General features: G+C 35.6%; 1 protein-coding gene and 5 long non-coding RNA genes across 6 annotated transcripts; 5 read left to right on the plus strand and 1 right to left on the minus strand.

The window, feature by feature from the left end:
- Positions 1-3,596: 3,596 nt before the first annotated feature.
- Positions 3,597-6,761, minus strand: LOC127839505 (uncharacterized). The gene is made up of 4 exons (XM_052367895.1): positions 6,581-6,761; positions 6,198-6,371; positions 4,166-4,362; positions 3,597-3,602 (listed from the first exon to the last, which is right to left on the minus strand). The coding sequence occupies exons 1-4, from the start codon at positions 6,744-6,746 to the stop codon at positions 3,597-3,599; spliced, it is 543 nt and encodes a 180-aa protein (XP_052223855.1). The 5' UTR covers positions 6,747-6,761.
- A 65-nt stretch (positions 6,762-6,826) lies between these two features.
- On the plus strand, positions 6,827-19,454 carry LOC127837833 (uncharacterized). Its single transcript, XR_008029495.1, has 3 exons — positions 6,827-6,948; positions 18,917-19,033; positions 19,259-19,454. It is a non-coding gene; the product is annotated as an uncharacterized LOC127837833 (long non-coding RNA).
- Positions 19,455-37,487: 18,033 nt separating this feature from the next.
- Positions 37,488-51,615, plus strand: LOC127837825 (uncharacterized). Its single transcript, XR_008029486.1, has 7 exons — positions 37,488-38,013; positions 38,448-38,555; positions 41,163-41,306; positions 42,561-42,778; positions 43,288-43,376; positions 50,877-50,996; positions 51,547-51,615. It is a non-coding gene; the product is annotated as an uncharacterized LOC127837825 (long non-coding RNA).
- Positions 51,616-54,027: 2,412 nt separating this feature from the next.
- LOC127837828 (uncharacterized) lies at positions 54,028-55,254 on the plus strand. The gene is made up of 3 exons (XR_008029490.1): positions 54,028-54,147; positions 54,654-54,761; positions 55,197-55,254. It is a non-coding gene; the product is annotated as an uncharacterized LOC127837828 (long non-coding RNA).
- A 320-nt stretch (positions 55,255-55,574) lies between these two features.
- LOC127837835 (uncharacterized) lies at positions 55,575-57,169 on the plus strand. The gene is made up of 3 exons (XR_008029496.1): positions 55,575-55,703; positions 56,370-56,418; positions 57,031-57,169. It is a non-coding gene; the product is annotated as an uncharacterized LOC127837835 (long non-coding RNA).
- A 6,680-nt stretch (positions 57,170-63,849) lies between these two features.
- On the plus strand, positions 63,850-67,328 carry LOC127837836 (uncharacterized). The gene is made up of 2 exons (XR_008029497.1): positions 63,850-65,728; positions 65,870-67,328. It is a non-coding gene; the product is annotated as an uncharacterized LOC127837836 (long non-coding RNA).
- Positions 67,329-72,089: the final 4,761 nt, after the last annotated feature.

Consider the following 72,089-nt stretch of genomic DNA (forward strand, 5'->3'; position numbering starts at 1 on the left):
GTTGCTGCTACTGTTGCTGCTACTGCTGCTGCTGCTACTACTGCTGCTACTGCTGCTACTGCTGCTGCTGCTACTCCTGCTGCCGATACTGCTGCTTCTGCTACTGCTGCTGCTGCTGCTACTGCTTCTACTGCAGCTACTACTACTATTACAACAACTACAACTACTGCTACTGTTGGTATTATTTATGCTTTCACAGCCGTTAAGACGTTTTTATTGACAATGATTACATAAGTAATATATGCTCTGGGAAAACAGCATTTAATGCATGTGCGTATAAAGTGTCGTCCATTTGTTCACTTGCAGTCAACGCAGGATTATCAGGGAAGGCAATTTCAACTTTTAACTTTTACTGTATTTTCGTTTTAACGTCTGACAGCGTCCCATCTGTAGGTATACTATGATGAAGGCCTTACACTGCCTGCTATATAGGTCACCTATGATTAAGGAAAACCACTGACTATGTAACGATAGGTCACCTATGATGAAGGCCATGGCGACGCCAAAGTTGTTGGAGAAAGACCCGATGGACGTCGCAGTCGTCCGCTGATCCGGCGGAAACCAGACCGCTGACAGCTTTGCGGAGCGGCATACGGAACTGACCCGCCGAACCCGATCAGAAGCGCGCCACAATTCGAGAGCCTGCAACAAATCCACAAACGTTACTAAACAGGTTATCAGGCCATATATTTCTTCCTCACTGGATGTGTTATAGTTTAACCTTATTTACTTTTTGCGCTATTGCTTTGTAAGCCAAAGACTTTTTGAAACGCTATCGAGTCATTTTCCTGTGTAGGCTCAGTACTCGGGATCTTTTAGGGCATGTAAAAAAACGCCTCCACGGTGAGGATTTCACCCATGAACTGCCGGTCAGTAGGCGGACTCCATATTCACTACGCCACGGCGATTAACGGATGTTTCATAGACTCATAGAAACATACGGAGCTCACTCCGTGTGTATGGACATGTTGGCGCCTGGCTGGCTTACCACGTCATGGTGGCGGGATCCATGGTTATACACCGGATACGGCAGCCCAGCGCTAACAGGAAGCCGCAGATGATCAGGGAGATGCGTAGGCCTGAAATAAACCGGGAAAACACGCATGTGAGCAGCGTTCAATGAAAACTGAGCGTAATGATTTGCGTAAAGTGTCATCCCTGATCAGCGTGTGCTGTTCTCACAGGCTAATCAGGGACGACTCTTTCCGCATTGACTGGATTTTTGTTTAGAAGAGACCTCCAGTAAAAGAAGAATTTCGTTAAGCGGAAAGTGAGCGATATGCACAGGCTAATTTGTGATGACACTTAACGCATTTAAATCCAATGAGGTAGCCTGCGGTCGTACCTTTCACATCCATGACTTAGCACATGGGTATCACGGTGACTGTGGAGGCGATGTTGCCGTAGTCGGCCAGCATGCCGATCTTGCTGTCCTGCCAATTGAACGTCACTTCCGCCGACTCCGTGATCGGGCCCCACGAGTCCCAGGTGAACGCCTGTAGAAATGCAAGGCAGGGATAGGGTAGTCTTATGTGTTTGATCTGTGGGACTATGCAACAATATTTCAGTCATAAAACTGAAGTTAGAAATTTGGTACTAATCTAGCTTTATAACTACAATAAATATTTAAACATGTGTCACAGGCGACCGCCTGTGGAAAAGCATGACAGGAGTAGTGTTTTGCCATGATTTTGAAAAACAAGGCAAGGATAGGGTTTTGTGGATCGTGTTGTGTTTTGGGGTTTCGCCCTATTAATTAGTATGTCTGTAATATTCAGTCATAATTATTTAACTTCTAGGCACAATATTATGACAAACAAGAAATATCTTTTAAAAAAGATATACGTCGTTGATTGTGGTTGGAGTTGGTGAAAAGAAAAGAGTTCAGTGAATGAGATCAAAGATAGCGAATGTCTTTTTCTGAGCAGTTCGTAGCTGCATCACACGCAGTACGGTATGTTACGCGGAGTTTTCGCGGGTGATTTTACATTATAACATATTGCTGGTCATAAACCTGTAGATACAAAACAGTAAACCCAAAGAAAAATGGAAGTGAAATTAAAACATATGAGTCAATCGGCCACACGCGAAGTATCCGTACATATTTTTAATATTTATACGCGCGTTCTTCGAACAAACCTGTTTTAGTGGTTTGTCGGGCATTGCAATTTGATTCGATTTTTAACAGTATCGAGAATCATCGCGCTCATGCTTAATAAATTAGTCAATATGGTGGAATAATTCTTGTTAAATTAATCCAAAAAATATTTATCAGTGTATTGTTGAAAACACATTAAGAATCTATTATTGACAAACCATGATTATATCGCTGAATATCTCCATTTAACATATTTCTGGTCTAAAGAAAATTCCAGTTCACCAAGTTCACGCGATAGTGTCTATATTAAAAAACGAGTGTTTTACTGGCCGCGAACTGACCCTGACACCTTAAGGGTTGGAATGCAATGCATTTAAGTGAGGCCACGCTTCCACTGCTGGAACGACGGTTTGTTTACAACTTTATACTTTTACATGTTAAATGTTCAATTTCGAAAACAATTTAAAATGGTTTGGCCAAACGAATATCAGGGTAGGGTAAAACGATACATTTATGAACTTAAATATACAAGAACACAGACAGAAATATGGAAGTAATTACTAAATATGAGAACATAGCCTTTAAGTACAAACGCTCTAGCGCTGGCAATCCTCTGAAAATAGAAGGTGCACACACAAACTGTATTGATGTCGAGTGTTGAGTGTAAAACTTTCTATCTATCAAGCCTTTTCATTAGAGATAAAATTGTTTCATGCTGAACACGCAGTTAAACAGTGTTACAAAGACGCGGTCATGTTTCCAATGTTCTGGTGGTATGCTCAAATCAGCCAATGGAATAAATGAAGTGTATTTATACGTGTCTAGCCGAGGGAAATTTTATTTGAATTTTATTGGACACTAACAAAGGTCAGGTAAGGTCAAAAGTGACGTTAAACAGCTACGCCGAAAAATGATCACTAAAAATGTTAACAACACATAATGCATATGTTCTTATTAGAACCTTAGATTAATGTATGGGGGATAACTTATTAAGAGTTCCACGTGTTCCCGGCGAAATCCTGTGGAAAAGCCGGTCATATATATGGTTTTGTTATGTATTTGATAATCGCTTTGTGCAAGCCAGTCTTACTCTTTCCGCCTTAACTGAGTTTTCAGTTAGAAGATACTAAAACACAAAACAATACCGTACAGCGGCACGTGTCGCAACTGATTAGCCTGTGTGGACTGCGCAGGCTTATCTGGGAAAACACTTTACCCACATGCATTAAGCCCTGTTTTCTCAGAGCAGAGCTCATTGGGATTGTTGCGGTATTCATTCATATTTCAGTCATATTACTTCTTTTAGCCATGTTCTGGTAAGATATGTTTGTAAATACAATTTTCATTTGTAATGTACCGAAATGCGTCGTAAACAATAGATTGTGCAAATAGTGTTTAGAATGTGGATGGTGTGTTATGGTCAAGGCAATACTCTCTAATTCGGCGTGAATATGTTAAAATGAATTTACTAAACGTTTGATTGCTTTCATATAAATACTCACGTCTGCAATGAAATGTGATATATTACAATAAAAAATTGGTAAATAGAAAAAATACTAAAATGAAATTTAAAAGTATACAGATATTTACGTTTGATTCGCTATAGACACAATTTCTTTCAATTCTTCAAGTGCTTGTTTTGGCTGGCAAACGATTCATATTGAATCTTTGAGGAAGTTAATAATATGAGCCGCGTCTTGGGAAAACTGACCTTTAATAATTCATGTGCGTAAAGTTTTGTCCGAGATAAGCTGTGCAGTACGCACATGCTCATCAGGGACGACACTTTTGACTAGATTGAAATTTCGTTAAAACAATATTTCTTTAAAATAAATAAACGACGGAAAATGTCGTCCCTGATTTGCCTGTGCGGACTTCACAGGCTTATTTGGGATGACAATTTACGCAAAAGCATAAATCAGAGTTTCCCCACAATGGACCCCAGGGTACATTTTCAATTAGATTACACTCAATATCATACTTTCTTTTTATTAAACAGCGCAATTTTACCTGTTTGAAGCTTCCAAGAATGAACACAAATATAATGTACCAGCGCCGCTTAAATACCGCTGTTGTCGGGATCGGATTCTGGACACTTCCGGTACCTGGGGAGCCGCTCCCGTAGACATGTTCGCTGTTTCCAAAGACGACCGCACCATGCTTCGGGACGGCGATTCCATAGCCTGCCAACCGGGAACTTCCGGCGCCTGCGTTGTCCGCCCTTCGCAAGGGTTGTCGCTCGCCGATTTTGTTCGTCGGAGCGACTGCCCACATACCCGAGAAGGACGGATGCTACTCACCGATGCACTAAGAAGCCACGGGGATCAGCAACTGTTAACTTTAAATTATTTAGAACATTCATTCACATCCTCTGAATTGTCTTGAATAAAGAGGCCTTTTCACAGATTTTGGCATGTTTTGAAGTTTGTCATTTAATGCTCTTTATTGATAAATGTAAACATTGGATTCAAAAAGCTCCAGTTAAAAATCAAGAATAAAATTTATAAAAGGAAAAACAAGTAGCCCTCAGCAGGGCTCGAACCAGTGACCTCCGGAGTAAAAACCAATAAGACCGCTCGGCCATCCTGCCAAGTATGTCTGAGAGACGTATTTTATACTTTATATAAGCAATCTTCGTAGTTTCACAAAATTAAACGACAACAACAGAACTCTCCAAATTATTCAATCGTTTCGCGTTGCAACGCTTTATAATTTTCAGGGTTTTAAATCGTCAAAAGATGCATATAATTTCTATATTAGACCATGGTAAATGTTCAGTATTACTGTTTCCTCACACATATGCTAACTAAAACGAAAATGTGCGAATCTGAAACAACTTTTTTCAAATGTGTCAATTTACCAAAACGTGAAAAGATCCCTTTAAATTCATTATTATGTTTGCAGACCTCTTTTTTCAAACAATAGGGCCTTGTTAATGGTATTCAATGATCGAACATGAACCATTTGTGTGATAATCAAAATCACATATGTATTACATCGAACCTTTACCAATATACGATGTCTAGAAATGTCCATATGTTAAGCTTGCTCATTTTAAAAAGCAATTAAGAGTCTAGACTTGATAACATTGTATCTAGAATACTTAAACTGTGCGGTAATACCATTGCTAATTAAATTACTTCAATGATTATTGAACGTATTGAGAATGGAACTTTTCAGGACCAAATTAACACTTTCGCACAAAGGTTCAGATATCAGTCATGAAAACAAATGTGTAGGCTAATTACCTCACTCCAAACCATACAACAATCTTTGAGAAATACTTGAGAAATATTTGAGAGATACAATGCAATGAAAAACTAGATATGTTTTCTCTCAGATTTAACAACTAGGGCATGCAGATTTGTTTGTAAACAAAAGCGAGGGCATTGATGAAATACCGCGAGATAAGTCGACATACATGTTACGTACTTGATTTTGACCTTCGGATTAGGCGAACACAGATCATTAGAACTTTAAGATGGTAAAGAATCACTACACGTATCGTCTATTTTCAATGTAAAGCAATTCATAACAGGCACAAGTTATAACTATAAACGGATAAAGAGATGCATTATCAGTTTAGACTTGACGGTTATAATATATACACGATATGGTTTGTATCATACATGTAGATCTATATAGAATATTTACCAACCATGAACGCACAGGTACTTGAAACAATTGTTTGGTCCTTATATATATAATAAGAGTAAAGGTACCCACGATGATTTCACAGGTGTATTGAATAACACAATGCAACAGCATAAATGATCAAACAATGCACACATAATTATGTCGTTGTGGTTGCCAGCAGGAAGCCAGGGTTTTTTGGGTCCGATTTTATAGCAGAAATTTGGCTATGTTCCCAGTCCCAAAAAGTATACTTTTTTCCCAAAATGTGGCAAAACAATGCACACATAATTATGTCGTTGTGGTTGCCAGCAGGAAGCCAGGGTTTTTTGGGCCCGATTTTATAGCAGAAATTCGGCTTTGTTCCCAGTCCCAAAAAGTATACTTTTTTCCCAAAATGTGGCAAAAAATTCCCAATCCCGACGACTCTGCATTGATTTTCTGCTTGTAAAAAAGTGACTATGACTTTTAAGTCCTCTTTCCGGCAGAATTCTTTCTTTTTTCCCGGAGAACTGTTTGACGCCACTCTCGACAAGGTTGGTGTAAGTCTCCTGAACTTCTGTGGAGAAGCCACCGGCAATCTTTCCGTGCCTCTCCAGGGTGTCCGCAGTCGTTCTGGCTCCAACCGAGCTAATGCTCTCTGATGATAATAACAATGCAAATGAAGCACGGTCGTTTTTATTAATTAAATAGATAAAATAAAAATGCATAACTAGTAAAAGATATAGAATATCTCCATAGACTTTGACTTAATTGGGTCCGTGTATACTAGTAAGCAAGACTCTAAGATATTTTAAGTAGCATGCTGCCAAATGTCATTCGTTCAGAAACGTTTTATATTTGAATTACCTTTAAACTCTCGATTTAGGAATTCGTTGACAAGGTCCGCCTCCAGGTTGTTACCGATCCCACCTCGCAGGTTGACGGTTCGATTCCATATGAGGTCATTTCTCAGACGTTCTGGCAACCATCCGTTGATTGCTGGAAAGATATACCAGATACTGTTTAAGGACATCTGAGAAGAACTGAATGCACACGCACGCACCCCAAGCCCCACACACAAAGATGATATATACCGACACACCCAGCGTGGAGCCAGCTTCCCCGGGTGCACTGACGGTTGCAGCACTCAACCATGCCCTCGTCCTTTGTGCGTCTGCATGTGTAGAATTTTGAAAGAACGGACATGCATTCAGCGCTGTAGTACCATGCTTCTGGTAAGTTGTCGGAATCAAGACTGAGGCACTCCAAATGGAACCATGTTCCATTAGGGCATTCCACATTTAATCAATTCTTCATTGTCGTCATCATCCATTGAACCTGAGAAAAATAGTAATTTTCCATTCATTAAATGATTTAACTGTAATTCACAATCTAACATGTTTAACGTTATATTAACCTTTATATAACGCATTCTTTATGTTCTAATGGTAGTTGTCCGCAAAGGGACATACAGACGGTGTATGCTGTTCATATACTAATTAAAATACGAGTATCTTTCAAAAAAATAGTTATAAAATGATTGCTTTACACAAAGTTTGAGTTTCTATAAACGGTCCTTAACATAAACCTTTTGTATTATCAAATTGTCCGCGGTAAACGTTGGGCGCGAGAAAATTCTTAGTTTCTGTTTATAAAAAAAAATTGAAATGCAAACGAAATACTTCTTAACACATGCGCATTTTGATCAAGCTCATGAACAGCGAGAAAACTATCATTTTTATTTAAACGCAGTATGTGAGCGTGGGTTCGAATCTCAAAATGACTCGGTATCGGTGTTATTTTTTTACTTCCGTTTATTAGTTTCTTACCATCTTTAATTTGTTCCAAACTCAACACCACATCTTATAAGAAAATGACATTTACGCATGAACAGCTAACCTTGTCGACAGAAGTACCACTTATCGTCTGTAGCGGTGTCATCGTCGTTCAGGGTGATGGGGCACCATATTTTGTTGACGATGGCTACTGCCGCGGCATTGAGGTCTTCAAGCGTCATCTCGGCCTCATCGTCCAGTGACGTCAAGCCAAGTTCGTCCAGGGCAAATGTGATCACATAGCCCTCTGTCACGAACTTAAGAAATTCCGAGACGTAGTTAAACGACTCGAGAACCACGCGCGTCACGGACCTTTTGGCGAACATATTCCGCAACTGGAACAACGTTCCCCGTTCTGTCGCAGATTTCCCATCATATAGACTGTCCATTAGAACCTGTCGTGATAAATAACGAGTTTGTGGTATAAGTATCTTATGATATCGTCAGTTAAAGGGCATATCAACGACTAATGCCTTTAAAAATAATTATATTGCATATAATAAGAATATATAATAATAAGTTTGGCACTTGGTCATTTGCAATCAATTAAGGAACAAGCCTGGTGGATGATAACAGTGCTTATATTTGGTTTGGTTCAAACACATATAAATGTAATAACGTAACCAATCTTAACTATTGCGCGTGCAAACAATATTTGCAATAATGGACAATAAATAGTACAGACATTGATAATAACTCTTTAAAAATAGATTGAAAAGATCGGCAGCGTCTACTGTAATCAGCAAGAACAATGATTACGTATTTACAGTGCAGAACAGCTTATGTTATAAATAATACTCAGTTAATCTCACTTGAAGAATCAGCATCCTTTTGTGAAAATCTTGAGGCGCTGGTTCAAGACCCTCCAGTCTATCACGCGCCGTAGGCTCATTTGAACGCGCGTTTTGTGCGTCAACGTGACGTTTGCAGGACAGGCCGTCTCCCCATGTGATAAGCGTGTGGACATCTCCGTTGCGCTGGGGAACGTAGCTGTGGAGGTGGTCTAATATGCTCACTACACCTTGTACAGTTAAGGGGTTATGGTCCAAAACACCAAGGTTATACTGAAGCAAAACGGTTATACAAGTGTAAGATACAAGGTCAGTTGCTGCCCCGTATTGCAAGATATTGGGACAGTCAAGAGATTCAAATTAGGGTGATACACTGGCGTCAAGGCAGAAGTTGACGTTGTATCGTATATATCACACAGCATGTTTCAGCCATTTATTTATTTTTTTTACTGACCCCATATTTTACGATGTTGACAATATATTTTGAAATATTTGGTAGTCAGGTGAAGTCGTTTAATCCAATGAAATTCCTACACATTTGTTGAAGGTATGATATAGTTAAAAATGATTAACGTTGTTAAAATGTGTCTTTATCTATGTTAGTTTACGTACTATACTATTGGTAAGTCAATATAAGCGGGTGTCAACATCGAAGGTTTAGACTTTAGAGTGTTTCTTTCTTTAATTGTTCAAAAATATACCAGCTCGCTTTTCCGCTTGCTTTGCTCCTCAAACGGGTGCCATAAATGAGAAGTAACCTTGACCCCACTTGCAGCCTTGACGTTCTCCTGAATGATTCGCTCCACCATGTTGACAAGGCGGCCTCTGAGGTGTTGTACCTCGTTGTTGGATAGTATATACGTTTCCACATCGATCTCTGATGCTGGGATGGTGCCAGAGCTAATACAATGCCAACATGAGAGATATAACGTATATACAGCGTAAACATGTTTACACAAAAACGTATTTTTTGTTTAAAATTTCACATTTTCACTATACAATCCCATTTTTGGTAAAAATATACTATTTTAAAAAACTTACGAAGATAAGTGCGATGTTGGAATTCGGTTTTTCACTGCGTATGCCAAAGCCCACGACTTGTATGAGTTCCCGTGGTTTTTTGTCTGGTGTCGCGCTTTCATGGACTTCCCAACATTGTCCCAGCACAATGTATAACATAATATAGCAAAGTAAATTTATTGAAATAAGGCTGCCTATCTTTATTTGTTATATCATTGGAAAAACACACTAAAAACATGTTGGCAATAGAGATTCAAGAACCCAAGATCCGAAAGGCAAAGTTATTGGCTTTTGTTTCGTATACCTAAAAAATAAAATAATAATAATACATTTAGTTAATGTTATATAGCCAGTCCCTTTCTTTAAATGATTACATTTAATTGTGTTAAACATAGCGTATTTAAAAAATAAAAATAAAAACCGTTTGGTACGTCGTCGCGTCCGAGCATCACAATGACATCTGGATCATCTGTGGGTCGAGACACTGACGGTTCTTCAACTGAGAGATCCACAAGGTTTTCCAGTACACCATTGTCTCCCGAGGGCTCATCTGACGGTGATGATGAGGCGTCTGTGTCTGGCACATAGTCTGGGTCAGCAGCTGTTTCGTCAGGCATTCCGTCATCGCTGACTCCGAAAACGTACTCCTAGTAGTAGAGATATAGCTTTACATAGAATATTTCAACTTTAAAAAAATAATACAAATAATGCATAAAACAACAAAAGCGTGATTAATGGCAAGCGCTACGGATGATCGAGTCGTATTGTTTCAAATAGTGAGTGATACGTTTTCAAGTTTATCACACAAAGTGATATTCCGTTATTGCTACTGTGACAATGCGATAAAATGTTGGACACGTTTTCTTAAACAGTTTTAATAAATGTATTAAGAGATATTGTGACAAAAACGTTTGGTTAAATAAGTGTCCAACCGACAACTAAATCCGTCTTAAACAAACGACTGAACAGTAATGTAAATAAAAGTCTGATTTTCCACCTGAATCTCGACTCGCCATCTCTTCAGTTCCTCGTCGAATGAGTTCTTCAGGGCGTCCAGTGTTGACATCAGAGCTCTCTCGCCAACACATACACCGATTTTCCCAAAGTCTTTGAAAAGCTGTATGTAAGATTATATAGATTTATCTTAGATATTTATAAAAAATATAACTCGGTGAATGTTTTAATGCAGTTTAAACCAATTTATTCAAGCTCGATTGCACCGAAAGTATTTGGCCTATTAAAACGCTCTCGAGTCTGTTTCCTGGTACTATTACGTTAACCTTGTGTCTTTGGGGGAGTTGGAAAGAACGCTTCCAGTGGGGTTCGAACCGCGATCTATCGATCGCTAGGCGGACACAATATCCACTACGCCACGGCGATCGGTGAATGTTGATGTTTAACGTTTCACAAAACAATTTACTTTGTCCTATTGAGATATGTTAACATGTTTTAACGTGTTGGTCACGGTAGAACTACCAAACAAGTTGAGCAATATATATATATAATAATTTCTTAATACACATACCTTTGTGTTAAAAAATTCATCTAATATAAGTATTTTCTTATTTATAAAAAGATGAGACCAGCACACTTTTCGCAAGCGCTGGAAAATCGTAGCAGTAGTGAAATATTTATTATGGAATGAGAGGAAGCTTCTTTCCCTTCAAAATGCCTTTCACCTGTGACCTTGTCTCTTACACAATCAAAGAGTCCATGGCGTTTCGGGCGAATTTCCTCTTACGGAAGAAGCTGAACCCCTGCTTGTAATTTCGGTACTTCAGTTACAAAATACCCGTATTCTCACTAGGCTACAAATAAAATCATATTAAACGAATCTTTATCAACATAATAAATGTCGCTATATTTGGATAATTAGAGTAATTAATTTTACAACTTATTAAGTCCATAATAATGAAGATGATGATGATGAAGACAAATTAAACAAAAATAAAATCAAAATTAAAAGCAATAAGGGTGTCGAGAGTTATTAATATATAAGCCGAGCTCTGTGAAAAGGGGGTTTAATGCATGTGCGTAAAGTGTCGTCCCAGATTAGTCTCTGCAGACCGCACATGCGGACGACACTTTCCGCTTTAACATGAGTTTTGCTACGAAAATACTTTCTTGAAACGAAAAATATCATAGGGGAAAGTGTCGCCCCTGATTAACCTGTGCGGACTGCACAGGCTAATCCGGGACGATACTTTCCGCACATGCATTAAACCCCCTTTTCACAGAGCGCGACTCATATCATTTGTGTTTGCTTAAAATATCCGACCTCTACAAACCACCTTAAAGCTCACCTTTCCCAAAAATAAATGCTGATCAATTGATCTTATGAATATACGATAATTATATTTGGAGAATAAAATTTGAGTTTGTATAATGAATACTTTTGAACAAATGTATTTTTTAAGAGTAAACATTTCATAAAACGACAGAGTCACGAAATAATATACCCCGCAAGTGTTAGGACGTTTCCGTTTCCTCGGAGTCAAGCCCGCCACAGGCGATAGTGCTGGACTCGCTGGCCGCTTTCTTCTGGGCGTTGACGTTGACGGTGTGCTGGTAGACGGCTCGTTTGGTGGCTTTTGTGGCGTTGACGGTGTCCTTTTTCTCCTTAAGTAACTTTTTTTCCGAGCTCGCTTCAAACAATTGATTTTTTGCTGTGTTACCACGGGTTGCAATGCTGGTTAGCTGATCACATTTGTCGCAAAGGAATCGCTCTTTAGCTCCTGGAGTTACATCAATGTCAAACAAATCTCCTATATCGATCTCTGACCGTTTTTTGTTAATTAACGGTTTTCGTTTGAAGCCTTTAGCCCTCGCTTCAAAGGGTTTTTTGCACATTGCACAAGCCATTTTCAGAGATATCAAAACGTGTCAACTGCCTTGCGCTTTGGTGCGTCTTAAATATACGCACGTGAAAGCACGTGCCATGTGACTGAAAGCACTCTCTGTTCCTATTAGTTTCGCGCCAAAATTACCAGAAAGTCATACGTTATATAAGTTATACTTATATAAATAGCAGGTGCTAGTCTGCGCAATTCCCTGACTTCAAAGGACTCCGATACACAAATCTAAACGGCGTTATGCAATAACTTGTGCGGACAGAACAGACTCAGGACTCGTATGCACACATCTAAACGGCGTTATGCAATAACTTGCGTGGACAGAAGAGACCGCCAGGCCCCACGCTGTTATGAAAATTCCGACGGTCAATATCAATTCGTTTATAGACATGAGTGAAACAATATAAAATCAGTATTCTTTAATTTGTGAAAGATTTGGCTTTGATATGAAATCTGAGCAAAGGAAAAATTATCGGCCTTACTGAAAAACCGAGATGTTACTGCCGTTCTTCCTACCGGATTTGGAACGACCATTTGCTTTGTGTTACCACCTCTTCTTAAAGGGATCTTTTCACGCTTTGGTAAATTGACAAAATTGAAAAAAGTTGTTTCAGATTCGCAAATTTTCGTTTTAGTTATGATATTTGTGAGGAAACAGTAATACTGAACATTTACCATGGTCTAATAGAGCCATTATATGCATCTTTTGACGATTTTAAAACCTAAAAATTATAAAGCGTTGCAACGCGAAACGATTGAATAATTTGGAGAGTTCTGTTTTTGTCGTTAAATTTTGTGAAACTACGAAGATTGCTTATATAAGGTATAAAATACAATTAGCATGTGTAATCGGCGGAATAGCTCAGTAGGCTAAAGCGTTTTTAGATGGGCGCTTTAGCGCCCGTCTAAAGTGCTTAGTGTGAAATTCAGGTCGATACGGCCTAGGTATGATTAACCCAATACCCGTTGCGTATCCGCGCAAGAATGAGTTGTATAATTTATGCAAGAGGTTTGAGTTCTTCAATTATGTGTATTCACAAATGGAAACATTATATTAATATCGTGTTACATTCAATATTTTCGAACGGTGTTTTATAGAAAATAATCAATAAACAATGATTGTATTGTACGTGTCGCGGAGGAGATTGTTTATGAATGATTAAAATAGTTCACTTTCTGCTGCGTGTGCGTGACGTAGTATTTTCGCTCAGCTCATTCATAAATCTGAGGCTGGCGATAAACAAAGGGGAGTCCGTGTGAGAATAACGCAGTAGTATAAGGTTACGCTTGTTTATATTCACAGGTCTCAATTAATAATACGTTGACCACGAGTTCAACAATTATTACTGGGATACGATAGACAACATACAACAATGTTTCATTATCGCTGAAATTGTTAAAAAACATTTAAATATAACAATAATATTCTCTAAAAAATGTAGTCTTGCTGTTTTGAAATAAGGTTTGGAATAATGTTTTCTAAATAACTTAATTCAAAACAAAAGTTTAATTATAGTGTTTTTTACTTGTTAGTCGCATATTTACCGCATTATAATGTGTGTTATAATAGGCAAACCATACATTAGTAAAATTCAATCTGCCTTCGCACATAGAAGGAATGGGTCAATTAGGTGCTGCGTTTCCTTAGCTTACTTCAGTTAGAGGTCAATTATTTACGTAATAGCAATCACAAGGCTCCGACTTCAAAGGATTTGCGGAGCGTTCTTACATAATAAAAGTCGTAGTCGCATGGTATTTGCGTTTTGCGTCCTGTTTGGTCACGTGGTTCTTTTTCCCGGTTGTTTTGGCATTCATGATATGAGGCTATTAATAGATGCGCCTGTCGATAAACAAAGGAAAGTTTACGGGTTATAACAACGCAATAGGTTACGCTCTCGCATACAACTCAATGACGTAGTGCAGGTCGTAAATTGAGAGATTCGGGAAAAAGTTGACGCTTATTTATATTCTCAATTAATAAAACGTTGAACATAAGTTCAACAATAACTTCAGCGATACGATAGACAAAAAAAAGTTTCATTATTGCTTAACCCGAATATAACAAACAATTTATAATAATAATACGAATGCAATAGTAGAAGGTTAGTAGAAGGTTAAGCTTGTTTTATTCACAGTTCTCAATACATAGACAGTTGGATATGAGTTCATCAATTACTACAGGCATACTATAGGCAACCTCGAAAATGCTTTTTAATCGCTAAAACCGAAAACAACTTAATATATTATATTAAATACATTTATAACAATAAATGTCTTTTAAAAATGTAGTCGGCGTATACGCTGACTTTGAAATAAAATTAGCAATTTACTTTTCTAAATAATTAAATACAATTAAACAAAAGTTAAACTATTGTGTTGTGTTTCTCACTTGTAAGCTGCATATTCACCGCATGAAATGTGTGTTAGCATTGTCAAACCACACATTAGTGTGAGTAAATAAAATATATACTACGGTAGAGCACTTCATATGTGTCCTCATATGCCTTGTTATGAGTATCTTTCTTCACTATCGAAATATATCGTATGTTTATATTTTATTTAAACGCAGTTTTCTTTCGACACATTTAAATCACACGTCAATAGCGCCGTCATGCGAAAATGGGTCTTATGCGTTTCGGCAAGCGTTTGTTAAACCCAACATGTGCTTTTGCGCAGTCAGGCCATAGGCGATGCTGTTCGCTTTAAAATCACTCAATATGTTATGTTTCTCCTTACCAGAAGGAGAGATAGCTGAGTGGGCTATTTATATGATGGGCGCATATGGAATAAGACCCATTTTCGCATGACGAGGGTCATTACAAATCTCATTGCGAATTGAAAATGCCACATTTAAGAACAATGCTTTTTGATACAAAATTGAATTGAAAATAGCAAACTTGTTAATAATGGCAGCCTATCCACACATTAAGGAATGATTTCCAGACGTGCTGACCAAGTACGGCAAACATTGTGGTATGATAATTAAACGATTTTCTCTTGTCGTGACACTATACTATTTCGCTAATGATTGTTTTCTCATCTTGGAGGCGAAAGTGAAATTCTGCGAGATGGATTGTAACGCGTAATTGTAACAGGGCCACAATTTGTGTCGTTTGAGCATACAGTGTGTAGTCCGGAATTCCTTACACTGAACAGTGCTACATCCTTTGAATTGAGCACATACGCAGTGATGTAGCAAAAATTCAGAGGTTGTATCTCGAATCAGCTTATTAAATATTCGAAAATATTCATGCGTGTCTGTTGGCGTTATGTAAAAGTCACTAAGATGAAAACTGAAACAGCTACGCCTAAAAGCGCATTAGTGCTCTATACCTTTGTTTATGTTAGCGTTGTTGACACCGTGTGAACTGCTCGGGTAATAAGTAAAGCATAAACAGCAATGTTTATATACTTTTATTCCTCCATATACAAGATACGAAGATTGTTGTATATTTTGAATTTGTATATGGTGTCAAAAATCAAAAGTTTTGTACACGGAACTTTCATTATGAATTTATATTCTTGGTGTGATAGTCATTTGATATTAGAAAAAAATATTCCTTTAATATGATGGTGACTGCAAATTTTCTTTATTTTAAGGTATCATTACCATTTTCATCATACTTTCTATGCTTTCAGAACTTCCAAAAAGCATGTTGTTTTTATTTTGTCTGAGTTATTTCTATGAAATAATAAGGCTGATAAAAAGTGCACACAAAACTCGACCCGTGCGCTATGACACACACTTTATAAAGTTGAATGGCGTGTGTTCATTTCAAACTTGCGATTGATTTTCAAAAATGAATTGCGTGTTAAATTATGCAATAGCGAACATCTTCAGTGCCTTCAGCGCTTTGATTACTTCAGGATTCTGGCAGGACTCCAGGGGTCACTGGTTCGAAACCTGGTCCGGGCAATGTTCGTTTCCTTTTTTTAATTTTATTCTTGATTTTTTACTGGAGCTTTTACGATCCAATGTTTACATTTATCGATATAAAGCATTTAATGAATAAGTTAAAAAAATGCTAAAATCTGTGAAAAGGCCCCTTTAAAGACATACAAGTGAATATTCTCTCTGTAATTGCTTTACATACAAATGCAAAATATGAAAATAATAAATTAAATTAAAAAAAAAATCTTTATAAAGTATTTATATCAACTGCAATGTTTGTACGTTATTTACAATTTAAAGAAAAAACACATTGCTATGATAATTAGCATCAGTATTTTATTTCAGGACCCCTCTGTTCAGCACGTCGCTATTGTCATTTCACCTTTGACAAGCCTAATGAGGGACCAGGCGCGGCGACTCGCTGATTGGCATGTTTCTTCTGTCATATCCACCGATCTAAAAACACAGCAAGTACAAGGTAAAATATGTTGTACGGATTTACATTAAATCATAACGGAATTGCATGAGAGCAAAACATTTTTTGTTAATGTTACCGACACTTTATTACTCAAGAGATCAATGTGATCAATATTCCATTTAATGGCAGGTATTGAACAATTTAAATTAATCAACTTGATCTATAGATACTTTTATTTCTTCACTTTTTCGAGGGCTTATGTTATCCAGTGTGTATGGACACTTAACTTCGATACTATACGCAATATATACCACAATTAAAGCATTTATTTTTTCATATTATAATTTTTTTTTAAATTCCTTTGACAGACTTAATTTTACCTTCATTGCAGATATGCGGACAACAGACGTGTCCGTTCTTTTCGCCACACCGGAAGCCCTGCGATCCCCAACCTGGCGCAAACTCATCCTCAGCCCCGAGATGAAAGAAAGACTATGCCTGCTGGCCGTTGACGAAGCTCATTGTGTGTCGCAATGGTACGCGTTTTAATACAAAAGAACTAAACGTCGTCAATACGAAACACGATACGAGAATAATACTTATAGCATTACGTGAACACAGTACTCATGAAGATCAGGCGACTTGTTTAGCAGTACTTATGTAATTACACGTCGTGTTAAATTATGTATAATAGGTTAATACTTATGTACCCATCGTTATAGGTATTTATGGGTTTTTTATACCGATATGTAAACACAAATATGTCTAAATATTTTTCTATATGGGAACAAAACAAAAATAAAGTGTACTTATTAACAGTATAACATTATTAGGGGCGAAGATTTCCGACCAGAATTCCGACAAATAGGGGAACTGCGCAGCCTGACAGATGTACCCTTGCTTGCAGTTACCGCCACAGCAACAGAGAAGGTACAGCAGGATATACACCAAGGTCTGCTGTTGTCCGACGATGCGTTATCCGTCGGCGTATTACCCGACAGTTAAATGAGACAAAATACCACAATCCTCGCAGCAAATATTAAATGCTTAGCAGTAAGTTTTATATAATTACAATTAACACCAAACGTCGTATAAATAAAACTGTATCCACTAATAAACGGTTTGATGAATCGAAATGGTTCTAAGTTATGTAAAAACGCAGGGCGGATAGGAATTGTGCCATTTGGTTTACTCATTTTGCATAACGGGTCATCCAATCGGGGGGAATTGTGCCAATAAGTTGCCTAATTTTGTGTAACGGGTCAGCCAATCGTGCGCTGGGATCTGAGTCACGTTCACTTGACAGTTAACGTTTCCCGCGCCTAGCGTCCTTTTGCAAAGAAAGGAAAGTGCCATTCTCGCAACTAAGAGAACGCTATTAAAAGAAAGTTGCTTGAAAAAAAACACTTCCATTTCACCTCCGGCATTTTTTTTCATGTCGCCTTCCATGTGTGCTTTTAACTCATGCCTTTAACATTGTCATGCATTAATTAGGACTAATTATGCCCCCCTTCGAAGAAGAGGGGTATATTGCTTTGCTCATGTCGGTCTGTCGGTCGGTCTATCTGTCGGTCTGTCTGTCCGTCCGTCCACCAGGTGGTTGTCAGATGATAACTCAAGAACGCTTGGGCCTAGGATCATGAAACTTCATAGGTACATTGATCATGACTCGCAGATGACCCCTATTGATTTTGAGGTCACTAGGTCAAAGGTCAAGGTCACATGTGAAGGTCACAGTTACTGAAAATAGGCATTTTAAGGATTAAGCATGGTTCAAAGAAGGGAAACAACTACCGTTTATGCATGTTCTTTTTGTTACAGCATTTGCCTCCCTTGTAATATATTTAAATTTTACCAAATGTAAGGCTAACTGCATTTTTGTAATGCATTGTATCAATTTCCACCACCACCACCACCACCACCACCACCACCACCACCACCACCACCACCACCACCACCACCACCACCACCACCACCACCACCACCACCACCACCACCACCGTTGTTCACAGTGACAAAAAAACGTATTCACACAATGGCTGCTTCTACAACTTATAGCCCATATAGGGGGGGGCATGCATCTTTTACAAACAGCCCTTGTTTAGATTTTGTGTTCAAGTTAACGACATTTACTACTAGTATTAAAAGAAGCTACTTACGTTTTCTGATCGGGTGCGCATATTTATAATACAACGCATGCTTCTTAATTAACTAATAGTTTGATAATCATTGGTAGTAGTCTTTGAAAAATAAATAACATACAATTTAATTAAAACTCCCTGTGTACGTCAGATATTTGCGTTACTAGTTAAATTAGTAAAAGTGTACCCAGATAATTAAATACAACGCTATAACTATGATAATTATGATACAATTTGTATGATAAAATCTTCAGACCGAATATTCGACTGGCGGTTAGAAAATCGACTGATCACGCTGAGGAAGAGCTGGTGTGGTTGCTGCAACAGTTTCAGACAACACCCACACTGGTCAAGACTATAATATTCTGCAAGTGTGTACTTTTAATTCAATTCAATTCTGTTTTAATCAGAATGTTGGCTTGTTTGTTTGAAATTTATGTATTATGTACAATAGTGTGAAGATCTTTGAAATTGGGTAAACTAAACTGTTTCTGAAATTTGCAACGATGTTTAATATGCTTTTCTGTCTGTGTTCCTATAAACAAATAATCCTATATTACATGTATGTCAAAAAGATCTTCCTTTTGCGATTTCAGGTCGTACAGGTGTGTATATCAAGTGTGGTCATGGTTGGTTATTCAACTCGGTGACACGTCCTACGACGGGGAGCACCATAGCTGCAACCGCGTTGTTGAAATGTTTACATCTTCAACAACGGACGCCACGAAGGAGAGGATTCTAAATGATTTCCGGGCCGGAAGAGTTCACGTCGTTGTGGCAACAGTCGCCTTTGGGCCTGGAGTAAGTTACTTTCACAATGATTATAATTCACTTCGACATTTGTTTTCTCTATAAAACTATTATTTACTTAGTTAATATAATTTCTCTTATTTAATTTTGCTCAATCACGCCCATACCATATAAATTAAACTTGTATATCGTACGAAGTTAAATCATGAGTATGATGACGCTATGAAAACCATGGTGAATGGGACGGAATGCGTCAGACGTACCGTTCTGAAGGAGCTAAGAACTAAAGACATGAATCCTATTCCGGCCCAAGGCGATGGTTGTCAAGATGACACATGTGAAGACTGTGTTTGCCAGTTGTGCATTTGTTGTAACAGATGCTCACGAAGCTGTACTTGTTTTGGAGCGTGTCCGGACAAACTATTATGCAGTTATCTTTATGTTGATTGTTTTGTGACCATTATCATGGGTTTAGCGTTATTTCGATTGATTTATTCTAGTAAATGTGTGTCTATAATTAACACTTACACCGAATAGTACTATTAGTGCTTATTTCACTGTTTACTTGCAGGTAGTAACATTTGTGCATGACATTGTTGATATGTATAATTATAATTGCCAAAGTACTTTGTCATTGGGGATACACAGCGCTGGGACAAGAACCAATTAATATGTAAGCATATTTTCATTTGACGTGTAAGACTTGTTTCAATGTTCAATGTAGATATGTTGCTCGGCTCGAACACCGCTTCCGGCGTTCTAAGCCTCGCAACATAAACTTCTCTGTATTCAACGCTAACCTAGTATTCCCTATGTATTCATTTTATGCTCTAACATGTTATTTTCGTTGATGAAGTAAAGTTTTCTAATGTTGATGTGATCGTTTTGTGACAATTATTATGTGTTAAACGTTATTTTGATTGATTTATTTTCTTAAGTTTGTGTTTATTATTTACACTTTCACCAAAACGTCGGTGAATACGGACCCATAGCATCAATAATAGTGTAATCGCAAGCTTCTAACAGAGTTGTCGTACGTCCCTCACCCGTTGTGCAAACAATTGGTGTAATCCGCTAGCAGGTGTGACGTGAAACTCGTCAGACCATGAGAAGGGTCAGATAAACGGAAAACACAGAGCACTGCGCATGCGCATTAGAACATAAATAAACAAAATCATGTGTGAGAACCGTCAGATACAGGTAATATTGAGCAACGATTCTTTCCATTATTTAATTATATTTGCAACAGACACATGACAATCTATGCATGATATTTCATGTATAACTACGATTACAATTTACCTTCAATTTTACAGCAGTTATTTACTAAATGTATCTTAACGACATCTGTGCACAATGTCGCTACTACAGTCGCTACTACACTGCGGTGCGTTCAACTTCAACGTCTCATTTAATAATGTATTAGACTAATGCGGACACTTGTGCTGAATGTGCTTTTTATACTGAACAAAAACAATTTCGTCGCAAGTGAGATAATTTCTTTTAAGACTGATGTCTTAACAAAATACAGGCGAAATAATTATTTTCAGATAGTTCTTTTGCAACCGACCTTAAGCCTGGCACAGGAGCTTGAAATTCTATCCATAAAGCTAATCTAATGGCTAAATAACAAAAAAATATACCCCTTTATAGTATATAGACTACCATATAGGGGTATATTTTTGTAATATTAGTTATTATTAGTTTTATGGATAGAATTTCATACTCCTGTGGGCCTAGCAACCCTGATTTGTTGATATTTTTCTTCTCAATCTCTTCTTCTTCTTCTTTTATAATAATGGCTATGTTCAATACTGATACATTATGGCCATGCGTGGGGGGTTAAAAAGAAATAGATTGATAGGTTTCCCGAGTTACTTAATCCACTCAGGAAAATCCTATCAACAGTGATAAAAAAAGGTGCAAAACCTAACACCTTAAGCTCCTAAGACCTAAATATATACATATACAACTGTGCATGTGGTGAGAATATTAGTCGTGTTAAAAACAGGATAAAAGCAGAATCATGTGATCTAAGGAAGGAACACTGATGTAGACAGCACTGATTTAAATCCAGGGATCGTATCAGCGCTGACTACATAAGATGGAAGTGTGTTCCATTGTACAACTGTTCTTGGAAAGGAAGAAAATTTGTGGTAATCTGCTGTACTTGGTGGTATTTGGTATGCCATGTGATGGTGATGGCGTGAGTGTCTAATGTATGGAGTGAGATAGTGAAGGGGTTTGACATCAACATGATTATATACTATTTTATAGAACAAAATGAGTCTAGCTTGTTGTCTTCTTGATTGCAAGGTATTCCAATTCAAATCCTTAATTATATTTGTGACCGTGCACGGTGTCTTGCTGTAATTATTTGTTACAAATCTGGCAGCTCGACGCTGAACATTTTCAATTTTATCAATATCTTTCTGATGGTAAGGGTCCCACACACTAGAGCAATATTCCAAGGATGGTCAAACAATGCTGTTATATGCCGCTGCCTTAGTTTCCATTTTAGAAGAATGAATGTTTCGTTTTAAGAAACCTAAGCTCTGGCTTGCTTTACTACTAATTTTATTTACGTGAGGTGACCAGTTTAAAGTTGAGCTTACTTCAACGCCAAGATAAGTGGCTTGGTTTACAACAGACAGAGGTTGATTGTGAAGAGTGTAAGCTGTTTTTAATGGTTTACGGTTTCTCGTAACATGCATGATATGACATTTTTCTATGTTAAAAGACATCTTCCATTTCAGCTCCCACAATGATAGACTATCTAGATCTCTCTGAAACTGAATATGTTCAGACTGAATGGCAGTCATCATTTTTATAAGATTAAGAACACACTTAACAATAAACTTGTCATGATTTTGATATAAAGCATTCAATAAATCGTATACATGAATGATCACCAACACACTGTTAATAGTGCTCGATTGGTCATTGTCGGCTCGGGTACTACTTACATGTACCCCGGGTAATCTTAAGTATACTTACATGTACCCCGGGTACGGTAAATATACTTAAACGTACCCGAGAAATTTAACGCTAAATCAGTCGTTGTCAGCTTTTTAAAAAATATTAATTATATTCACATTTATGTCTATTTTCTGTAAAATGGCCTCTAAATTATCGAAAACTCATACTCAAAAAGCCTGTTGACGCAGTTTTTTTTAAAGATAAGTTTGTTTAAAATAATTGGTAGCGCGTTTTATGACATCAGATTTTAGGCGGAAATACAACTCGGGTACAGTCTAATATTGAACGGGTACGATTACGTTTATTTACCGTACCCATGGTACATGTTAGTATACTTAAGAATACCTGGGGTACATGTAAGTAGTACCTGAGCCGACAATGATCAATCAAGCATTATTAGTGAATATTTTCCAAATTATTTTCATCTACACAACATATGTAGCAAAGTTGGCAACTGTTAATTTAAAAAAATCCAAATTAAATGTAAAATTCTAGGAAAGAAAGTAAAAGAAAGTGGCTAGCCGTACGGCCCTGTACGACAAGCCAATATACTTTATATAGGCTTGCCATACGGGGCCGTACGACTAGCCTATATTGGCTTGTCGTATGGCTCTGTACATTTAGCCTTTCCTATAGGGAATGTTTAGCCATACAGCTGTTATAACAAATAAATATACTGATTATTTATTGATCTACGTGCAGATATCTTTGCCATGCATTATGAGAACACGTGCTAATACATGTACTTAAAATTGTGTGCTACCACGCAGGCTGATTAGATGCTAATTGTTGTTCGCTACATGAACGTCAGGCAAGATAATAAGTGCATATGTTTTAGCTACTTAGATAGTGAAATTCCGATTTTTGTGCATAGTATATAAAGGGTGTAAAAAAGGGAGATATGAAAATGTAATTTATTTCGCCAAACAACAAATACAGCAAGTAATATAAATCACAGTTATGTAGTATTTAAATACGCATTGTACATTAATTTCTTAAACCCGGGTTCAAGACTTTGAACCGCGGTTCAAAGTCTCTTAGCTCTATAGTTAAGAAACGACCAATGAAACCGTGACATTTGCCTTCTAATTGTGGTTTTACCTCCGCTGATTGGTTGTCTCTGAATTATGTAGATAAGAGATTTGTATTTTTTTTAGACGCACTTTGAACTGCGGTTCAAACTCTTGAACTCGGGTTTAAGGAATAAATAGTTAACTATTTAAATAATGAATGTGCATTCCGCGCGTCTTAACCCCAGTTTAAGACTTTGAACCGCAGTTTAAGACTTTAAACCGCAGTTTAAGACTTTGAACCGCAGTTCAAAGTCTATTAACCCTATAGTTAAGAGAGGACCAATAAAGAATTAATGTGCAAACGGCACTTTGAACTCCGGTTCAAAGTTTCTTAACTATACAATTGACTGTAAAATAATAAATGTGCATTCCGCGCCTCTTAACCACAGTTTAGGACTTTGAACCGCAGATCAAAGTCTCTTAACCCTATAGTTAATAGATGACCAATGAAGTCCCGGTATTTACCTTCAAATTGTGGTTTAAGCCCCGCTGATTGGTTGTCTCAGATAACAGATTTATATCTATGTTTAGACACACTTTGAACCGTGGTTCAAAGTCTTGAACCCGGGTTTAAGGACTTCATGTGCAAACGGCATTTTGAACCCGGGTTCAAAGTCAATTAACTATATATTTAACTGTTAAACCGTGGTTTAAGGAATTAATGTGCATTTCGCGTGCCATACATGTACCACTGCCTTATTTAAATGATCATTCATTAGTGAAGATTTCCACCTATAGACAGTTGTGATAAAGAGATCTTTATCAAGCAAATTGTTGGTTAAGAACCTTGAAACTTTCCCACATGGTAGCTACGAGCATATGTGCACATGGTAGCTACGAGCATATGTGCAACCCTGCACTATTTGGAATTTTTTGATCTGACCCCTGGGTCAAAAGTTATGGGGTTGGGGTGAGGCCGGGTCAGAGATTTTCACTCATTTTTGTAGGTTATTTTACATTAACTTCTTCATTTCTACACCGATTTACTTCAAATTGATACTGAACCTCTTTTATTACAATACGGTCAATCTCAACTATGCATGGCCCCATTACCAACCCTGGGGCACCCCGCCAACAAAGACCACGCCCACCCAAAATTGCCATTTACTATAACTTCTTAATTTCTACACCGATTCACTTCTAATTGATACTGAACTTCTCTTATGACAATAAGGTCAATCTCAACTATGCATGGCCCCATTACCAACCCTGGGGCACCCCTGGGTCAAACATGCGGTGTAGGGATACTCGTCGGCCTCTACCGCGCCATTTCTAGTTATTACATGTATAAGTTTATTACTTCCTGTGAGATTTGTCAGACCAACTCTTTGTATGCTATAATGATTATGATGATGATGATGATGGTAGTGAGGGTTACTTGTCTTCATTATAATTACTGCCCATTAGAATTGTCAGACCAACTCTATGTGTGCAATAATAATGATGATAAAAGTAAAAGTGGTGGTAACTTGTCTTTGTAATCATATAAATGATTACATGTTTATTACTGCCTGTAAGATTTTTCAGACCAAATCTATGTATGCAATTATGATGATTATAAAGGTGGTAGTGGTGGTAACTGGCATTTTTCATGATAACATGATTATCACTGCCCATGAGATTGGTTAGACCAACTCTATGTATGCAATAATGATGATAATAAAAGTGGTAGTGGTGGTGACTGGCCATTCTCATGATAACATGAGTATAACTGCCTGTGAGATCTGTTAGATCAACTCTAAGCATGCAATAATGATGATGATGAAGGTGGTAGTGATGGTGACTTGTCTTTCTCATGATAACATGATTATAAGTGCCTGTGAAATTTGTGAGACCAACTCTCTGTATGCGATAAAGATTATGATGAAGGTAGTAGTGGCGGTTACTTGCCTTTCTCATGAATACATTGATAATTACGGTACATCCCGTGAGATTTGTCAGACCAACTCTATGTATGCAATAATGATGATGATGAAGGTGGTAGTGGTGGTGACTGGCCTTTCTCATGATAACATGAGTATAACTGCCTGTGAGATTTGTCAGACCAACTCAAAGCATGCAATAATGATGATGATGAAGGTGGTAGTGATGGTGACTTGTCTTTCTCATGATAACATGAGTATAACTGCCTGTGAGATTTGTCAGATCAACTCCAAGCATGCAATAATGATGATGATAAAGGTTGTAGTGGTGGTGACTGGCCTTTCTCATGATAACATGAGTATAACTGCCTGTGAGATTTGTCAGATCAACTCCAAGCATGCAATAATGATGATGATGAAGGTGGTAGTGATGGTGACTTGTCTTTCTCATGATAACATGAGTATAACTGCCTGTGAGATTTGTCAGATCAACTCCAAGCATGCAATAATGATGATGATGAAGGTGGTAGTGATGGTGACTTGTCTTTCTCATGATAACATGAGTATAACTGCCTGTGAGATTTGTCAGATCAACTCCAAGCATGCAATAATGATGATGATAAAGGTTGTAGTGGTGGTGACTGGCCTTTCTCATGATAACATGAGTATAACTGCCTGTGAGATTTGTCAGATCAACTCCAAGCATGCAATAATGATGATGATTAAGATGGTAGTGATGGTGACTTGTCTTTCTCATGATAACACAAGTATAACTGCCTGTGAGATTTGTCAGACCAACTCCAAGCATGAAATATTGATGATGATGAAGGTGGTAGTGATGGTGACTTGTCTTTCTCATGATAACATGAGTATAACTGCCTGTGAGATTTGTCAGATCAACTCCAAGCATGCAATAATGATGATGATGAAGGTGGTAGTGATGGTGACTTGTCTTTCTCATGATAACATGAGTATAACTGCCTGTGAGATTGTCAGATCAACTCCAAGCATGCAATAATGATGATGATAAAGGTTGTAGTGGTGGTGACTGGCCTTTCTCATGATAACATGAGTATAACTGCCTGTGAGATTTGTCAGATCAACTCCAAGCATGCAATAATGATGATGATAAAGGTGGTAGTGATGGTGACTTGTCTTTCTCATGATAAAATTTATATAAGTGCCTGTGAAATTTGTGAGACCAACTCTCTGTATGCAATAAAGATTATGATGAAGGTGGTAGTGGCGGTTACTTGCCTTCTCATGAATACATTATTAATTACATCCCGTGAGATTTGTCAGACCAACTCTATGTATGCAATAATGATGATGATGAAGGTGGTAGTGATGGTGCCTTGTCTTTCTCATGATAACACAAGTATAACTGCCTGTGAGATTTGTCAGACCAACTCCAAGTATGAAATATTGATGATGATGAAGGTGGTAGTGATGGTGACTTGTCTTTCTCATGATAACATGAGTATAACTGCCTGTGAGATTTGTCAGATCAACTCCAAGCATGCAATAATGATGATGATGAAGGTGGTAGTGATGGTGACTTGTCTTTCTCATGATAAAATGATTATAAGTGCCTGTGAAATTTGTGAGACCAACTCTCTGTATGCAATAAAGATTATGATAAAGGTGGTAGTGGCGGTTACTTGCCTTTCTCATGAATACATTATTAATTACATCCCGTAAGATTTGTCAGACCAACTCTATGTATGCAATAATGATGATGATGAAGGTGGTAGTGATGGTGCCTTGTCTTTCTCATGATAACACAAGTATAACTGCCTGTGAGATTTGTCAGACCAACTCCAAGCATGCAATAATGATGATGATGAAGGTGGTAGTGATGGTGACTTGTCTTTCTCATGATTAAATGATTATAAGTGCCTGTGAAATTTGTGAGACCAACTCTCTGTATGCAATAAAGATTATGATGAAGGTGGTAGTGGCGGTTACTTGCCTTTCTCATAAATACATTATTAATTACATCCCGTGAGATTTTTCAGACCAACTTTATTTATGCAATAATGATGATGATGAAGGTGGTAGTGATGGTGCCTTGTCTTTCTCATGATAACACAAGTATAACTGCCTGTGAGATTTGTCAGACCAACTCCAAGCATGAAATATTGATAATGATGAAGGTGGTAGTGATGGTGACTTGTCTTTCTCATGATAACATCAGTATAACTGCCTGTGAGATTTGTCAGATCAACTCCAAGCATGCAATAATGATGATGATGAAGGTGGTAGTGATGGTGACTTGTCTTTCTCATGATAACATAAGTATAACTGCCTGTGAGATTTGTCAGATCAACTCCAAGCATGCAATAATGATGATGATGAAGGTGGTAGTGATAGTGACTTGTTTTTCTCATGATAACATGAGTATAACTCATTTTTTACTGCCTGTGAGATTTGTCAGATCAACTCTCTATATGCAATAATGATGCTTATAAAGGTGGTAAAGGTGGCGACTTTTCTTTCTCTTGATTGCTTGATTATAAGTGCCTGTGAGATTTGTCAGACCAACTCTCTGTATGCAATAAATATTATGATGAAGGTGGTAGTGCGCACTTGCCTTTCTTATGAAAACATTGATAATTACTGCCCGTGAGATTTGTCAGACCAACTCTCTTTATATAATAATGAAGAAAAGGGGGCATATAGTGATTGGGCTGTGTGTCTGTCTGTCTGTCCGTCTTTCCGCCAGACTTTGCGTTTAGGTTTCGAAAAATGCTCAAAAATTCTATCTCCTTGAGATATAACCTTCATATTTGGTATGCATGTGTATCTAGACAAGGCCTTTCCATACGCACACAAATTTTTACCCCTCTGACCTTGACCTTGAACTTACGGTCTGCGTTTAGGTTTCGAAAAATGCTCAAAAATTCTATCTCCTTGAGATATAACCTTCATATTTGGTATGCATGTGTATATAGACAAGACCTTTCCATACGCACACAAATTTTTACCCCTCTGACCTTGACCTTGAACTTACGGTCTGCGTTTAGGTTTCGAAATCTGCGTTTAGGTTTCGAAAAAAGCTCATAACTTATATCAAGCATTTATAGGGGGCATAAGTCATCTAATGGTGACAGCTCTTGTTCTGTTTTATTTACAGGTGAACGGACGACATTATATGATTGGCTTATTTTGTTTTTCAGATAAATCAAGAGTTGTGCTTTACGTGGGACATTAAACACAAAGTAACATCTGCATGCCACCCACAAACAAACGGCCTTGATGAAAGGACCAATCAAACAATCAAAAGGTAAATTTCAAACTGTTTATCACTGAGATGTGACTGTGTTTTTGCTTAATATTCACTAGTGGACAGGTTTTGAAGTCTGGAGTGTCCCTCAACAACTTAAAAATATTTGTGGAATCAGCAGTGGAATCAGCAGAAAGCTTCAAACAGGAGTCAGCAGAGTAAATACAATACAATGTATTTGCAGTTTTACAGAAAAGCCAAGTGTTTGTCCAGTCAGCTCCTTCATTAATGAGGCTTTAAAACTAAATCAAGGTCAAATACACTTAATACTAAAAAGTAAAGATGGGCACTAAAATTTTGTGTGTACATGGTTTACGTGCATAAATAATTTGGAATTGCATATTTTTTTAAATTATAGAACAACAAAGTAAATGTTGAAAATGGTTCATGATAGTTCTATGTATACATATTGTTAAATCACTCATTTTAGGGCAATTATAATTTTTTTGTTTAAAAAGGCAATCTTACTGAACATTTGCAGATTTTAGGTGATATCGATACTGATTTTAAGGTGATGCCATGTTTTATAGTTAACTTGAATGTACAGATATTTTTCAATTCATTGCTTTGTAACTGAATTTATGTATTTTTTACCACCTTCCTGTAACTTTTAATTTAGTGTTTTGTTGGAAATTGATATTTTCATGTTAAAAAGTATGCATTATTCAAGATAGATTAAATCAAAGACAAATGTTGATAAGTGCACATTGATAATATTTCATTCACTATGTGTGTAGTTTCCTATCCTTCACACAAATCAGGAATCATGTAAGAAACAAAAATTTGATTGCAGCTGGTTGTAACTGCATGTGTAATTTCTATTCAAAATGATGGTTTTAATAACATGTGATTCAATTAGAAATGCATTTCTCATTTTGACCAGTTAATAATGGATAATCAGAGGATATAAAAAAAATCATCAATTTACATAATGAAGTATTAATAACACCATGTTATTCGGGTACAGACAACTGTAACATTTATTAATTTATATGAATCATAATTACTATATGTGCTCATGCATACATGTTGATTATTGTTGATGTCTTAATAAACCAATAGTATATTATCAATATGTGTTGTTGCTCGAAAATATGTTTTTGTAGCAGGAAGTGCTTTGGGCTTTGAGAACTCCACAAAATATTAATAAAATCCTTCTGTGCCTTTTATTTCTGAAAACAGAAGTAGCCAGTTGGTATTACACATCTCCTAAACAAGTACAGCACAATGAAACTTAAAGGTTCTATAAATAAATTCTAATTTTTTTATAACATCTTATCCACACACAAAATATAGATGATTGTGGTGCTCAAATCGCAAAACCAACTGTTTGGCAAAAATAATGCAGATGGTTAGATTATGATAAGTGCCAGAAAAAACAAACTCTGGAGATAATAATTGATATGATAATCATTGCTTGACAGAATCACAATTGACCTAAATATTTATTTGTGTGGTGATGTATTTTTCAATGAGTGCTTTAAGATTCCAAGAACATATTGACTTAAAATAAATAATATCGATGGCGGAAATGACTTATTATTTCATGTTCATGAACCGGTTTTAAAATACTTTGTAGACTTATCTTCTAGGCGGTGAGGACTTTTAGACCACCTCGAAAGGTGATAAACTTCAACTATATTTTGACCTAGGTCAGTAACCGACTTAAGAATATTATGCAAACATAATACTGATGACTGATGAGTCTGTTGTGTCTTATATTATCAATGCTATTTAAAATGTTAAAGTCCATTTCAACCTTAAGACTAATAATAACAAGCAAATTCATTAAATTGATATCCCCCGCAAAATAAATTTTGAATATTGATGGATGCAGAACTTACAGAAAAGTTTATTTGAAGGGTTGTACCCTTTCTCACTTATTTAAAAGTTACAACATAAAAAAACAATGGGCAATAACTCTTATTTAATAAAGTGAAGGGTTATGGTTCTATTTATGAGATATAGCCCTGAAAAGTTACATCATACAAAAACAATAACAAGAAAGGGCAATAACCGTTATGTAAGAAAGTATACGATTATGGCTCTTGTGCATTGATAATTATACATCCATGAAGTTTCATGTTAAAATCTTGTATAGTATCTGAGATATAGCCCTAATAACATCATACCAAAACAACAAAGAGCAATAACTCTTATTTCAGAAAGCGATGGGTTATGGTTCTTGTGCATGGCACCTTTCCTCAGCAATATTTATACACACATAAAGTTTCATGTTGAAAACTTACATTGAGTTTCTGAGAAGAAGCCCTGAAAAGTTTGTGAGAGACTGCACTGACAGACAGGCAGACGGTACATTTTAGTATATTTAGTGTACCCGGGGTACAGTTAAGTATACGTAAGAGTACCCGGGGTACTTTTAAACAGTACCCAAGCAAAACCGACAATGTCTAATGGAGCTTATTGACAGACTAAACAAATGATGATAGTGGTAACTTTGATTGTATGAAATATATTATAATACAATAATTTTCTTGAATTGAGAGTGTACATGTGAATTAGCTAAAATAATGATAAAAACAGCGTTTAGGATTATACATTTCTGGAATTGAATTTTGTTTATAATCATTTTTTAACATTTTTTATCTGAAATAATATATATATATATTCTGAAAATATTTTCTTAAATCAATGTTAGATATTTCTATTAAAACACTGCAACACCATAAAGTACACATTAACCTATTTATTTACAACATAATGCATGTACATCATCGATATATATAACATTTGAAACGAACATCGTTCAAAAAATCAAATGTTTGCATGGTGATAGAACTACTGTTTTGATATCTTTGTTGTGAACAACGTCTTTACGTTCAACGTCCGAAAAAAAGATGTCCGAAAATAACTGCAAAGTGTTAAAACGCGAAATGAAGTTAAATATAAACAACCATTCGTAAAATATTATTTTTCATCAATCTGACATTTTTCACGGCGACTGATCTGAGCAATCTCACGGGGGTACTGTGAGAATCGTCAGATTTCCGGTTTATCTGACAGATCTCACGATCTGACCATATTCACGCAACACCGGCAGCGACGCTTTAATTCGGGAAATTGCGAACTAATCCAATATGGTAGATAAAAGGGGTTCGAAAGAATGACGAAGTCAATAAAAAGCAATTATTGCTTGCTTTAATGGTACCATTCGCATGAGATTGTGGTTTAGACATGTAAACTTGTTTAAGTTCTTGCAGTTTCAGTGACCTTAACCCTACTCCTATAAATATGAGGTCGATGTAATATCGTTTAACGTTATTTTTCAATATATGTCGGAAGCTTTAATGGCATCAAATTCATATAACAGCACAGAATAATCATGCAATAAATTATTAAACATAAAATATAAACATTATTTTACTAATTGCATTAGAAGAATGTTTATACAAACTTACAAGTAATGATAGTCCAGACCTTAAAACACTACCACTGTTCAAATTCCATATTGTTGCCATATAGCACTGTGTAAATTGAAAGTTGCATAATGTTATCTCATTGGTCGGTTATAAATACATTGTTTCTCTATATGTAGTCAGTGCTCACGCTGCTGCCAGACATTATCGCCAATGGCGATTATTTTATCCAACTGGCTATTATTTCTTAAAATTGTCTAGAAAAATGGCGATTATTTTATCCTCCTACATCAAAAAACAAATTGCCTCTAAATGTTGTCCAGAGAATGCGAAACGCCTGCAAATCGGGCCATCAAGCAGGAAAAATCGATAACGAGATTACCTGTGTACACACTCGACCCAGTGTATTGTCATACACGCGTCAATAACTTTTGCGACATTGTGGCCTAGAGCGATTTTCTCAATCAGTGTCCGACAGCAGTGATATATTTCGGAAAAAACATTTTGAATCTCCCCCTGCTTTACCAATTATCAGTAACTGTTAGATCTTTGTTTAATTTTTCGCCAATTATTATTTAATTGTCATGAAATCGCCGATTATATTGTCGGCTGGTTTTTTTTTACGCCGTTTTTTCTGCAATTTGATTACGTTGAACATTGCTTGATGAATTAATTATTTAATCGCCTTCAACTAATTATCCCCGTAATTACCGCTGTTTGTCGTCTGCTTTAACATAATGATTTCAATTTTTAACCAGGTAACCTGGTTTTCCCAATTCAAAGGGACCCGGCATATGCCATGGCCAGCAAACACGTGTTTGGAATTACACTGAGGTGGTGTATTTTAACTCACCAGCTGTGACGTTAATTGGTGTAAACATGATCGGCATTGCGAAAGTTTATTTTTGGAATAAATCATTTACAACTGATATTGGCCTCTGCCTACAATATTGCAGCCGATGGCAAACGTCGTATTAAGAGATAAAGTAGTCGAACGATATGCACATTTTAGATTATGCATATTAATATTTTATATTATGCATATTTCATGTGCAAAACGCGTACAATTTTTCGGATTACCGTTTTCGGATACTTTATTTTTTTCGTCGATTATGATTTATTTTTGAAGTTCATAATAGCAAAAATAGAATGACGAATACACATGCGGTGATACGGAAGGTGTGGTTTATAATATTTCGAGTTGTATTCACCAAAAATTGCAATTGGAAAAACTATAAAAAATAGTATAATTACAGGGATCATATTTTTTTCGGTTTTGTCGGTCCTAGACCGATTGGGGTCATGAAAGACCGATTGAAAGTCCCAAACAGTCGGTCCGATTCTGTTTGCTAAAATTCCCATGTCATGAAATCGATTACACAATGTACATGCTAACAAACCCTAATCACATTCTTATCTCGATTAGGTGTGATAACAATTGGCTGTAGTCTCTCAACCGGTCAGGACCGGTTTATTGCACGTCAGACCAAGAATCAAAACCTTGTGAACAGCGGATTAAAGACGCATCCGAAAAGACGCATCTGAAGGCACGCGCTGTTATTATACAAAACATGCCGATACATTTTCCACCAGCGTAATAATCCGGTTATATAATTATGAATGAAAGCCGCGGATCTGATCGACAGAACAGCCGAAAGTTATTTTTATGGGCGGAACTTCACATAAAATAGTACACATGAAAATAATATACATTGTATAAATCTTTAGTAAAACCATGCTAGAATCGAAATAATTTGTGTACTTTTAACTTTGTTGTTGAATAACTCACGACCGGAAAATGAGATGCGTGGTTTCAAATGTTTCGCTCTCGTGATTAAATCCCTACGCATCTTAACTATCGGCCGTGGGTTATTTGACAACAAACTATAATGTACACGAATTATTTCTTAATTATTTGGTATGTTATTGTCAGTAGCCAACCTACGCACAGACATTTGTTAGGTTCAGTGCATGTTTGTAAGCTATTATCGAGTCGACAACAATTTAAAACATCGGTATAGACTTATGAAAAAGTCTGATAAAACAGCACACGAAACAACAATAAAATAGCAAATGATAAAACCAGTTAAGAAAAATCGTTCCGTTTAAAAAAATGCCTAAGGGAATTTAACTTGTACATTTATTATACCACCTTCATGAATGGCAAAATCAATGGTATATATTTTAAGGTAATTTGTCATGATTTCGGACATAAATTTTCGGACACTTTTTCCCCATTTATATCCGGACCGATTGATGTTGCGGGAAAATATGATCCCTTATAATTAGTAAGGGCTCTGGGTGGGTTGGGGCCTCTGCCCTTAATTCTTATGTGTATGTAACTGTAGCTGAGATCTGGTTTGTTAAGTCACACCCACAGCATTGATTGTATTCTTTATTGTAAAGCCATGATAATATTTTATAAGAAAATGACACACTGATATTATGCTTGGTTTTAAGTATATATTTATATTATAACTTAAATCCAATAAATATACATTTATTAAAACATAGATAAAATGAGATTCATTGTTTTATCTTTCTTTTTGCCTTCAGTTCCGTTTTGCGGAAAAGTCCGCATATGTTTTAGCTATTATTTTTGTTAAGGAAAAAAAATATGGATATTATTTTCTGAAGGCCAGAGTGAGCACTGTGTAGTATTCGATTTAGACGAAAATAATAATTTGCTTGGAATGTCATATTAGTTTTCCATTAAAACTTTGATCTTGCCGTGTGTGTTTATGGACGTTATACATTATGTTATACTTATTTTTGTATTTCATTAAGAATGAGAACGTGTAGCCCTTTTTGTTAACTGTTTTTAGCAAACGATTTGCGGCTTAATAAGACACGGAAAATAGTTAAAGCGACACTTTCATTTAAAGGTTTTATGTGAACATTATTAAATGAAACCTTTTTTGGTATTAATATATTTTATTGACATGTTAAATTCAATACTTGAAAAGGTGTTTAGTCATTAAAAAGATGTCGCTGATATTGTTAATTTCAATAACTGTTAATATGCTCAATGTTGTATAAAAAATTGAATAGTTTCACTGAGTTGTATTCCCGCCTTAAATCCGCTATCGTAAAACGCGCAACGGTTAAGAATAAGGTCTGAATAAGTTTAAGTATTCAGATCCGAATATCAGCAGCTGTGCCAGCTGGGAAGCCCCGTTTTGGCTTTAACAACCGCAAGCGAAACAACATACTTTTTTAAGTCTTGCACTTAGACTCCATGATCACAGAAATAACATTGAAATCCCCAAACCAAGATAATATTTGCATTTAGAGTAAGCAGTATGCACAAGAGTTAAATTGGTTGATAGAACGAAAAAGGGTAAATTATCTAAAGGATTTAAGTATAGTGTCTGTCCATTAATACAGTGTCGGAGACTTTTTTCGCTTCTAATGAACTATTCGATTATCAGTATTATGTTTCGATGATTATTATGTCTCACTCATAATGAGCTTCTCCACCTTTATTCATGATTTAAATTGTGTTCATGTACGTTTATGTATGTTTTGTTTACTTGTGAGTGTGTGCGTGTGAGCATAGGGCTGGTGCGTATTTCTGCATTTTTTTGTTGTTGATTTCTTATGAGAATATGTTGTTCTCGTCTTTAAAAAAATGTTTTATTAAAGGGGCCTTTTCACAGATTTTTGGCGCGTTTTGAAGTTTGTCATTAAATGCTTTATATTGATAAATATAAACATTGGATCTAAAAAGCTCCAGTAAACAATCAAGAATAAAATTTAAAAAAAGGGAAAAAAAGTAACCCGCATCGGGGCTCGAACCAGTGACCCCTGGAGTCCTGGAGTAAAAACCAATTAGACCGCTCGGCCATCCTGCCAAGAATGTATAAGCGACCTATTTTAAACTTTATATAAGCAATCTTCGTAGTTTCACAAAATTAAACGACAAAAACAGAATTCTCCAAATTAATAAAATCATTATTCAATTGTTTCGCGTTGCAACACTTTATAATTTTCAGGTTTTTAAATCGCCAAAGATGCGTATAATGGCTATATTAGGCCATGGTAAATGTTCAGTATTACTGTTTCCTCACAAAAATCATAACTAAATCGAAAATTTGCGAATCTGAAACAACTGTTTTTAATTTTGTCAATTTATCAAAACGTGAAAAGATCCCTTTAAGTATTATTCCGTGTTTGCTGTCAAACACATTTTTATTAAAGAATACATTTCATAACGTTGCGCAACAATTAATGATGCATACAACTGGTAGTTTTAACACACACATATAAGTATAGGTTTCATTTAATTAAAGAGTACAGAAAGCTAAAAAGTGATGTGGTTTGTTGTACAACAACAATTGGTTATGTGTAACCTATTCAAAAAATAATTTCGTTCAAGATAATTCAATGTAATTCTATAAACGACAAACACACTTCGTGTGTTGTGTATGTTTATTTTTAAAATGTACAAAAGTGGTTTAAAAGCACAATTTTTACACATTTAAGAGGTAATCGCTCACATTTATGTCTAATTAATGATAATTTTATGCATTAGCAAAGATTTAACGAGAAAAACTGAAGTTTAAGTTGAAATCAAACGACGTTAGGCGTTTAGACGTAATCGGTAGATTACGTACACGTAATCGGTAGATTACGTCTAATTATTTGGACTACCTTAACCCTTGCATTGTTGATAAAATTTTGCACCCATGGCCAAGAGAGAGCGCATTGCAACTATCAGCAACCCATTGGGTTATAAAGCTGATAGTTGAATTATTGCAACTAAACATACTCCCAGTGCCATTGTTGATTTTTGCTATTGTGGCTCTGAGAGAACACATGCTCCCCTTCATAAAAAAATTGCAGTTGTGCCCACAAATAAACAGACGGTGTTGCTTGCCAATCAAGGAAAGCGATGAATAAACCTCAAAAACACATGAAATTTACCTGAATGACAGCCTACAGAGGTTATCCTTTGCATGCAACCTAAATTAAACACGTTGATACATGTTTTTCAACACACAATTCTTGCTGATATTTTCATTTGGTAATTTCGAACAGTAATTTGAGTTAATATTTGACATCGTTACCGACTTTGTTACTTCAAATATCACGATGTGCAAAAGATTGGTGTACTGCGGCCTATCCGATAATGACACATTTGGTCGGCAACATTACAACATTTCCCAATATGGTGGATAGAGTGTTCAAAAGAATAACAATGTAAATAAAAAGCAATTATTTCTTGCTTTAAAGGTACCATTTGCATGAGTCTGTGCATTAGACAGCTAAACATTGATCAGCATTTGCAGTAGCAGTGTTCTTTAGCCTTTGCACTGGTGATGCATTTTTGTACCTTTGGACAATAGACAGCACATGGCAACTCTCAGCAACTCTTTGGGTTATAAAACTCAAAGTTGCATTATTGCAATTTTCCGCAATATATAATTTAAAAAATACACAGTTTGAAATGTTACCCCTCATAAATGCATTACATATGCACAACATATGAAAGTCAGATGTAAAGAGGTGCTAAACGAGAGGCTTTTAATTTCTTTTAAGCTGCTGCCTGTTGAGGAAAAAATCAAAGAATTTATGAATTAATGCACACAACACTGCAATAAATGGTTAACATGTAAAGATTTATTGAAACAGTTTAATATTAATGCCAAAATTGTTTATTTACAGCATGTATAACCACTCAAAGCCGAAAGTTCCATACACATCCCCCAAATTACATTTTAATTGTTGTAATCGAAGATCTTTAAGACATCACACACTTAAAGCTTTTTAGGTTGCATATTTGATAAAAGCAGAAAGAACCCATTTCAAGTGTTTCACTCCAGGTTACATGGTTTAATTCTTTTTACAGAAGGACCGCAACATGAAGCCAGGATTTTTTGGGAAGAACATTCAAGTCCAGCTCTTCCCATTTCTTTTACTGGTTTGCCATTCCAGTTTGTTGGCAGAGAAGTAAGAGAGTGTTTTAAAGGGTCTGACCGTCACAGATCTGACAAACAGAAGGCAAAGAAACAACAATCTGAGGTACCCTGTCATTTTATTCTTTGACCCTATTAATTGCTAAATTTGTTATTTTTATACGAACTTTTGAGTAGCAAAAGTTTGGCCTTGCATGGATATATTTTGGAATGAAAAAAAAGAAAATATTCTGATGATTATGTGGAAAACTGTTGATCATGAAGGTGTAAGTGATTTAATATTTTTTATTACTCTTTCATGTATTTATCTTGAAAATGTTGATTTATGTCCCAATTCCAAAGTCATGATGATGGAAGATATTCCCAAAAAGTTGAGGTAAAACTCAAAAAAGTATGTTGTGAGGTCTTAAGATTTTTTTTTATTTGTCCAATTAAGCAGTACAAACACATGTCATATGATACTATTTGTAGCATGCTTGAAGTCATTGTATTTTTTAATGAAGTGTAGAACTTAATTATTTTTTCATTTTTACCTTTCAGTCAGAACACTGCTATACAGACAGGCATAGAGGGTTTGTTAGCACTGAAAAGCAGGATTGCGACGCAGCCATTGTAATGAGAGCTGTCCTAACATTTCCTGATTACAAGGTATACATGCCATTGCAGTTAATCAAAAGGCTGAAAGAGTGTCACTGTGTAAATCTCATAAATGGATTTATTCTGATTCTCTCTCAATTCTTCTTGGTGTCCAACAAACATTATACCAACTGTTAATTTTCAGAATATATGGGAAAACATATTCATCATATCCAATTACAGTTTTCATACCTGGTTTCCCACACAACAAGATTATTTATTAAATTGTAGTGTATTCACATCTACATTACATTATAGTAGTATATCTAAGGCAGCTAATTCAAATGTTTATAGCTTTGGGTAGTTTTTTTATTATACCCCCACAAACAAAGTTTAGAGGGGTATATAGGAGTGAACTTGTCGGTCGGTCCGTGTCCGCTCTCTTATTAGCTCATCTATTTTTTGAAAAAAAAGAGCTATTGTCATCACCTTGGCGTCTGCGTTGGCGTCCGGTTACGTTATGCATTTAGGTCCACTTTTCTCATAAAGTATCTATGCTATTGCATTCAAACTTTGTACACTTACTTACTATCATGAGGGGACTGGGCAGGCAAAGTTAGATAACTCTGAGATGCATTTTGACAGAATTATGGGCCCTTTTTATAGTTAGAAAATTGAAAATTTGGTTACGTTTTGTGTTTAGGTCCACTTTTCCTATTGCTTTTATGCTTGCAACACTTACAAACTATCTTAAGGGGACAGTGCAGGCAAAGTTATGTAACTCTGACTGGCATTTCGACGGAATTATGGGCCCTTTATACTTAGAAAATTGAAACTTTGGGTAAGTTTTGGTCATTTTTACCCCTAAAGTACATGCGTATCATAGATATTGCTTTCATACTTGGAACACTCGCAAACTATCATAAGGGGACAGTACAGGACATATTACATAACTATGGTTGTCATTTTTACTGAATTATGGCCCTTTTTGACTTAAAAATGACTTGTTTTTGACGCAACCCTTTTTTCTGCCGCGCATTTTGACGCATCCAAAATATGACCCGTGCGTAAGTCACTTAACACCTCGAGTTCCATGGTAATCAATCCCGCTGTGCTCCTAATTGAAATTAATGTTTCAGTATTTGAAACTTTGTCTATAATCGAGGGAATACCCCGGGCTTTGTTTATCTTATCTCATCTCTTCCAATACACTTGTCAACGTCTAAATAGTGCATGGGCACTAACTGGGTAATTAGCAGCAGTGAAAACTCGATAATTGATTGACCATCCGATAATTGCAGGGTTTTTTGCAGACTTTGCAGACTGCACAGTTAAAGAAAGTCGGCAAAAGTAATTAAAGAAAAAACAAAATTGATCAAAGGTCTATTTATTACGTAGATCCACTAGTAAGTCCAGCGAGTTTTGTCAGTTTGTTAATCCTGACCGATCATTAAGGGTAACACCCCATCTTATATAAACTGAATCACAGTTCATTTATTAAACTAACAAGTTATAATACTGCACATAAACATTGAGAAAACACATTTCCTCGATTAGATATAAATTATCCGAGTAGCATTAAATTGCTACGTCATGACCTTCGACATTGTAAATGGCGGACATATTGTAAATAAACATTCAACCCGCGTTCATTTCAAAGCTGGCGATTCAAATTGCAAGTAATGGTGATTCAATAATGGAGAAAGCATTAACTGGATTTAACAAACATTTGATAAGGTTTGTTAAACCAGATAACAACAAGAACAATTTGGATAATTAAAGTTTAACTACAACAGGTTAGGCATTCTTAAGTGTACATATTTTGGACATGTATAGTATTCGGATTAACAGTAATGGATATACTAGATGTTCCATGCATTTAGATTGTGTTTTGTTAGAAAAGCTATCATAGGGGTGATGACGATAAATATGTGATGAAAAGGTGCTACCGGTACATATCTTAAATTACTTAAATGTGTTAAAAGACTTAAATGTGTTGTAAGGATGTAGATTTTAATGTACCAATTCATTAAAATACGTGTATGTTGTGTTATGTATCATGGTATTGTTATTTAAAAACGCAGTATAACTTTGTAAGATATTGTGTTACTCTTAGAGCATATTTTTATCTAAAAAATTGAATAATGCAGACAAAAACACAATTAACGCGCTTCAAAATTGACCCCAACATTTTTCAATTTGACTCCTCAAAATTTCAGTCCAGGGGTAATTGACTCCTGGTTTTTAAAATCTTTTGAAATCCCTGCGATCTTCACCACATTTGGTCAGAAGTTGTATGTAGATGCTTTGTAGGTAAAGTTCGAACATGGGCTATGCCAGGACAAAAACTATGTCACGGGGTCACTTAGTGCATTTTAAACATTGACCTTGGTGTCGGCTGTTTTTTAAGAAGACAACATGCAAAATACTCTGTGTCAATGCAGCATGTGGGGGTATTCGTCAAGTCTGTGACAAAGCTCTAGTTTTTACTAAAGCAGCAGACCCGCATCACTTCCAAAAATTATTTGAAAAAAATGAGCAAAATATAAAATGATAAAAAATATCAATAAAATTGTGATGTACACCCATGCGTTAACTCAATAGTCAATAATAATTAGTTGTAAAAAATGAGCGGCAAGAATTATTTAAAATATTCAAACTTAATGTAATCCATTTCAGATAACATCCAATTCTGAGTACCAAAAGAGAAAGAAAAGGATATTGCTAAATGCTGCCTTGAAGTTGTCAGAACTTGTGAATTGGGTGTTTCGGGTATATGTGTATGTGCCTGACGAGTCCAGCCACAACCATGTGATTGGTGAAGTAAGTTTTGCATTCAAGCATTATTGTTCAAGAACAATTGCAGCTATCCATGTCCACCTGTTAACTGTGTCTATCTATTGTCTATCTTTTACTTATCATTTGCATTTGTCACACATGAACTGTCAAGAAACCTTTTATTTCCGTGTTAACTTTCCTACTTTTGCTAATTCCACACCCCCTTGGAGTGAGAGAGGGGGCGGGGTTAGGAGTGCCCATCCATTGTGTGACAAAATGCAAAATTTTAATACATGTATGTTTATCACTCTAAGGTCATGGTCACGAATGTTTATGTGTACAAGTGTGTTTTCAACTATGTAATAGTATTCAGGGTTATACACTAAGGTAAGCGAGTGAAGATCATTTCGGATAAGCCTGAATGGTCTTTTGAAAAAAAAGTTGATTTATTCAGGTAAATGATTAAAAATGAATTATATTCAATCTGAAATCATCGCAATGTCTGCTGGAAAACCTTAAGTCTTTTTTAGCTAGGCTGTTTCGGTGAAAACCGAGGTATTGTCATAGCCTGCTCGTCGTCCGATGTCCGCCATCCGCCGGCATCGTGCTAAAACCTTTACATTGCCTTTAAAATCAAAGTGCTTCCACCTACAACTTTGAAACTTCATATGTATATGCAACTTGATGAGTTCTACACGCCACACCCATGGGTCACTAGGTCAAAGGTCAAGGTCACTGTGACCTCTAAAAAAATTTCTGACAAGCTTTCGCAGCCGAGCATGGCACCCGTTATGCGGTGCTCTTGTTTAAAGGTTGCATTTGATTGGTCAGCAAGATAGATTTACAAGAATTTGGCCAAGTTTTGGCTATTTTTGTTTAGCACAACTGTACTATTGTCAGCAGGCCTTTTCCACTGCGTTCTTTTTTTGCTTGTGTAAAATAAGAAGCTGTTTAGTCTATTCTGCACGATATTAAATAAAAAGACTCTGTTTGCGCTCTGTAAATTCTTTGGCTCTTAATCAATTTCTGTGAATCTGCGAACAAATTCCACAATAAGACAGTGTGTGGAGCATACTGGAGGGTCATATAATTTTGTGTTCAGTTTACATAAAACTTTGTCGGTAATTTCTATACCGTTTCAAAGATTTCAATTTCAGTGAAAATTTACACTGAACTTACCATTGTAACTTCAAATTAGTAAGATTATTTTGCATATCACATATTTCTTTTCTCACTCAAGGGCAAGTCACAAAATTACACTGGATTAAATAAATTTCAACTATTTATATATTGTTTCAGTTGGGATCAGCAAACCAGCGGCTTGATCAGGCAATCATAGACCAAATTCATATGCTACATGTAGTATCTGATTTAGCCAGGAGGACGGATGAGGTGGAACGTGCTGTTAATAGCTTTGTCCAGCGACAATTCCCCACAGCCAGTCGACTGAACCCCAGATACTATCCAAGTTGAAAGATAATTCGTAATCACATGTATAGTGCTATGTGCATGCAACAGTAAGTGTTGAAAGATATCCTAGATTGTAAGGGCAAATAAATGTGAATATTTCTAAAGAAAATGTTTAGTTAAAATGATCCTTATATTATATAACGGCACTGTGCCACTTAACAAAAATGCTGTTTATCAATATCTAAGAAAACCTTAAAAATTAATATAGCTGCCTCTCAAAGTAGATACAGTATAATACTATTGCCAGTACTAAAACAAAGCACAGGATATTTGTTGAATTCATTGTAAGATCGTATTTTATTTCATGAGTAGTCACAGGAGCAAACGTTTCATGAGGGGCGTTTCTGAGTTAATTAATACAATAATTTTTTGTTGACATATGCCACTTTTTTCCAGATTGTAAATATTTGGCAAATAGTGTATTAAATCAATGATAGTTCACATGTCATGAAATAATACTCGAAATAATAATGATTCAGTACCATGGAATTATTAGTTAATGTATTCTTCATGTTTACCAGCTAATGATTTTTATTTAAATATTTGTTTGGTGTAGATTTTCTTCCAATGACTTGACCAATTTGGGGGGAAATGTTGAGCAGTGGAAGAAGGATATGCCTGAAGACCGCTTTTTTATGCATCTGGGTATGTGTATTATTATTCTCTCATTAGGACAACTGTCTGTTTTTCATACTGGAATTTTGTCAGGGACATGACTTAAGAGTTATTTCCATGAATGATGATGAGTGTAGAAAGGTAGACATAACTCACAGAGCAAAACTGCAGTGCACATGAATCACAACCCTAACCAACACAATTTTAAGTTATTATGCCCCCCTTCGAAGAAGAGTGGGTATTTTGTTTTGCACATGTTGGTCTGTCAGTCTGTCCGTCCGCGAAATAGTTTCCGGATGAGAACTGAAAAATGCTTAGGCATAGGATCATGAAACTTCAAAGGTACATTGATTATGACTGGCAGATGACCTCTATTGATTTTCAGGTCACTAGGCCAAATGTCAAGGTCACGTTGGGGGGGGCATTTGTCTCCGACTGCGGAACACTTGTTGCCCTTTATTTTTATTTAAACTAAGCTTGTATTATAAAATTTGTTACAAATAAAATATCGGTGTATTATTTTTAAAATTCACCTGCCTTCAGTTCTTGTTAATAACTAGTACTTGTGACCATCCCATTCAGGGAGCATAACCCATCTATTACAGCCACTTATAAGAACAAGCTGTCCTTTTGAAATTAAAATTGCCTGTTTTTGTGTGTTTTTAGCTCTACTGCCAAAGGCAGAAGAGCTTATGGGATGGCATGGTGTCTGTGTGTTAGACGTTGTCTTGTTTATCCGATAAAGTCCACAGTTTTTATCCGATTCTTTTCAAACTTACTCAGTGTCTTTATATTAATGACGACTCGAACCCTATTGATTTTCAGGTCACTGGGTCAAAGGTCAAGGTCACAGTGACTCAAAATAGTAAAAACTTGTTTTTCCGATAAAGTCCACAGTTTTCATTCGATTCTTTTCAAACTTACCCAGTGTCTTTATATTAACAAGTGCTGTTTGTAGAACATGCATGCCCCCCATATGGGCTGTCCGTTGTAGTGGCAGCCATTGTGTGAATACGATTTTTGTCACTGTGACCTTGACCTTTGACCTAGTGACCTGAAAATCATTAGGGGTCATCTGCGAGTCACGATCAATGTACCTATGAAGTGTCATGATCCTAGGCAAAAGCGTTCTTGAGTTATCATCCGAAAATCATTTTACTATTTCGGATCACCGTGACCTTGACCTTTGACCTTGTGACCTGAAAATCAATAGGGGTCATCTGCAAGTCATGATCAATCTACCTATGAAGTTTCATGATCCTAGGCGTATGCGTTCTCGAGTTATCATCCGAAAACCATTTTACTATTTCGGGTCACCGTGACCTTGACCTTTGACCTAGTGACCTCAAAATCAATAGGGGTCATCTGCGAGTTATGATCAATCTACCCATGAAGTTTCATGATCCTTGGCGTATGCATTCTTGAGTTATCATCCGGAAACCATTTTACTATTTCGGGTCACCGTGACCTTGACCTTTGACCTAGTGACCTCAAAATCAATAGGGGTCATCTGCAAGTCATGATCAATGTACCCATGAAGTTTCATGATCCTAGGCGTATGCGTTCTTGAATTATCATTCAAAAACATTTTACTATTTCGGATCACCGTGACCTTGACCTTTGACCTAGTGACCTAAAAATCAATAGGGGTCATCTGCGAGTCATGATCAATGTACCTATGAAGTTTCATGATCCTAGGCCCAAGCGTTCTTGAGTTATCGTCTTACAACCACCTGGTGGACTGACCGACAGACCGACCGACAGACCGACATGAGCAAAGCAATATACCCCCTCTTCTTCGAAGGGGGGCATAATAAGGACTCAAACCCTATTGATTTTCAGGTCACTGGGTCAAAGTTCAAGATCACAGTGACTCGAAATAGTAAAAACTTTTTTATCCGATAAAGTCCACAGTTTTCGTCTGATTCTTTTCAAACTTACTCAGTTTCTATATATTAATGAGGACTCGAACCCTATTGATTTTCAGGTCTCAAAGGTCAAGGTCACAGTGATTCGAAACAGTAAAAACTTGTTTATTCAATAAAGTCCACAGTTTTCATCCGTTTCTTTTTAAACTTGCTCAGTGTCTTCATATTAATGAGGACTCAAACCCTATAGATTTTCAGGTCACTGGGTCAAAGGTCAAGGTCACAGTGACTTGGAATAGTAAAAACTTGTTTATCCGATAAGTCCACAGTTTTCATCCGATTATTTTCAAACTTGTTCAGTGTCTTTATATTAATGAGAATTCGAACCCTATTGATTTTCAGGTCACTGAGTTAAAGGTCGAGGTCACAGTGACTCGAAATAGTAAAATGGTTTCAGGATGTTATTTCAAGAATGCCTAGGATCATGAAACTTCATAGGTACATTGATCATGACTGGCTGATGACCCTTATTGATTTTCAGGTCACTAGGTCAAAGGTCAAGGTCACAGTGACTCGAAATAGTAAAATGGTTACTTTTTCTTGTTTATCCAAGAAAGTCCACAGTTTTCATCCGATTCTTTTCAAACTTGTTCAGTGTCTTTATATTAATGACGACTCGAACCCAAATAAGGAATTTTTAGTAAAGTGCAATCGTGCGTTTGTAATATGAAGTCCCAACACTGAACATTTTTCTAACCGTTCAAAAACGTCATTGCACATTACTGAAAAAATACTGATCTGTTAAAAAAAAGCATGATACCTATAGAAAACTCTCACGAATCAGCCGGCTCTCGACTTTATCCCATTTAAAATAGTGCAATATTTAAAAAGAAATCCGTGAAAATGTTAACTGGGGTGAGCTTTATTCTCCCAACACAGATGGTTTACCTTTATGGTGTTTAGTATCCCTTCTCAAAAAAGTGTGTGAAATGTACGTTTTACGTACGTTTTGCGTGCGTTAAACGTGGCGGTATTGGCACTGCGTTTTTTGTGCGCTTTTTCTTACCGAGTGAGTTTTTAACAAAAACAAACAAACAAGAAAATGTGCGCTTTTTGTGGATAAATGTGCGCTTTATGTGCGTTAAACGTGTGCTTTTTATAAGTGTGTTCAATGTGCGCTTTAGTGCGTTAAATGTGCGTTAAACATGCGCTTTTTATATAAGTGCGTTTTTGACTACTATTTATGTGTGTAAAATGTGCGCTTTTAAGTGCGTTAAATGTGCGCTTTTTGTGAGTTTAATGTGCGCTTTTTTTATTTAAAAAGCGCACATTTAACTCACAAAAAGCGCAGTTATAACCCACATAAAAGCGCACATGTGTGTTAAAGTGCGCTTTTATTGTGCGTTAAATGTGCGTTAAACGTGCGCTTATTATAAGTGCGTTTTTGACTGCCATTTATGTGTGTAAAGTGTGCGCTTTTAAGTGCGTTAAATGTGAGCTTTTTGTGAGTTAAATGTGCCCTTTTTTATTTAAAAAGCGCACATTTAACTCACGAAAAGCGCAGTTATAACCCACATAAAAGCGCACATGTGTGTTAAATGTGCGCTTTCATGTGCGTTAAATGTGCGCTTTTTAAATAAAAAAGCGCACATTTAACTCACAAAAAGCGCACATTTAACGCACGTTAAGCGCAGTTATAACCCACACAAAACGCACAATTTACGCACATGAATGGCAGCAAAAAACGCACTCACAAAAAGCACACATGTGCGTTAAAGGTGCATCTTTTGCCTTAACAGTTGATTCAATTATATGCTTTTAAAAGTTTTTTTTAATTCAGATATGCAATAAAAACCAATAATTATATAAACATATATATTTGTGTATTTTAATAATTACAAGATAATTCAATTTTATACTTTAATGTACACCAACATTTTTAACATACATGAGTAATTAAATATCATTGGCAATTTGATGAAATAAATATAATCATAATTTGATTATAAATAAACAAAAAATAATAGCATACTATAATAACATGTACAGAATATACACACGAACAGCTATATACATAAGAAAGATGCATATCAATCAAGGCCTTTCACGTTTCTTTGAGGCAGCGGAGTGCAGCTCTCATCTTTCTCTCCAAGTCTGCCACCAGCCGGTCAAACTTCTTTGCAACTATTATACTGTCATGGCCTTTGCGCGATGCGTCTCGTGCATGATCTCATTTGATCAGGTCCTGAAAGATATTTTATAATGTAAGTGTTGAATATTGCTGTTATGGTAATCTTGTTGCTATAAAAATTATAAATTTAAATCAAAACTAGTTTGTTTGCTTGTTGTTTTTGGTTGTTTATTTTGCAATTTTAATCCCCTGATCACATGTGACTTAATGCTTTTCATAAATAAATACGTTTGATAGAAAATACTGTTCGAAAATGTACCAAGATACGTGGTCTCATTTTGCTGTGTGGACTGGTCGGAAGTGTGACACCTTTCAAAATGCAATAACCAGTACCCTGTATAGTTTTACCTCTAAACAAATCCAGCTTTTCTTGGTCAAGGAGAGGGCGCGGTTTTCCCACTCCTGTTCTTCTCATGTCGGCCAGCTTGTGCAGGGTAAAACCTGGTATTCATGTCCAAACATCAGGTAGTCTCTCTTTTGCTTCCTTTTTTGGCAGGCGATGCGATGATGCACATTCTTTCCATGGGGTTTAACCTTTAAATTTAAAAGTTCTCATTTAATATGGGGGAAAAATCTGTTCATTAATGACCAAAAATAGGTATAAATAACTTTAAGATGACAATAACCATACAATACAGCCATAATAATTCAAATGGTGTTGTTTTTCTTTAAAATTGCATTACATTTACTCATCCATTTACTTTTCCCAGTGACAATACATAAATATGATAATAATCATAATTAATTCAATAAACTAAATAAAAAAGGGATGCAGAATTGAAAATACGAACCTGTTACAACAGACTGTTCTTCAGTATTCCAAAAATACAGGCAGATGTTGAACTAGACCATATCACTTTATATGTCTTTAACCACCCACTTTTAATCTCCTTTATTGTTGATTTACACATTGTAGTAAATACACATTTTTTTCATCACACAATACTTCATGCTGAAAGTATTTCAAGACATTTTACACTAGAATAATAAGTCTTAATTCTAGCTTAAAGTCAGTTGCTGATGCTGCTTGTTTTCAAAAAATAACTTCCTATCTGTGGTTCTCAAATAGATGGTGCCTGAACAAATCAAAAGTATATCAACACCCCTTAGTAAGGCTTAGATGGAGGACTGATAAGGACTGGCTATTCTCTTATCTGATACCATGCTGTGTCTAAGCCAAAATTGCATAATTTGAGAAATACTGATAAGGCAGTCATTTCAACACCAAAATATTTATTGAATAATACACAGCACCCTTAACACATTATATTTAATTGTAAATATTTAAATATAACATGCTGAATGGTTTTAGCAAATAATATTAATAGTATAAATATTATTTTAATTGCCTTTTAAAATGTATGTTTATGGTCAATGTGGTAGACTTTAATTGTATTAGGGTATAAATATAAGTATAAGAAAGTTCAAATACTTATTTATGTTGAGGAAATATAATTGATACTATTAAGCCCACATAATACTTTGGACACTTTCAATATTTTTAATTAGTTACACACAGTCTGATTTAGGTGGAAATTTTTAGAAATGTTTGAGATTAAAACGTAAGCAATAGGGTATGCATTGAAATTGTGTGATAAAGTATGTAAACATTAAACAGGTTAATATGGACAACCAGTAATTATTCAAACTGCCCCTTATATTATTACAGGTTACTGAGATATATGTCTATGTTTAATCATTTGATGTAAATAAATTGTTAGAGCCTGCAACAATTTTTTTCTTGTTCAATTGCTGTACAACATTTGCTAAACGGTTGTTAAAGACGCACTTTTTAAGAAGTGTGTTAAACATGTGTCTTTTTAGATACATCCTTTTAAAACAGATCATATGATAAAAACGCACTTATGAAATAAAAGACTAACTTATGCTTAAAAAAGACGCACATCAAAATAGAAAAACGCACTTTTGTGAGAAAAAACCCACATCTGTAAACCTTAAAACACACTTCTTAGATAGAAGACGCACTTCCTAAATAAAAGACGCACTTCTTAGATAAAAAACACACATTTTGCTCACATCTACACTCAAAAGCGCACTTACAGATGAAGAAAACACACAAAAAACGCACTTCCTAAATAAAAGACGCACTTTTTAGATAAAAAACACACATTTTGCTCACATCTACACTCAAAAGCGCACTTACAGATGAAGAAAACACACAAAAAAACGCACTTTTTCACTAAAATAACGCACTTGAAAAGCAAAAACGCACAAAAAGCGCACTTAAATGCACTTTTGAACACTGAAAACGCACATATTAACAAAAAACACACAATTAACGCACTTTTAAGTGCGCTAAATGTGTGTTTTGGTAAAAAGTGCGTTTTTATTTGACAAGGGATGGATACTATTTTTTAATATTTAACATTGACAATATACTATTCACTATGCATATCTTGAGGGTTCAGATTGTATAATGTACCAAGCAATAGTTTTTTTTTCGTCTTGATTATATAATTTTAATAATATTTCTTGTGTTATTTTCACATAGAGTAAGTTAAACTAGCATTAAGGCAAAACTAATACATGACATGGTTTTCAATTTCAATAAATTGTTGACAAGCCTATGGTATCTACTGGTGATATGTATTTTTTAAGTGTTTGTTTAAGGTTTCTAATCAGTCATTTTTATTTTAATTATTGCAGAAATACATGAAATATAATACACAATATTGTCATGTGTCTATATATAACAACGTATGGGTTATAACAAAATGTAATCTTACAATTTGAAACGAAGTATAATTAAAGTATATAAAATATAACGAATAGCACAAATTATCAGACATACATACATATGAATACATTTTCGGAAATTAATAAACATTTTTTTTAATACGCGATGTCTCTCTGAACACCGGCGTTCGCGCAGAAGACAAAGATGTAATAATCGGCTTTTGACGCGCCACGACAAAGTTGTGAAATTACGATCTGTATTTTTCAGTTTTGACTTCGGATTAAAGATTGATAAGTAGGTGCGAATTATAGTGTTGGGACCGACAGAATCACTTCGAATAAACGATTTCCTCGGTTTAACGAAGTTCGGATAAACAATACAATTTTACATTAAACAAAGAAGAACCAAAATCGGGACCCGAAAAATACTTCGAAATAACGGTGACTTTGGATTATCGGTGTTCGAAATAACGGTGTTGAAGTGTATATACATAGTCGAACTATCTTTTTTTTATGAACTAAACTTCTTCCCAAGCACACTAAATCTAGCCCCGGGCCTTCAGCGCCTACGGCGCTTTGATTACTATAAAATGGACAAAATGTATTTTGTTATGCATTTTGTTTTTTGCAGTCTTGACATGCTTGAAGCTGTCATAAGTTCGCAAGCATATTTCTTAATTGTTTTAGTCTATTTGGTTTATAAAAACAAGTAACACCCTTGGGATATTAAAATGTATTGATGTATGTAATATTTATAATGTTTTATCTCTGTAGTTGGTAGACGCTTGCCTCCACATCGCCACAATTGAATCTAGCAATGTTTACCATGTGGACTGTATCAATGCAACACTTATCTTCACTGGAGATTTTGAAAGGATTGGATACCTTGCATCAGTATGTCTAAAATAATGAAAAATATTGTTCCAAATATAATTTTATTGATTAATTCTCTTTCTGTTGTTAAATTTATCATACGTCCATTACCATTGGTAATGGGGGCTATATAGGACTCGCTTTGTCTGTCGGTTGGTCTGTCTGTCTAGAAAATTTCATCCGATCTTTACCAAACTTGTTCAGAAGTTGTATCAAGATGATGTCTAGGTCAAGAGTGAATATGGGTCAGGCTTGGTAAAAAATATGTCATGGGTCCTTCAATGGATGCATATTTATGTATATAAAGATTATTGGATCAGTGTAAGTGTATAAGGTTAAGTAAAGACGTAATTTATTGGTCTAGAACCTACACTGCTTGCGATAATGCATCATTATCATGCAATTTCCTCTATCAACATATGTCATTGCATTCAATCACTGCATCAATGAAGCAGATTTTGCCCTGTTTTTATGGTGTGGGCATTTTTTGAACATTTTTTGGTAAAAAATAATATAAAGATGAATACTTTATCTGGAACTGAATATATGCTAGACTGCTTTTTCATTGCAGGTCAATTTCGATGGGCTTGATACGGTTGTCGGAGCTGTTAACGAAAATGGCAATCACTGGATCTTAGTGGAATGCTTAAATCTTACTGATATTTGTCATGATATTTGAGAACAAACAACTAGTTTGCCGGTTATCACAACTATTGAAGAGAAATGTTATACCCACTCAATCATCAGCATTGCCATGCTGGTTATTGGATACTGTAAATATTGAAGCCAATACTGGGAATTGTTGAAGGCTGAAGTGCTAAACAATCTTTAAAGAAGTTTCCCTAAATGTCTTATCATCAATACAAATGAAAGATAAGATATGTCTGACAAGCCTTCAATTTACTTGATACAGTTCCATTTCTTCTCAGGATGTTATAAACAATTAATCTGCATTTTACTTATATTTATTTATTTTGCAGTAGGGGAGACAAACATTTGTTGCTATGTTTATTGTAATAAAAATTTTTTAGCTTAAAATTCCACATTGTGAAACTATTACAATTATCCATGAGGTGTCACAAAGTGTAAAAGTGCCCTAAATATTGTTTTGATAAATAATCTGTAACCAATACAATTTAATTCTACATCAATCTTGTTCTAGTAATAGCTCTGAAAGAAATTTTTGAGGCCCTTTCTTTACTTCCTTTGATGCCTTATGCCAACTATGTTTTTTAATGTTCAGGCATTGTATTCAATATATTTTTTTTAATTTCTTGCAAGATTATAAAGCCAGCACAGAGATGTATTATATACATTAATTCCCTTGGAGTGCAGTCATACTACAAACAAATTTACCTTGAACACTGGTTGTAAGTAAAAATGGAAAATGTTATTCCTTTTTACAATTCAAGTTACCGTTTGATTCAATCTTTGTTTGTGTGCTTAAACAATTAGTTAAAAGTTGTTGTTTGTTTGTTTTTAGCTGGGCTGTTTTCGGAGAAACCCCGAGGTATTGTCATAGCCAGCTCTGCGTCTGCCGTCCGCGTCATGCTAAAACCTTGACATTTGTCACTAAAATCAAAGTGCTTTCACATACAACGTTGAAACTTCATATGTAGATGCAATTTGATGATTTCTACATGCCACACCCATTTTTTGGTCACTAGGTCAAAGGTCAAAGTCACTGTGACCTTTAAAAAAAATAAAATCTGACAATCTTTCATTTAATCAAAACTGCACCCACAGCCGAGCATTGGCACCTGTTATGCGGTGCTCATGTTAAAAATAGTTATTACATTATAATAAATTTATTGCAGTTCTTAAATAATGTTTCCATACCGCAGGCAAATACTGTTATGTGTTTATGGAAAATACTGGAGTAATTTAATCAAAGCCTCCAGTTGTGGTCACACAATTTCTTAAATTGCTGCTTTTGAAGCCTGAGCACGTCCAATATCCAACATATGGAAGTTCAAATTTTTACAGTATGCATTGCTATCAATGATAATTGATATTAATATCTTTGCTGAAATAAATACGAGAAACAAGAGCTGTCTACGTAGGATGACATATGCCTTCAAAAAAGCTTTGATAGAAGTTATGAGCATTTTTCAAAACCTAAATACAGATTTCGAAACCTAAATACCGACCCGTAGTTTAATGTCAAAAGGGTCAAAATTCATGTGCGTATGGAAAGGCCTTGTCCATATACAGTTCAATGTCAAAAGGGTAAAAATTCGTGTGCGTATGGAAAGGCCTTGTCCATATACACATGCATACCAAATATGAAGGTTACATCTGAAGCGACATATAAGTTATGAGCATTTTTCGAAATATAAACGCAAAGTGTGACGGACGGACAGAAGGACATATGCGATCACTATATGCCCTCCTTCAGGGGCATAAAAATGTAACTGAAGTATGAAAGTAGATGTGGAAGAGTGTTATGAACATATTCATGTTCTCTCAAAGCTTCTGATTTTATAAACAAAACTTCAAAGAGTCAGAGGCTTCAAAGTTCTGACTTGAATTTGAAACTAAACAGAAGCCCTGATACATTGCATTATTTAGGTGTGCATACAAAGTTATTTCTTTTAAGAATTAAAGTTTACTGTTCGTGGCTTCATTGATTTATCAGGGAAGTAAATAACTGCATGTTTAATGAAAAAATGCCAATACGCTACCTGCATACAACACAAAACATAACAACATAAAACACAAAGTTGAAACTAAAGGTAATTGTAATTATTTGTTTGCTTTTATTTATTTCAGAATGTTGAATGTTAGTTATATCACTAATTATCAACTACTGATATATATCTGATTATTTTGCAGTCACTTCATCTGTTGGGCAATTTACTTCTGCAACATGGCCAACAGTGTATTCTACAACCTGGATTTAGGGCAGTAGTATGCAGGCTCTCTGATCACTGAGCTGTGGAAAAAGTTTATACCAGTAGCAAGACTTATTTTCATAAAGTTGAAAAAAATTGTTGCAGGTATAAAAAAATTCATTCTTGTCAATGTAAGAGTGTTATCTGTTTGCAGTGCATTTCTGAATGAGAGGTTCAGGCGAGGATTGGAAACCTCACAGCCCCAGTCATGGACCATGTAGAGTGTTCCTCACACAAAGCAGTTTGATAGCATTTCATGTGGTGTATATGTTATTCAGGTAGGGTGTGTTTAAACAAATACTAATGAGCACCATCAAAGTACTTGTGGTGAGCATTTACACCGTAAACACCTAATATTTATGTAAATAGGTACCAGTTAAAATGTAGATATTACTTTTAAAAATTTCTGAGTAGTCCACAAAAAGGTTAAAAAATATTTAATTACTGCTAAACATAGCCACAATATTTGGCTTGGACTCGACATTTTTGCAAGCACCAAGTCCTTGTGACAGTGAAGTTTTGGGAAACTGGGACCACAGCATCTAAAAACCTCACTTATATAAATATAAGTATGCAATAAACATGATAATATGAAGTCAGTCAGTGTTATACACTGGAAAGATGGTTTTTACAAATGCTTAAATTTTGATTTTAGACGGACCATTCAAATGGACCGTGTATATTGAAATTTGTTGGTCATTTTGTTTGTAGCTATGGATTGTACATCCACATGTCATAAAGAAAACTAGAGTAATGCTAAATTGTGAAAATAAATTTCCTTCAGTTTGTGGAGAACTACTTGACGGGGAAGCCCCTACAATTTTCCTGGACAAGGAATGACGTGGAGGAAAAGAGAAAACAGATCGCATTGTCATTGACTGCTTTCAGCTGTGTAGGTTTTAGGATAATTTGTTGAGCTTATGTTGTTATCTGATCTCCTGCCATAGGCAGAGGGATATTGTTGTCGGTTGTCAGTCCATCTGTCTTTCCGTCCGTCCAAAGCCATATCTTGGAAGTGCTTTGGCGGATTTCATTGAAACTTGGTATGAGTATGTATATGGATAAGAGGATGATGCACACCAAATGGCATTGTACACCATCTGTTAATGACAGAGTTATTGCCCTTTGTATCTTGAAAAAATCCTTTTTTTGAGTGTCAAATATAATACTTTTGTGTCTAGAAGCATATTACTTGCCCAACTAAATCAAACAGGTTTCAAACACTACAATTGGTCAACAAAGGTTATATAAAAAGCAAATTATTTTGATATATGCTGTCTTAATTTTGTTTTAAAATGTCATTTAAAAAAACATGTGTCCATTGTAGAGGCAAGGCTCGATGGTTACAGGGGTCAGGCAGGTCCGCATAGTCATTCCCACCCAAGGTCAGTGATACATTGAGTACATTTTACATATGTGAAATCCGTGTGATCAATTTTTTTTTAATCTTTGTCAGTGGAGTGTTATATTTGAGTCTTATAGATGCAGGGATGACTCTGTCCGCTTTTATGGTATTTTTTATTTGAAGGAAGACTGCACAGTTAAATCTGGGAATGCACTCAGGAAGCAAAGCTTAACTTAAATTTTACTAGATTAGCAATGGCTGCTTTCACACCTGATATGAAGTTAAATAATAATTAAAGTGTAATGTTATGGATGTCACTGCAACACTAGCTGTGCCTTGCTTGTTTCTATAGAGACCCTAAGTGTTGTCTGTGAGTGACCGCTCTCTGGGCCAGTCAGATTCTGGCTTCATCGAGCCAAAACAGTCAACCTCCGGTGAGGCATCCATAACATCCATCCAGAAGTCTGCTAAGAGGATGAGAGATGAGAGGTGGGTAGTCAGCAATTTTGTTGCCAAGTTTCAAAAAGTACCCGTACCAGCCCAATTTAGAAAATATGCTCGACAACCCCTGACATTGGGAAAATTCACGTTGAGAAGTTTTCACATTGGGGAGTTGATGTTTTTCATTTTTTTGCTCCCAAATACTTGAAAAGTGATAATAGTGTTTTTTAGTTAAAAATATTATATTATCTTGGGTTCAAATCATAAAGCTGCATAAGGAAACTAACTAAATGATGCAATTTATTTCTATAAAAAAAAATTGGGACACCTTCAATTGAGAAGTTTTGGACAGCAATTGAGAAATTTGTAGTTTTTCCCTATTTGGAACGTTCTGTTTTCAGGTTCCTTACAAAGAAGGAAAAAATCACTTGTAATGGCTAATCAAAGGACTCAAATATAATGTTACAAGAGTGGATTTCAATGTCAAATGATTGTTAATATGGCTATGGTTATGATAAGGTCTGCTTAAAATTATAGGACTACTCTCTTGATCTTAGCTTTATATTTGACCAACATATACCTTTGTAGGAACAAATCAATATTACAAATGTTCAGATTAACTGGTATATTGCAAAGCAAATAGAGTCTGTTGATGTTTATTCAATATACGTGTACATTTCAAGATGACATACATTTTGTTCCTCTGCTTTTCAGTCCTGGTGATGATGCTGGAGTGAAGAGGTCAAAAGAAACAGTTGCTGAGGTACCTGACTTACCGTCTATTCCTTTGATGCAAATATGAGAGATATTTTTATGCTCCCCGAAAATTTACGGGGAGCATATAGTTGCCGCTTTGTCCTTCCTTACTTCCTTACTTACTTCCGTCACACTTTTTTTACCGTTTCTCATAGTACCTTCAATACTTTACCGATCACTTTCATATTTGGCATGTAGGTACCTTGCATGGACCTCTACCATTTGATGAGGTTTGAGGTCACTGGGGTCAAGGTCACAGATGGCTAATAATAGATTTTCCTGTCACACTTTTGTTACAGTTTCTCATAGCACCTTCAATACTTTACCGATCTCTTTCATATTTGGCATGTAGGTACCTTGCATTGGCCTCTACCTTTTGATGAGGTTTGAGGTCACTGGGGTCAAGGTCACGGAGGCTAATAAACGATTTTTTAGGTGGTTATTAACATATAGATTGACAAAGCGCATCATCGGGGAGCATCAATCAGTTTCACTGATATTCTTGTTAATCAAGTTTTCAAATCATTTGAAAATCCTAGTTCTTTATTATTTCTATACCTTGTTTTTTAAACTTCTGTATATAAAACCATCACATTAACTCATTGTGTACCCCCTATAGGCGTCCCCAGCAGAGGTCCCAGACATCACGATAACAGACGAGTCCAGTCAGCCAGATCACAGGCAGATCCAGTGGGCAGAGGTCGCACCCACGCACAGGAAGCGCCGCACATGGAAACGGCCCGTAACAGGTTAGTTCAGTGTGGGTTGTAATTGGTTGATAGTTTTGTTTCGGTTTGAACTTTTATCTTTCTGATGAAACAAAACATCTTTAAAATACTTGTGTATAGAAAGAAAAAGTCTATTTATTACCTTTGTTTTAAAGGATTTTGTCATTTCTAGCTTGACTAATGATCAACACTTTTTTGCGCTATTTGCCCTTGTACAATATCTGCAAATAAGTTAACAGTCTGTAACTTTTTACCACTTCGCTTACTCAGCCAGGTAGTGTCTGATACCGTTAGAAAACCAGCATGACTTGCCCTGAACAAATTGATAATGACCACAGACCACAGAGGCATGATTCCTAGGTAATTAATTACCCTCTCATTGGGCTCTATTCCAGATGTTAATATCAGTGGTCAGTGATAAAAGCTATATGAACTGTTAAATATATTTATTTCACAATATGATTATTAAATGCATGTTTTTAACAATTAACACAAAATATGTGATTTAAATGGGAACATCCTATCAAAACAAGATTACATAATAATACACTTTATATAATCATATTAAAGATATTTTAACACATATCAAATGGATACTCTATGAAACCAATAAAGAAATAATTTCAATTATAAGTTTCTGGAGATAGAAATCAGAATCAGAATAACCTTCAAAATAAAGATTTACCTTTCTTGTTTGCAGAGTTCATTTATCAAGATTTAATCATTTTCAGGCTTTATGTATTTAAACGATGTCAGAAAATTGAAAATAAAACGATAATTGAATAATACACAATATTAATGAAACAAAATTCTCACACTGATCGCACATATATAAATTTGATACATTTTCATATTTCTAAATTGTTTACTGTACATTAGCCTTCTGTTGAATAATATGTTTATAAAATTAATACAAGTAAACGGCTATACCCAATATGTACAGTAAAGTCAGTATTAACGTTTATATGCTCTTGACAGTATTGTCTTAGCATTCATTAAAAAATCACTACTGTCACACAGAACTTCTTTCTGAATTTAAAGCGCTAGTTTTTTGCAAGCCTGTGATGAATCGATATGCGCAAAACAATATTGTAGAACAGAAAAAACAGGTATAGCATCCTTTCCATTTTTGGAAGTTATTCCTCCTGTGTACTTTTGTAGAGAGCGTTTTAAATTAATTCTTCGTAATCCTTTCTCAGTCTTTGTTAAAACAAAAAACAAATCCTCGAAATATATGAAACTCTCAAATGAACTTGAGCCAGGAACTTGTTCTCTTACTATCTTAAATGTTTTTGAAAATTTCATTATCAACCAGTATAGAGCACCTGGAAAAAAACAACAAATAAATCAACTTTGAAGTATATAATTTCTCCTAAATCAGCAAATATTATAGAAGTGCAGTTGCTGTATTTTTCAATATACACTGGTAACTAAACTGGTAACTCATTGTCGGCTCGGGTACTACTTACATGTACCCCTGGTACTTTTTAGTATACTTACATGTACATGTGTACCCCAGGCACGGTAAATATACTTAAACATAACTGGTCGATATTAGACTATACCCGAGTTGTATTCCCGCACAAAATCTGATGTCGTAAAGCGTGCTTAGACCATTTTACCATGAAACGATATTGCTTATCTTAAACAAACTTTTCTTAAAAAAAAAATGCATCAAAATGCTTTTTGATTATAGATTTTAATAATATACAGAGGCCATTTAACAGAAAATTAACAGAAATGTAAAAATAATTAATTTAAATTAATAGCCGAAAACGACCGATTCAGTGTTAAAATAACGGGTACATTTATGTATATTGACCGTACCCGGGGAACATGTAAATATACTTAATGGTTCCCGGGGTACATGTAAGTAGTACCCGAGCCGACAATGAACAATCGAGCGTAAATAAAACAACTCCCAACATGTGCAGCTAAAACCCATAATTAATATCTTGGTTTGGGCACATTTTGCGCGAACCTACCATATATCCCGTGAAAATGTCTTAAGTTCCTGAGTTTTAATTATACCATTTTTTTTTCTTATTTTAACACCACAAAAAGGAATTAAATTAAAACAAAGAGAATTGCATAAATAATCAAAAACAATTTATTAAACGAAATTTAAAAGATTGAAAATTTAACTCACCATAAGTGTAATCTTCCCGACATATCTTCAGATATAAGTATAGTATACACCAATGAAACCAAAATATCACAAAGTTTTGAAAACAAACTAATACATGTGTTGTATCTAATTATACTGCCTCACTGTACCACAGCCCAATGAAAGCTCACACAACTGCCACATTGTTTAGAAAGGGGCTTATCAGTCAGGTCAGAAACACATGTGCATGCTGGCAGATAGAGGGATTCTTATCTTGGATCATACATTTTTGGTCAGTTAGGCTGTCCATGGCAAATGATAACAATAAGGCATCACACTGTGCTAGAATCCAGAGAATTCTCTGAGAAGGTGGTAAAAAGTTACAGACTGTTAAGGTTATTATCCCCCGCCATAGGCGGAGGGATTTTGTTTTGAAGTTGTCCGTCCGTCTGTCTTTCTGTCCGTCTTTCCGTCCGTCAGTCCGGAGCCATATCTTGGAAGTGCTTTGGCGGATTTCATTGAAACTTGGTATGAGTATATATATGGATAACAGGATGATACACGCCAAATGGCATTGCACACCATCCATTAATAACGGAGTTATTGCCCTTTTTTATCTTGAACAATGCTTTTTTTTGTCCGAAGCCATACATGTATCTTGGAAGTTCTTTGGCAGATTTCATTGAAACTTGGTATGAGTATATATATATATATATATATATATATACATATATATATATATATATATATATATATATATATATATATATATATATATATATATATATATATTATATGAGCCATGTCGTCAAAAACCTGTATTTGTGACAAAATTTCACATTTTTTGTTTTCTATAGATTGATAAAGACTGTTCTGTGCTTGTTATTATGATACCAAATTTAAAGGTATAGCCCCATTACTTACTGAGAATCTTTTATTTTAGTAACAGAACTGCAGAGGTGTTTTGACGTTAACAAAGTTTTCAAGTATAAATCGCATTCAGATGTATGTTACATCAAAATCCACACTTATGAACAAGACATACAATTAAATTTAAGAACACATTTATTTTGTTAAATATATGTTATCAGATATATATTCGTTCTAAAAATAGTTGTGATAAACGTTAAACTGTAATCTAACATGCGTTGCTTAGCAACAAAGTCCACTTATATTTAGTTTTTTCTAAACCAATCTCACATATTTTCAAAACATATTATTTAGTTTTTCATAGGAATACACACATCATGTTTAAAACAAACACTATCAATTACAACATCAATACATACACCAACAATGTCCAATAAAAATAATAAAAATAATTTCATTGTGTTGAAATGCTAGATTGTAATTTCCCAAAAGTGCTTTTCCTTAAAAATTAAGAGTCGAGTAACCTTTAATTATATCTACTTTTTACACTTATCTATTTTCTTATGATTATTCTTAGCATTTTCACAATTTAGAATTCTTCGTTTGACATGATTTCTATAGAAACAAGCAGAAGGGCATACATATATTTCATTTGATATGAAAAAGTGTTATTTATATGTGTTATAAATAAACCAATGTATTCAAACAGACATTTAAGGATATCAAAAAAGTTCAAGAGATAAGCTTGAAGTTATTTGTTAGTTACATTCGCCTGTAAATATTGATATTCTAATGTGTGCAATCTTTCGCCGTAGATGCCATAGGTGCGAAAACATAACTATAGTTTTGTTTCTGGGCATATGGCCTGACAACTTTGTACAAGTAATCCTGTTTGTTTTGGATGAGTCTTATGGCATCTACAATCTGCGGTCGTTGGTATGGAATATGGACGCCATCCATATCCACAGTAACCTTGACCCTTGGACATCCGACTCCCGTGCGCTATGTTACCACACCTGACCTGGCCCTTCCGTCGTCATGCGGAAGTACTGATAGTGTCTAAAAATAAAAATAAATACTATTTTGGCAAACATTTTAATACGTTTTGATAGGGCAAACAATTTTGATGCATTTGCGAATAATATTAATTTGCATTGGTAACTATAGTGGAAGACAATGTGCATGATTATTTTCGAGTATTGTTTTTCTTTCGCTTTGTATTGCACTTTAGGAACGTTACACTTTTCGTTAAACAGCATTATAAAACCGTTATACTGAAAACATGTTAACAATTCTACTCAGTGGTGTGAACATTTTCAATCAATTATCTTAGGCCTACGTTAGTAAATACTTAACCGATGGAGTTCGTTCAAAGTGGTCGGACAATGAAGTGTCCAGTCCCAACTTCATTGAAAAACTATATGCCAAGTATTCAAACATTTATATAAGATAATCGATACGTGTTTCTATACGAGAAATTACAGAGATTTGTTTTTTGCACTCAGTCATTGAATAATAGGAGACAATGTAGATCTATATGAGCGATATGCAAGCTATTTCCTACCGAAACAAGGATTATAAGTGACAAAAATCTTCAAAATTTTTATGCGATTTGAATGTCCATTCCTGCATATAAATCTATTTAAATCTCTATAGAAGTTGGTTGAATATGAATTTAGAGGATGTGGTCGAGTTTATAATCGATAACAAATACTAACAAATAGCAAATACTATTTTGCTTTAAATTATAAAAATGTTTAGCCTTTAGGATCGGCACAACAAATTAGAATCGGTCGGGTTATTGAAAAAAAATTGTTTACGCCTTGTTATGTGTTACAACCCAATGGTTGCAATTAAAGGTTGGCATAAATTCGAACAACAATTCATGAAGGTCTACAAATAAAAGTAACACATTTTTAGGATGATAAGTTCTACCGTAATTATAAAATTTTCATTCACTGAAAATCTTAACAACGTTTAAATTGTGTGTTTATTTTGTAAACACATCTAGTTCGCTAGATCAAAACAATTATGCAAAATAGCTAATAATTAAAATATTCTTACCTCTATTTCATTATCCATATCACGTCATTTCATGTTAAAGATGTACAAATTTATACAAAACTATCCAAAACAGCTACACAGATTCACATGTTTCAATGATGACGAAAGCGCGCAAATTAAAAAAAATAATGACGTCATTTTACAGAGAATTTACCAACGTCATAACTGATGTAACGAATACAGGTTTTGTCGCGACACGGCTCATATATATATATATATATAATAAGATGATGCAGGCCTAATGGCATTGTACACCATCTGTTAATAACGGAGTTATGGCCCTTTGTATCTAAAAAAATGCTTTTTTAGTGTCAAATCTAACACTTTTGTGTCCAGAAGCATATTGGCGGGGGATATCAGTTCAATGTATTTGCTTGTTTGTCTATTTGATAAAGCTATAGTAATTCCATTATTCTCTTATATTGAAAAAAGATTTATTGTAATGGTTGAAAATGACTTAATCAGTGAGGCTTAGAAGACCAACTTTGTCATGCTGAGCAAATCAAAAACCTCAGCATAATACATAATATAATATTAAAAACAAGCATAACATGATGTCCCACATATCAACAATATGATGTCATTAGACTGTGAATATGACTCCTCCATGCATAACTCTGAACTGAAATTTCACAGAAATTAATTCAGGCACTTAAAATTAAAGTTAAATTAGGCTTGCAACAACTTCATAAATCTGTATCAGTTTCAGATATTCCATTTGAAATAAATATGCCTTCAGAGTTATTTTAGGTTTCTGACAGAAAATAGTCTTAACAACGGAAAGGTGATTTTGGCCTATCTGTCCCTGTCTGTCTGTCTGTCTGTAATTGTATGTGTGTGTCTGTCCCAAAACTGTAACCTTGCTCATAAAATGAAAACTCTTGGGTCTGTGTTCTTTAAACTTCACATGAGCATGTATCTCATTGAGATCTACAATCAAACATGGTTTGAGGTCACTAGGTCAAAGGTCACTGTGACCTTTACATTTAAAATGTAACCTTGCTTATAAAATGAAAAGTCTACAGATGAAGTGTGAGTTTTAAACCGGTCCATTGCTTTTTGGTGAAGTTATGGGCTTTGTTATCCCTTGTCATAGGCGGAGGTATATTGTTTTGGTGTTGTCCGTGCGTCCATCCGGCACTTTTGTGACCAGAGCCATATCTTGGAAGTGCTTTGGCGGATTTCATTGAAACTTGGTATGAGCATATATATGGATAAGAGGATGATGCATGTTAGAGTTGTCCATCTGTCCAGAAAACTTTTGTGTCCACGAGTATAATGGCGTGGGATTCAATGAATTTGCTTGTTTGCTCTTAAATAGCTGATGATGGACATCAAAGCGCTATAGGGGGCATTGTGTTTCACAAACATAGCTCTTGTTTGGAAGTTCTATTGCCCCATTTCATAGCTAGAGCACTCTTAAACAAATAAGCATTTACAATTATCCTTCTCATTTTGTAGTTGCATGGAATATATTAGTGACCAAGCCATAAGGGAGCAAAGCATGTCAAGAAAAAATAAAATGTAGTCATTTCAAACAGATTGATCTTTTTGCCTCTTCAGTAAAAGAAATGAAAGTGTCTTAAATTTTAGTTGATTAATTTTTTCAGATAGCTTTAAATAGATGAAAACTTTATTTCAAATGATAGGCCTATGACTGGCTGTTAGAAGTTTTTTGTACACATTTTATTGTGAATTAAATTGTGAATTGTTAAGAGAATTCAAGTGCCATCCTATGGTTAGCTTTTAGTGACATTTTTAATAAAGCTGTTAGTTTAAAGTTTTGTTATGAAATTGTACACAGATTGTGAATTGTTATGAGATATTTAGTGTCTGAACCATGACAAGTTATTAGTGAGAAGGTTTCTAATGAAACAATACATTAGATTGTGAAATGTTATAACAACTTTTCTGCAAGACCTATGACTAGCTATGAGTGAAAAGATTTCATATGAAATTGTACACATTAGATTTTGAATTGTAAGAACAACTTTTGTGCCAGATATATTATTAGCTATTAGTAAGATTTATAGTGAAATGGCACACATTAATTTGTGAATTGTTAAACAGAACTTTGGTGCAAGACCAATGCCTGTATATAAGTGTTAAGATTTTTATGAAAGTGTACACATTAGTTCTTTAACTGTTTAGATATTTTGTGTGAGAGGAGAATGTTTATAAATGATTATGAGATAGTTGTACACATTTTATTGTGATATCTTATGAGATATTTGGTGCCAAATGAAAGCAAAGTACTGATGAAACTGTACACATTAGATTGTGATTTTTTAGAACTTTTGTGTTAAATGGCCAGTGTTCTTGCATCCAAGGTGCGAATGTTGATACACTATATTGTTTGCAGACAGTTTGAAGAAAATGAAAACTGCTTTATTCTGTCTGTCAGTGCTCAAACTTGTGGCTCAAATTACTACTGTTGTTTTTTGAATATCTTAACTGGTAAAGTATTTCTAAGCATGAAGTGCAGATTTTCAAGACGCACTTTCCATGTGCTCTGATTCACAGAGGACAGAGTTATGGACAAATAATTACAACTTCTGTCACTCTCATATGAATGCTGCATTCTGATTGGATAATTTGTTTATGTGACCGGTTTTTCATTTTCCTATGAACCCACTTTGTATGCAAATTTAAACATGAATCATAGAGATACTTTCTGGTCATAAACAAGTTGTCAAAATGACGTTATGATTTGCGCGAAACTTAATGGCGTTGTTTTTTTATTGGTCGATAGCGAAATGACGTTATATTTTTTCGCGAACTTCAAACATATATACCCATTTGACGGAGATGAAACCGAAACTGAAAATAGTTATTCATAGGCTAGATTGAAAAGAACTTTTATGACCCTTACCACGATAGAATTTCAGCTTAAAGATCATTTTTGTTGTAATTAAGCCAGCGTTTATGCAAATTAGGCATAACTTTCCCGAAAGTTCATACACTGATGAAATGCAGAAAAATGCTTTTCAATTCTTAAGTAAATTTTGACATAATTTAGGTCTTTTCCCCACCTAATGGGAACTTATTGGAGCAAGCTTCTGTTTTTTAAGTGACTAATTTTATAACTCGTCATAAGCATGCAGTTAAGATATGCAAGACACAATTTTCATTTGAATTTATTGACATATCCCTAACTTCTGCTCGTATTCCTCACTGAGTCAGTCAATTTCATCCCAGTCAAAACTGTCTCTCGGGTATTTTTAGTGACTGGTGTCAAAGCTTTAGCTGAAGTATCAATAGATATGCAAATGAGCCTAAAATGTCACTTAAATTCTGCTTTGATTTGCCTTTTCTGGAAAGTGCTGTATTTTTATTTGATATTGCAATGTTTAATGCCTTCTGATGCTTGTTTTTTATATTTTGTTAGCTCACCTGAGCACATTGTTCAAAGGTAAAAAATGGCCATAAATGAGCTTGTTCGGGCCATTACTATGTCATTCATTGTGATATTTTAGAATCATCTGGCACATTTGTTCACCATTATTGGACGTTGTGTCGCGCGAAAGAATTACGTCAATAACTCCAAGGTCAAGGTCACACTGGCCATAAATGAGCTTGTCCGAGCCATAACTATGTCATTCATTGTGAGATTTTAAAATCATTTGGCACATTTGATCACCATTATTGGACGGTGTGTCGCGCAAAAGAATTACGTCAATAACTCCAAGGTCAAGGTCACACTGGCCATAAAGGAACTTGTCCAGGCCATAACTATGTCTTTTATTGTGGGATTTTAAAATCATTTGGCACATTTGTTTACAATCATTGGACGGTGTGTCATGCGAAAGAATAATGTCGATGTCTGCAACGTCAAGGTTACACTTGAGTTCAAAGGTCAAAAATGGCCATAAACTTGTCCGGGCCATAACTATGTCATTCATTGTGAGATTTAAATTACTCTGTACATTTGTTCACAATCATTAGACGGTGTGTCGCGCGAAAGAATTACGTCAATAACTCCAAGGTCAAATTTACACTTTGAGTTCAAAGGTCAAAAATGGTCATAAATGAGCTTGTGCGGGCCATAACTATGTCATTCATTGTGAAATTTTAAAATCATATGGCCTATTTGTTCACCATTATTGGAAGGTGTTTTTTGCGAAAGAATAATGTCGATACCTGCAACGTCAAGGTCACACTTTGAGTTTCAAGGTCAAAAATGGCCATAAATGATCTTATCTGGGCCATAACTATCATTCATTGTGAGATTTTAAAATTACTCGGTACATTTGTTCACAATCATTAGACGGTGTGTCGCGCGAAAAAATAACGTGAATTACTCCCAGGTCAAAGTTACACTTTGAGTTCAAAGGTCAAAAAGGGCCATAAATGAGCTTGTCCGGGCCGTAACTATGTCATTCATTGTTAGATTTTAAAATCATTTGGCCTATTTGTTCACCATAATTGGAAGGTGTGTCATGCGCAAGAATGACGTCTATATCTCCAAGGTCAAGGTCACACTTTGAGTTCGAAGATAAAAAATGGCCATAAATGAGCTTGTCCGGGTCATAATATGTCATTCATTGTGAGATTTTAAAATCATTTGGCACATTTGTTCACAATCATTGGATGGTGTGTCATGCGAAAGAATTATGTCGATATCTGCAAGATCACACTGTGAGTTCAAAGGTCAAAAATGGCCATAAATGATATTGTCTGGGCCATAACTATGTCATTCATTGTGAGATTTTAAAATTATTCTGTACATTTGTTCACAATCATTAGACAGTGTGTCATGCGAAAGAATTACGTCGATATCTCCAAGGTCAAGGTCACACTTGGAGTTCAAAAGTAAAAAATGGCCATAAATGAGCTTGTCCGGGTCATAACTATGTCAATCATTGTGAGATTTTAAAATTTCTCGGTACACGTCTTTGACAAAGTTTAATTATAAATAAAAAAAATTAAACCTGGTTTTGTGATAATTTTGTCCCTTGTTTAATTTTAGTCAACAAATAAATGGAATTTCATAAGTGTATTTCAACATTACCTTTTTTGCCTAGTATTGTTATTTTATACCATGTTCATCTTATGTCTACTTTTAAATGTGTCTTAATGTCTCGCAATAAAATTGTACATATTTTCATGTTTGTCGTCATTTAAATAATAAAACATCATTCAGTACTCCTTTTCATGTTTTTCAATCAATTGACCATGTTACTCTTGAGTACAATATGTAAGCCATATATCCAAATACTGGATGTCCTGGAATTCAGATGGTGTGCGGCTAACAAAGGAATATGTAACTCTTGTGTTCAAATACTGAATGTCTCGCGTAACGTTGGTTCACGGCTGACAGTGACCATGTAATACTGAATATAAAATGTAAGGCACGTGTCGAAATACTTGATGTCCCGTATAAAGTTAGCGCGCGGCAGACACTTACTGTAACATTGAGTATTACAAGTAAGGCATATATCCATATACTGGATGTCCTGTATAAAGATGTGCGCTGCTGACGAGGGACCATGCAATAATGAGAACAACGTGCAAGGCATACATGTATATCCAAATACTGTCTCATTTAACGTTGGTACACGGCTGACAGTGACCATGAAATATTGAGTACAACATGTACGGCATATATCCAAATACTTTCACGATCTTTGAACAAATACAAATGTAAATGAAGCGTATATTCGACAATGGTTCAAATAAGATAACATAGCAACTGATTATACTTTAAAGTACATGTTTATCAAATCCTATATTATTGGTCTTATCCTATTAGCCATACAATTTCCATTTGTGCGAATATTTACTCAAAAGACACCTTACTTTCATTACATGAAATAATGCCCGCGTCATTAAAAAGATATGCGATTATTAAAATTTACAAACACAACTGAAATAAAATTCGGTCTTTAAGGATTACATATGTTCTTCTTCTTCTATAATAATGGCTATGTTCAATACTGATACATTATGGCCATGCGTGGGAGGTTCAAAAGAAATAGATTGATAGGTTTCCCGAGTTACTCAATCCACTCAGGAAAATCCTATCAACAGTGATAAAAAAGGTGCAAAACCTAACACCTTAAGACTTAAATATATACAAATACAATTGTGCATGTGGTGAGAATATTAGTCGAGTTAAAAACAGGATAAAAGCAGAATCATGTGATCTAAGGAAGGAACACTGATGTAGACAGCACTGATTTAAATCCAGGGATCGTATCAGCGCTGACTACATAAGATGGAAGTGTGTTCCATTGTACAACTGTTCTTGGAAAGAAAGAAAATTTGGGGTAATCAGCTGTACTTGGTGGTATTTGGTATGCCATGTGATGGTGATGGCGTGAGTGTCTAATGTATGGAGTGAGATAGTGAAGGGGATTGACATCAACATGATTATATACTATTTTATAGAACAAAATGAGTCTAGCTTGTTGTCTTCTTGATTGCAAGGTATTCCAATTCAAATCCTTAATTATATTTGTGACCGTGCCCGGTGTCTTGCTGTAATTATTTGTTACAAATCTGGCAGCTTGACGCTGAACATTTTCAATTTTATCAATATCTTTCTTATGGTAAGGGTCCCACACACTAGAGCAATATTCCAAGGATGGTCTAACAATGCTGTTATATGCCGCTGCCTTAGTTTCCATTTTAGAAGAATGAAGGTTTCGTTTTAAGAAACCTAAGCTCTGGCTTGCTTTACTACTAATTTTATTTACGTGAGGTGACCAGTTTAAAGTTGAGCTTACTTCAACGCCAAGATAAGTGGCTTGGTTTACAACAGACAGAGGTTGATTGTGAAGAGTGTAGGCTTTTTTTTAATGGTTTACGGTTTCTCGTTACATGCATGATATGACATTTTTCTATGTTAAAGGACATCTTCCATTTCAGCTCCCACAATGATAGACTATCTAGATCTCTCTGAAACTGATTAGTGTTAGCCAAAATTTTTATGGATCTGTACATGACACAGTCATCCGCAAATAGACGGACGTTTGACTTCACAGACGAAGGTAGATCATTAATGTAGAGCAGAAACAGAAGATGCCCAAGAACTGACCCCTGGGGTACGCCAGAAATTACAGGGGCCATGGTGGAAGTTGCCCCATCTACAACAACCTGTTGACTACGGTTACCAAGAAAAGCTTTAATCCAAGAGTGTGTAGTGCCCGTGATGCCATAATGGGCTAGTTTCAGCAACAATCTACCGTGATGTACAACATCGAAGGCTTTGCTAAAATCCATGATGGCAACATCCATCTGGTCTCTCTGCATGGTAGAAGCTAAGTCATGGATAAAACCCACAAGTTGGGTTTCGCAAGACCGCCGGGCTCGAAAGCCATGTTGGTTGTCCACCAGGATATTAAAGTTGTCAAGATGGTCTAAGATGTTACTAACAACGATATGCTCCAGCAATTTACAAGCAATATATGTTAATGAGACTGGTCTATAATTACTAGCTAGGTACTTTTCACCTTTTTTAAAAATAGGAGCAACAAAAGCCATGGACCAGTCAGAAAGGATAGAACCAGAAATAAGTGATTTGTTAAAAAGAATTGTAAAAATAGGTGCAATTTCATTTGCACATTCCCGTAAGATTCTTGGTTTGATTTGGTCTGGCCCTGCGGCCTTGTAAGGATTCAGTTTGAGTAGGAGTTTCTTAACACCATTCACCGTAATATTAATTGATGGCATGTTTTTATACGGGCTATTACCAAGATCTGGATATGAGTTGTTTGTGTCATTAGTAAAAACAGAAGAAAATTGTTTTTTTAAGACTTAAGCTTTTTCCTTGGGGTTAGATTTTAAGACCCCATCATCCCTCAAGGGTGCTACACCACATGAGTCATTTTTTAAGCTTTTTATGAACCCCGAAAAACGTTTAGTTGTCCCATGGTTATGTTCTGTTTCATCACATATTATGTTGTTCATGTAGTCCCAGTAAGAGTTACAAATTTTCTTTTGTATGAATGATCTGATCTTCTTAATGTTTGGAAGTAAAGTGTAATTTTTAGTCTTTTTCATTTTGCTATAAGTCCGGTCACGTTTTTTCATTTGCTTTTTAATGTCAGAATTCAGCCATGGTAGATGCTGCTTGCCAGAAACAGTTTTAGTTGGTATGTATTTTTCAACAAGTGTGTTAAGACAGACTTTGAATTTGTCCCAAAGCTGCTGGACATTCATATCATTAATATTGTTTACATCTATAAAATTTATTAAACCAGTTTTGATTTCCGACCAGTTAGCCTTGTCAAACAGAAATATTTTCCGTTTCTCTTTCCGATTTATTCTAGCAGAGGATAAAATATCAACAAAAGGGATGCAGTGATCACTAAAACCTGGAATGACCTTAACTGTTTCGGCTAAAGAAGGATAAGACAAGAAAAACAGGTCAAGACATTTCTTAGTGGTATCAGATAGTCTTGTTGGTCCATCAACTATTTGGTTTAATGAATGAGTATCTGCAAAGTTTAAAATTTTGTTACATTCTTCTGGATGAGAAGCATTAGAGTCTACAGTTTTATTTTTCCAATTGATTTCCCCAAGGTTAAAATCGCCCCCAATTAGAGTTGTACTATTTGATTTATCAGTCAGACTGATGGTACGATCCAGCTCATCTATACATGTAAAATCCCTGTCAGGTCGGTATGCACTGCAGACCAGCAGGTCTTTTTTACCATTTTGCTTTATATTTACCCAAATAATTTCAGATGAAGATTTTAATTCAACAGGCGCATGACTTCTAAACTTATTTGAAACCAGTACAAAAACCCCGCCTCCTGTCCTGCCTTTTCGATCATTTCTGTAAACATCGTAATCAGATGAAAAGACTTCTGAATTTTTTATTTTAGGCTTGAGCCATGATTCATTACCCAGAACAACATCAGGTTTTACAGTAGCTAGCATAGATTGAAAAGCCAAATTTTCCTTCTTTACAGACTGACAGTTTACAGTCACAATTTTTAAGTGTTGTACATACTGTGATTTGTGAGTTGGTAATTTGTTGTGTCTCATAGATTGAGAGTTTGTAGTTATGCATGTTTGTTTACTGACTGGTGTGCTACAGTGTAAGGGTGCTTGCTGCCCAGAGCCTGGGGATTGCATACATGTAAGGACGGATGAGTTGTCTGTACTGACATGTGATAATGAATGATCTGATTGCATAGACTTTGTGTGATCAAAGAAAGTAGAGTTAAAATGAAATACACCACAGTTTGTACATTGCCACGGTTCATTTGAGTGATCACAATGATACTGATATGTAAGTGAACTCATGCCCTGACATTCTGCATGAAACCATGTATTACAGTCTTCACAGAAGATTCCTCTATCTGGATGCCATTTAACTGCTAAATTGCATATGTGCCAGCTTTCAGTATAAATGTTAGGGTTGGTCAGTCAATCCTGGCGTTTTATTGCCTCTTTTATAAATAACTTTATAATTGAAACATACACTGAGTCGCGCTGTTGGAAAACCGGGCTTAATGCCCGTGCGTAAGAAAGGATTTCCTTTAAAAACAAAATTCCATTAAAGCGCAAACGCTTCTCTGGGACGACACAACACACATGCATTAAGCCCGGTTTTCCCAGAGCGAGGCTCAATTTCATGCTTTTTAAAAATAAAAAAATGTTAACACGGTAAACGTGTTAAGCATTAACACAAACTACCTTCCTCGTATAAAGGGAATCCGATACCATGTTGTTCGACGCGAGTTTGACATTTTACTGTTAGGCACATGTCCAAATACTCGATGTCCCGTATAAAGATGGCGCGCGGCTGAAAAGGTGACTATGTCATATAGACGTTAACTTGCTGGGCATATGTCTAAATACCATATGTCCAGCATAAAGAGTGTAAGCGACTGACAAGGGACCATACAACATTGAGTATAACATGTAATATAAAGAAGTGAAACTCCAGCTGCTGGA

This window comes from Dreissena polymorpha, chromosome 7, assembly GCF_020536995.1.
Source record: "Dreissena polymorpha isolate Duluth1 chromosome 7, UMN_Dpol_1.0, whole genome shotgun sequence".
In the NCBI taxonomy this organism is placed as follows: Eukaryota; Metazoa; Mollusca; class Bivalvia; order Myida; family Dreissenidae; genus Dreissena; species Dreissena polymorpha.

Excerpts from the sequence above, each read along its gene's own strand:
- LOC127839505 (XM_052367895.1), bottom strand. The coding sequence starts at position 6,746 with ATGTCCTTAAACAGTATCTGGTATATCTTTCCAGCAATCAACGGATGG. Across the intron at positions 6,372-6,580 it reads CCTAAATCGAGAGTTTAAAG|AGAGCATTAGCTCGGTTGGA; the intron begins GTAATTCAAATA and ends TATTATCATCAG. Across the intron at positions 4,363-6,197 it reads GCCGGAAAGAGGACTTAAAA|TCGCTCCGACGAACAAAATC; the intron begins GTCATAGTCACT and ends GTATGTGGGCAG.